This window comes from Bos indicus x Bos taurus, chromosome X, assembly GCF_003369695.1.
Source record: "Bos indicus x Bos taurus breed Angus x Brahman F1 hybrid chromosome X, Bos_hybrid_MaternalHap_v2.0, whole genome shotgun sequence".
NCBI classification, from domain to species: Eukaryota; Metazoa; Chordata; class Mammalia; order Artiodactyla; family Bovidae; genus Bos; species Bos indicus x Bos taurus.
Genome location: NC_040105.1, coordinates 127,128,006 through 127,199,945, shown reverse-complemented (window position 1 = coordinate 127,199,945; position 71,940 = coordinate 127,128,006). Strand labels below are relative to the sequence as shown.

Here is a 71,940-nt window from a genome sequence, read left to right as displayed (position 1 = left end):
GCTTTCTCCTTGTGCTCTGAGAGCAGCTCTATAGAGGGTCACTCTTCCCGGCCCCTTCCCCACCTCTAGGCTTTAGGAACCCCAACGAAGGTCCGTATGTAGTCAGTCATTCCATCTTTCCTGATCAGGGGCGTGCTTTCCCCTTTGAGCCCTTAAGCTCTCCAGTACTTCTCCTGAAAAGAACCGACAATCAAAAGTGGCCGAGAACCGCTCACGAAACTCATTTAGTTCAACACTAAATTGGTACAGCTACTATGGAAAACAGTATGAAAGTCTCTCAAAAACTTAAAAACAGAACGACCGTCTAGTCCAGCAATCCCACTTGTGGTATGTATCCAAAGGAATACCTCACACCAAGAATTTACAGAACATTAACATTCCCACGAGTGAGTAGACATTCACTGAGGTACTGTCTCATGAGCCTATGTGACATGGTTGGCCTAGGAATGAATTACTGGGAAAGAACCAGAAAGCCAGATTTCATCTCAATTCAGAAGATTACCTTCTCTTTCCATGAGAGCCCTGATTTGTGAGACTGTCACCAATTGAAGAGTCACCTTTGTGGAATCCTCAACCTTGTGACTTATTTTTAACTGCCCATACACAGCAGATTTACTGATTAAACCATCCATTTAGGTTTTCTTGACCCCTGCCTCCAATGAAGTCAGACAAGATGACTTTGATGGGCAGTGGGAACAAGTGTGTATGGAAGGGAAGAAGGCCTCACAGTTATTCTTAAGTTTCACAACTGTTTTGACTAGGAAATAAGCCAGTTTTGATCACCATCATGTCACTTGGTGAAGGAACATGGGCCTAGGACAGGTTTTTCTAAGTATCTCAGGCTTCAGGTTTTCACTGAGTAGGAAACTATCACCACCCCCATCTTTCACAGCTTTAAAGTAATTTCACCAATTACAGGGATAAACAAAAAGTCTTTAAACATGCCCTCTAAAGACTACACACTTTAGTTTCCATACACAAGGAAATGTGGATTTTCTTTTAACCTTTGGTGAATGAAATTCAGGTTCTGTGATGCCTCCTTCTGGATAAAACCCGTGCTAATAGAGCAACAGAGGAGCCCGAGGTTTCTATGAAACTAGAGGTTAGAAGTGTCTCTGAATGCACCTTAGAAGAGTTCACATTTCTATTTAGCGCTTTCCCCCCACCCCAACTGTGAAAACTCTTCCACACATTTTCAACAAATTAACCACTGCCCAGGAAAGAAGTAACTTTACACAGACAATGAAAGAGAGGAGACCTTTTCCGCATTGCCAGTTAACAAGCACCGTCTTGGTGCCTGAACTTGGTGCTGAGCCACATCAGCTTCGGCATAAGGCGTCGGAGATGGCCAGAAAAGAAAGTTGCTCAGAGCAAGGCAAAGTGTGAGTTGCTGGGCTACCTCTTGGCATCATAGCAGGATTAATGAGGCTGGTTTCCAAGAAGGCCAGTAATATCTGAGGTAATTTGCTGGCCCTGTGAAAGGAAACAAATGTTTGGTTGAAATGGGGGTCTGGACAGGTAGGGAGACGAGCTAAATGAAGCCACAGTGTTCTGTTCCCATATGCTGGAAATGGTGTACTAATTCCCTCCGTACCTCCTGTGTGCTGAGTACTTTACAAAAACCATACAAGAGATATCCCTGAGAGCAAGGTTTGATTCCCATTTTGCAAATGTGGAAATTGAGGCTCAAAGATGACAGTAAGAAAGAGTCAGACTCAGACAATAAAATTTATTTTTAATGAAACACGATGCATTGTCTCAGCAACACCTGCAAAGCAAAGCAAAGCAAAAAAAAAAAAAAAAAAAAAGCCCGACAAACTGTGGAAGGGTCAATATTTAATGAAGTCCTGACCCGCATATTACTTGAATTGTTAGCCTATACCTCCAGGACCCCTGCAAAGTAAATGCCCACCCACTTATAGAGGGGATAGACCGGCAGACTATCATTCTCTGCCACTCACTTGGTGTACAGGCCTCATCTTTCTCCCCTTTCCTAAAGAGAGCTGGCTTTAAATTACATTCAAATCCATGTTCCCCTACCTGAAAAAAACAGCACTCCCACAGTCTCTGGATTCCTGAAGTTTGTTTTTCACAATCCCATCCAGTCCAGCCTGCTTCTGCCTGGTATTACAAGTGTTTTCCAAAAGGATAAAAAGACAGATCAGAGCTCTGATGTGAAAATGGCAAGATCAGGCTTTTTGGAAATGTGACATTCTAATAAATTCAGTACGTCTGTAATAATGGCACTCACGGTGAACTGGAAAAAGATGCCACTGACTAGTTACAGACATCGATTAGAAACAGTGTCTGAGCAGCGCTCAGGGAGTGATCCTGACATTGTTGGAAGTTCCGATCTTAGAGACTCAGGGAAGACATTTCAACACCATGTTAAATAATGTTACAGCTGATGGGATGGATGCTACCCTCCTCCCAGCATTTGTGGCCCCACATAACATAAGGTTGCACTTACTCATCTGGCAGGTCTGGACAGCTAATTCCGGGTCCACTCTCTTCTCATTACAGGCCCATCGGCTGGCCAGTACTAGATTTTTCCATCACAGGTCCTGAAGGAAACAGTGATTATACAGATCTACAAGGAGACTTGCTTACAGATGGACAGCCTAATACAGCTGCAGGAAAATTAGGTAACTTGCAAGCTCGTAACATGAGTGGCTGGGGAAAACTTCCCCTTTCCCTTATCCACAAAACACCAAGGCAGCCAAGGGCCGTCAGCTGTCCTAACACCACACGCAGTCCCTCAGAGCCTTACTGTCTCGTTTCACGTGGAAAATAACAGAAATACCCTCAATGGTGAAGAAAGGTCACAAAAATGGCCAAGATCAACATTTGAACCAATCCCCGGCGACGATATATCCACCCCAAACACCCTACAATAGAAAGCAGAATCAGCTCCATGGTGGCCGCCAGTCACCAGACTGTCTGGCACCCCCACCCACCCAGCCAAAAGCACCCGCCCTTCCCTCTCTTTAAGCCGCAAACACTACAAAGCATTAAGACTATAACTGGGAAGGAGGCTCCGAGACACACATTTAAACCAAGAAAATCTTCTTCAAGTTTCAGCATGCCGTTACAATAATGCCCAACACCAAACCCGGAAGTGCCTGAGAGATCTTCTCCGCCACCCACCCAGGAGCCCGCAGACACGTCTGTCAAAGTGTCCGTCAGGACACACCATCTACCCGACTCTCCACTCACACCGCAGACAGCCAAATACGAATAAAGTTAGTAAAACTTACACTTTTGCCATTTCCGGAAAGGGAGCCGCCATGTTAAATCCTAACCAAGGAAAACGGTCTACGGAAGCCCCATAGCACAATCCAGACAGTCAGGAGCTTAGGCACGTGCTAGGGCTTCTTCCGCCTTTCACGCCCCCGCCTCCCAACATCGTCATTGGTGGGCCTGCGATGATTGACGGGGACAATGGCCATTCCTCTCAGCTAGGTCTACTGGTGGGAAACTGTCCATTTCCCAAGGCCCAGCTGACGTCATGAAATCCCTGCTCGTATTCCTAAGTCTTTCTATATCCGTGTCCATCCCTCAAAGCCTAGCTCTACTTCTTAGGCCTTTGCACATACCTTGTGCTTTGTTTCTTGTCATCTTAGACTTTGGAAAGCATGAACATTCCATTTACCCGGGCCTAGATCAACTAGGTCCCCCTCCAGGAAGCCTTGGAGCAGGCGATGGCACCCCACTCCAGTACTCTTGCCTGGAAAATCCCATGGGCGGAGGAGCCTGGTAGGCTGCAGTCCATGGGGTCGCGAATAGTCGGACACGAGTGAGCGACTTCCCTCTCGCCTTTCACTTTCATGCATTGGAGAAGGAAATGGCAACCCACTCCAGTGTTCTTGCCTGGAGAATCCCAGGGATGGGGGAGCCTGGTGGGCTGCTGTCTATGGGGTCACACAGAGTCGGACATGACTGAAGTGACTTAGCAGTAGCTGCAGCAGCCCCCATGGTATAGAGGGACATTATCGTTGGTTTTAGCTGGACCAATCTTCTAATGTTAATTTCTAAGCTTTGTGAAGCCTTCTTAAGTAACATTTTCTGCTTAAAACGATCTGTGGTTGCCGTGACCTCCATCTCCTCTTCAAGTCAATATGGCTATCTTCGGGTGGCACAGTGTGTCTTTAACCATATTGGAAATGATTGATATGGCAAGTGCTCCCAAAATTTGGGAGAATACATATTGAACTAAATGGATTTCATGGCTGATTGCCAGCCAGTTTGATTGTCTCTTCTTTACAGAGAGGCTTATAGAGGTTAAAGGGTCACCCCAGGGCAGGAGCCTCTCTGTTCAGGAAAGATGGAATGGCATATAGACCATGGTCCCTCCTTCAGAGGCCTGCTGATTGCAGGTGGACAGAGGATGGGAAAGGGCAGCACTGGATGCAGCTGCTCATAATGATTAAGGACAAGGGACTGTGGTGTGAAAAATATAAGAAACTTCTTGTATTCAAAGAAGTGTTTTATTCCCCTTCCACATCCCTGTTCCTGCCTGGGATTGGCAGAGTATGGGGACTGATGATGGCAATGCACATGATTGAGTGAGACATGAGAATAGATTGCCTTCTGGCACAGGTGAGACTTTTATAACGGGGTCTTTACCCTACTTTACACCATTCCTCAGACTTTTGGATGTCACTGTCAGAGAAGTTCTTGTGTTCCTGCTTCAGTCTGTGCACTGCCTTAGGCTGTGAAAAGCAGTTCAGGAAAGGTGGCCATTGCCCCTCCTATACTGTGGCCTAGAAGGGTAATCTGAGGGAGTCTCCTGGGAGGTGCCCACTGATGTTGACTACACTTGGTTGAGTAGATGCTCAGCTCTCATGTTGAGATTTCCCTGTGCGCTGTAAAGAGACAACTGAAAGCGAGCAACCAATTCTTGGTATGTTCTACTGATATACCAGTCAGACGGTACTTCCTTCAAAGCTCACACATCACAGGTGCCTTGCGAATGTCCTAAAAAAGGCCCATAGTGGCAATGGCAGCATGTGGGCATGGTGAATGTTGGCTCCAGGCCATAAATTGTTTGTGGCCTCTTGTCAGAATTCTGTGTCCCATGGGGCATGGGGAAAGTTGGGTCTGGGTAGTAGGTTGGCACTGACCTGAGTCAGACATCTGTGTCCCAAAGGGGCATGGGAAATATTGAGTCTGGGGTGTAAGTTGGCTCTAGCCTGAGGCAGACCTTGGTGTTATAAAGGGGTCTGGGAAATGTTGGGTCCTGAGCATAAAATGGCTCTGATCTGAGTCAGACTTCTCTGCCCCAATGGACATGGGAAATATTGGGTCTGGGTGGTAAGTTAGCTCTGGCCTGAATAAGACTTTGGTTCCTTAAAGGGCATAGGATATGTGGAGTTCTGGGCATACAGTGGCTCTGGCCTGAGCCAGACTTCTGTGGCAAAGGGCATTGAAATTATGGGGTTTGGGGCTTTAGTTGGCTCTGGGCTAAGTCAGACTTCTCCACAGCAAGGATCATGGGAAATGTTGGAACTGGGTGGTAAGTTAGATGTGGCCTGAGTCAGACTTCTGTTGTGCAAAGGGCATAGGAAGTGTGGGGTTTCAGGCCTAAGGTGGCTCTGGCCTGAATCAGACTTCTGTGCCACCAAGGGCGTAGGTAATGTAGGGTCTGGGGCAGAAATTGACAGTAGCCTGTTGTAAGAATTCTGTGTCATTGTTTAGAGCAAGGGCATATTGTGAATCCTGAGGTGTCTCAGCTCTGTGTGTGGGAATGTGCTTGGAACTTGCTATGTTCGCTTTCTGACTCTTCCGCTGAGCACACTCTGGACATTAGTTGGAAGAAAGAGGTCTGATGGGTCTTGTCAGAGAACCTTGCTTGAATCTGGGGCCATTTGTTTCCTTTGGGGCATGCGCCAGTGAGCCTGGATGTCCAGGAACCTCCCGAGTCAGGCGTCCTGGCTGGAGAATGAAGCCCTTGTATTACTCTTGCTGGAGAGGGCCACACCCCCAGGCTGTAACTGTCTCTCCCCCTGTGTATCTGCTAGAAAGCCTTTCTACTTGGTGGTGGCTCCTTTCCCGTTTGGGTCTTCCTGTTAGTGGGGGTGACATTGCCTCAAGGGGATCTTCTCTGGACTCTCAAGGAAGAAGGTGTTGGTACAACAGCAGAGGGGCGGTTATGCATTGTTTGTGGTGTTGTGCTACTGGAATTAGGGAGAGCAAAGGGGAGCTCAGTTTGGGGAGGGAAAGGGTCCAAGGGTTTCCCCATTTCAGGCTTTTGCTTTCTCTTGATTAGGGAAATTTGGGCCCAGCAGGGCTATGAGCAGGAGGCTCTGAGAGTATAAGGAAAGACTGACAGTGGGGAGGACAAGGGTTTTGGTGTGAAAATTGTGGTGGACATAGTGGGTTCAGGGCTCTTTCTCCTGTCTCCTGGCCCTGTTCCCTCACACTACCATTCTGTGGCCATAGCTGTGATATAGAAGATAGTAAAGCACACGGATACGTGTGAAGTGAGTGGATGTGGGCCTCTATTCAAGATGAGGCATTAATATTGGGATCAGGTCTTCACATTTCATTTTCCCAGTGAATTGTGGGCCTCTCTGCCAGGAGATGATTTTGCTACCTCTGCTCTTTCTGTGCACCGTTTAATGTTGTTTATACTGTTTTATACTGTTGCACAATAACATAACCTGAGGGAGTTCTGAGAAGGAACACCTCTTGCTTCTGTGAATGCTGTAATCCTCCTGAGCTGCTGCCTGCCCTCACCTTTTCATGATCTTCTCCTGCAGCTTTATTGACTCTGTTGCATTTCTTTGATAGTCATTTCTATCTCTGATTGTCCAGAAGGTCTAGTAGTTTCTGGTTTCAACTGCTTAAGTTGTTCCCTCTTTACCTAGTTCTCCCCCTTTGCAAGGATTTTTGCTTCCAGGTCCTTAAAGGAGCATTCCTGGGTTATCGAATTGGCAAGAGGCTTATTGAGCTTTTTAAAACTATTTCCACATATTGCAGAGAGACAGAGAAAGAACTGACAAGTTTTCCAAAGTAAACCTTCTAAAGCAAAGGGAGGGGAGAAAGCCTGCTCTTACTTTTCAATGGGGATAATTAAACCTTTGTTTCTTATGTAACTTTGTATTTGCCCTCCAATATCCTAACATAAGATAACACGTCCCCCCAGGTGTCTGTCCCCCGCAAATTGTGATTGTCACACCCTGGCCAAACTCAGGCCGCAGGGAACTTCCTTCAGTGGAACTTGTGCCAAAGGTACTGCAAGGAAAAGGAATAAGTAGGAGCCATTGTTCACCCTCCAGCTTGTTTATATTTTACCAATACCTGTGCCCTTATGGCGAGTTCTCTGTGGTCATTTGCAGTAGGGAATATAACCAGAGGCCTTGTTTACAGATGGTTTCAATTGCTATGCTGATCTCACCAGTCTTGGCAAGTGGAAGATGTACTGTTCCACTCTGTCAGAGGGGAACAGAAGATTGTGTAAAATATTTTGAATTTGTAAAATTTTGTTTTTCAATAAAATGTGTATGATAGAAAAGCTCCCACTTGTAAATGTTATTATTTGTGATGACTCCAAGCATGATCAATGAAGATGTGGCTCTGTGTGTACAGCACATCAGGTACCGAGTGGGACTCTGGGCTCAGTAATTTGGGGCATTAATGACAGGGGGTGGGGTGGCAGGGTGAGGGGTCTCCAGGCCGTAATTGAAGTTCTCCCCTTGTTAAGGTAAGAAGGATGGTAGGTAATCTGACATCTTCCTAGGTGAAGTGATCCTTCTGGCCATTTCATGAGGATGACAGATACATGCCTGGATATTGTGGGGGTGATGGGGATATCTCCCATTCTTGCTGTGGGTGAGGATATGAGGAGTGGCCCAGCATGGTTCTGAAGAACATCAGAAGTCATGGGAACAAAAATCTGGAAGCACACAATAAGCTCCTGGTCCATTTTGTATTAGAATCCAGTCCCTTGATTATTAGGGATTTTTCACTATGTAACACTCATTACCAGAGTATGAATGGGCAGAATCAAAAAGGTAACTGAATGGCAGAATTGTTTTGTGCTTAAAAAAAAAAAAAAAACAACTCTACATACATTGTGTAAAATTTCTAATAGTAAATTTAGAACCCCTTTGTAGAGCAGCTTGCAGACAACATTTTATGAAATAGCCATTCAACTGGCATAATGGTGCAGGAATACTAATTCGGAGAATGTTAACATAACTCTCAATCTGCCGAATGAACCTAGGCAGAGAGAGGAGCATCCAGGATTTGGGCAGGTAGGCAAGTTGGGTGGGTCACAGGCCCACACCTGATCCCAAGAGGGGATGCCAGGTCGTGGGGGCAAGCCAAGCATGCAAAAGGGAAGTAGCAGAAGGATGGCCTAGGCAGGCAGATCCCCCAGGTCATCTGCAGGCCGCCCTAAGCCAGGTGGTGAGGGCTCAGGCAGGCAGGGTAGAGGCCTGGCCTTGGGGCCCTTGGAGGGCTCCACTAGGGGCTGCCAATCACTTGGGGCCTCCCTGAGCAGCTGCTGGATCTCAAGATGTGTCTGCCAGCTAGATTCAAGCACTCCTGGAGGCGGCCAGGGAGGTGGTCATTCCTCTCCTCCAGGTGGTCCAGACAGGCGTTGACCTGGTCCAACATGCAGTTGATGGCGGCATACACTGCCTATCCAGCTATGTCGTCGTCCTGGCCTTCGGCACCCACATCCACAGCCCTGTTCCACGTGGCAGCAGACAAGGTGGGCTCGTGCACATGCAAGACTCATGTGATGTTGGAGTGAGGCCACGATGGGTGCTTGGTCTCCCTTTTTCTGCTGACCCTCTGTTTTGATCTGCTCTGCACACTGACACCAAAATGGTAGATTTGAAAAGCAAATTGGATCTTAATGGAGTTCACCACATCCAACCCATGTGTCCTTGCTATGGGCCACTTATCTTTTTCCCTTTATCTTTTGCAGTTTATATCATTAACTCTCTTCTCCCATGAGGCCAGAATGTGCGTTCTTCCCTGAGAAGGCCATATTCTTTCACATTCCTGCTCCTGTGCACTTGCTCCTCCTTAATCCTTTAAACTGCCTCCTCTCTTGCCCATGTTCCACATCAACTCTCCTGCAACACACATTTCAGCCTGGTGCATCTTTTCTTCACAGACAGGCCTGATACGGTCAACCAAATCTTCAGTACATTTTTGCCAATTCCTCTTATCAGGGCACCACCCGCATTGTGCCTTCTGGTAAAACCAATGAGTGAACAAGGGAGTTTATGACCTTCTCATGGGGAATATCGGATATCACGGGGGCTCGCCTAAGGAAAGGTACTATTTCAGTGTCCCCTTATGTGCTATAGAATCTTCATATGTGTTGCACTGTATATTGAGCTATATTATACCAGGAGAAAATGAGCAACTAAGCTGATGAATTGGAAACTGGTGGTAAAAGTTTTAAGAACAAGACATATAGATGAAGACATGCACAAGTTAATAAGTCAACAAAGACATTAGCATAGATGAAAGTAATAATTGTGGAACAAAACAACTGGCAAACTGGCCAATACATTGTAAGATGTAGATTATGTTACGTGAATGGTAAGTAGAAAAAGAATCAGAGAAAGTAGATTAGTGTTGGCAGAGCTAGCATGGGAAAGTCTCCAGAAAGGATGTTGTATTTGACCAGAGACATGCATGGTGATAAGGTAACAGTCCTAGTTATCATTTCATGAAAGCTTAGTGTGTGTTAGTCACTGGTCTAAATGCTTTTCATGAACTCACTAAGGGTCATAGCAGCCTGAAGACATAGTTCTTATTAGGATCCTCACTCTACTGATTAGGAAACTGAGGCACAAAACAATGAAGGATATTCAGCTGGTAGGAGGAATAATTGTGATATGAATCCCAAGAGCATACCTCAAGCCCATGAACTGTACACAGTAGGTAAGAAGATATTATTTTCTTCAGACAGACCATGAATGTGGAATGAAGTATAAATGAGACAAGAATGAAAAGCAAGACTTTCCTGGTGGTCCAGTGGTTAAAACTCAGTGCTTTCACTGCTGTGGGCCCAGCATCGGTCCCTGGTCAGAAAACTAAGAACCCATAAACTGTGCAAGACAAGAGAAAAATAAAATAAAAAGAATGAATGGTGACCACAGATCGAGGAGACACTGGTGATCTGAAAGATAGGACCTGTGTGGTAGTGGTCATTGTATGCCAGGGATTGAGAGGGTCCAGCATGTATCCATCTGCTGACGCCAGTCAGAGAGACAAGCCTAGTAACACACAGGAAAGACTTGGCAGATCCTGGGGCAGGATTCACATCAACGGCCCCAGTATTTATTTGTCTTCCCTCCCCATGTGGATTAATTGTCCTTTACTGATTCCTGGACAAGGCCTGCAACAGCTCTCCTGCCCTCTGGATCTTTGTCAGAGTCTCACCTAACAACCCCAGTTCTAGAAGAGCTCACCTGTAAGCTTTCTCAGGGCTTGCAAAGGAGCAGTTAATCTACTGGAAAAGAAACCCCTCTGGGCCAATATCTGGCTGTTTGTTTCTGGTATCTTCGTTTCCTCACTCATAGTTTGGAACTAATTTTCATGTATTTGATTTTTCTGTTTCTTCTGAGTTCTATTTGAGGACTATGAAGCCAAGTGTAACAGCTGCAGCTGGCTGCGATATTCCAGGTTTATTAGTCAAGAGTTATTCAAGGAAACAGAACCAATAAGAGACATTTTATATCTAAATCTATCTATCTATATCTATATCCATCTATCTATATCTATCTATCTATCTATATATTGGCTGTTGGTTTAGTCACTAAGACATGTCCGACTCTTGTGACCCCATGGACTGTAGCCCGCCAGGCTCCTCTGCCTATGGGATTCTCCAGGCAAGGATACTGGAGTGGGTTGCCATTTCCTTCTCCAGGGGATCTTCCTGACCCAGGAATCAGACCTGGGTCTCCTGCATTGCAGGCAGATTCTTTACCAACTGAGCTATGAGGGAAGCCAATATATATATATATATAATCTTGAGGTTTATCTTGAGTTTAGTTCCCTATTTATGGAGGCTGAGAAATTCCACAATCTCCTGCCTACAAGGTATAAAGCCAGGAAAGACAGTGGTATAATTCAGTCCCAGTCTGAAGGCCTGTGAACCAGGGGGGCTGGTGGTGTGAATCCTAGTTGAAGAGAAGGAGAAAACTAGGAGAAATGTTCTATCTCAGGCAGCGAGATAGGGAAAAAAAGGGAAGAACTTTTCCTTTCTCTGCTTTTGTTCCATTTGGTCCCTCAATGGATTGGATGATGCCTACCCACATTGGGGAAGGCCATCTATTTTACTAAGTCACCGATTCAAATGCTCATCTCATCCAGAAACACCCTCACAGATACAACCAGAAATAATGTTTAATTTGGATGCTCCATGACCAGTCAAGTTGGCACATAAAATTAGCCGTCACAGTGTGTAGGGCAACATCATGGACTGCTGCATAACACTGCACACCACGAAGCCTCAAATGATCTTTCCCATGGGAGGGACAGTGCTAGCATTAGATCACCTTTCCTAGGAGCACTGTGCACTGTGACCATGCATTCCAGCTAAGGGACCCCGTGCCTCTGTGGTCCACACGTCATGTAGAGTGTAGATGAGTTAAACACTCAAGGTAGTCAAGCCTAGGGGAACTGCGCCTTCTTGTTTGTACAATTCACAAATTGTGAGCAGGTGCAGAAATCTCTCAGCAAGAGGCCTCCTGGAAGGAAGGGGGCTTCCAGTCTCACTTTGGATAACTGTGAAGCTTAGTGACATTTGCAGCAGAGATATGAAATCCTCATATCTTTCTTCCTATAGCAATAGGAGAAATAACTCTTGTGGTTAGGGTGGGAACATGAATTCAGGAAAAAATTAGGGAAGTGATTTATGCCTGGGCCTTGTAGGAAGGACAAGATTTTCAGAGATAGAAAAGCAGGAAAGGATATGAAATTCCTGAAAACGGTCGTACCAATCCTAGCAAGCTTCTAAGAGTTAGCCTGTTGTCAGTGTTCCCTGGTCTTCCCCAAATGTCTGCAACCTGAACTGACTTGCAAAATATCCAGGTGCAAGCCTTGGGTCCCACACAACATGCACAGCCCAGTACTATCTGACCCCAGGGCTCAGAAACAAGTCCTCTGCATCTCTGCTCTGATACATCTCCATGTCCGTATCTAATATAAAGAACTCATATTTTGCCTGGAAGGAGTAAAACTTGGAAGGCTTCCTGGCTCCTAAGTCACTTCAGTCGTGTCAGACTCTGTGTAACCCCATAGACGGCAGCCCACCAGGCTCCCCCGTCCCTGGGATTCTCCAGGCAAGAACACTGGAGTGGGTTGCCATTTCCTTCTCCAATGCATGAAAGTGAAAGGCGAGAGGGAAGTCGCTCAGTCATGGCCAACTCTTCGCGACCCCATGGACTGCAGCCTACCGGGCTCCTCCGCCCATGGGATTTTCCAGGCAAGAGTATTGGAGTGGGGTGCCATCGCCTGCTCCAAGGCTTCCTGGAGGGGGACCTAGTTGATCTAGGCCCGGGTAAATGGAATGTTCATGCTTTCCAAAGTCTAAGATGACAAGAAACAAAGCACAAGGTATGTGCAAAGGCCTAAGAAGTAGAGCTAGGCTTTGAGGGATGGACACGGATATAGAAAGACTTAGGAATACGAGCAGAGATTTCATGACGTCAGCTGGGCCTTGGGAAATGGACAGTTTCCCACCAGTAGACCTAGCTGAGAGGAATGGCCATTGTCCCCGTCAATCATCGCAGGCCCACCAATGACGATGTTGGGAGGCGGGGGCGTGAAAGGCGGAAGAAGCCCTAGCACGTGCCTAAGCTCCTGACTGTCTGGATTGTGCTATGGGGCTTCCGTAGACCGTTTTCCTCGGTTAGGATTTAACATGGCGGCTCCCTTTCCGGAAATGGCAAAAGTGTAAGTTTTACTAACGTTATTCGTATTTGGCTGTCTGCGGTGTGAGTGGAGAGTCGGGTAAATGGTGTGTCCTGACGGACACTTTGACAGACGTGTCTGCGGGCTCCTGGGTGGATGGCGGAGAAGATCTCTCAGGCACTTCCGGGTTTGGTGTTGGGCATTATTGTAACGGCATGCTGAAACTTGAAGAAGATTTTCTTGGTTTAAATGTGTGTCTCGGAGCCTCCTTCCCAGTTATAGTCTTAATGCTTTGTAGTGTTTGCGGCTTAAAGAGAGGGAAGGGCGGGTGCTTTTGGCTGGGTGGGTGGGGGTGCCAGACAGTCTGGTGACTGGCGGCCACCATGGAGCTGATTCTGCTTTCTATTGTAGGGTGTTTGGGGTGGATATATCGTTGCCGGGGATTGGTTCAAATGTTGATCTTGGCCATTTTTGTGACCTTTCTTCACCATTGAGGGTATTTCTGTTATTTTCCACGTGAAACGAGACAGTAAGGCTCTGAGGGACTGCGTGTGGTGTTAGGACAGCTGACGGCCCTTGGCTGCCTTGGTGTTTTGTGGATAAGGGAAAGGGGAAGTTTTCCCCAGCCACTCATGTTACGAGCTTGCAAGTTACCTAATTTTCCTGCAGCTGTATTAGGCTGTCCATCTGTAAGCAAGTCTCCTTGTAGATCTGTATAATCACTGTTTCCTTCAGGACCTGTGATGGAAAAATCTAGTACTGGCCAGCCGATGGGCCTGTAATGAGAAGAGAGTGGACCCGGAATTAGCTGTCCAGACCTGCCAGATGAGTAAGTGCAACCTTATGTTATGTGGGGCCACAAATGCTGGGAGGAGGGTAGCATCCATCCCATCAGCTGTAACATTATTTAACATGGTGTTGAAATGTCTTCCCTGAGTCTCTAAGATCGGAACTTCCAACAATGTCAGGATCACTCCCTGAGCGCTGCTCAGACACTGTTTCTAATCGATGTCTGTAACTAGTCAGTGGCATCTTTTTCCAGTTCACCGTGAGTGCCATTATTACAGACGTACTGAATTTATTAGAATGTCACATTTCCAAAAAGCCTGATCTTGCCATTTTCACATCAGAGCTCTGATCTGTCTTTTTATCCTTTTGGAAAACACTTGTAATACCAGGCAGAAGCAGGCTGGACTGGATGGGATTGTGAAAAACAAACTTCAGGAATCCAGAGACTGTGGGAGTGCTGTTTTTTTCAGGTAGGGGAACATGGATTTGAATGTAATTTAAAGCCAGCTCTCTTTAGGAAAGGGGAGAAAGATGAGGCCTGTACACCAAGTGAGTGGCAGAGAATGATAGTCTGCCGGTCTATCCCCTCTATAAGTGGGTGGGCATTTACTTTGCAGGGGTCCTGGAGGTATAGGCTAACAATTCAAGTAATATGCGGGTCAGGACTTCATTAAATATTGACCCTTCCACAGTTTGTCGGGCTTTTTTTTTTTTTTTTTGCTTTGCTTTGCTTTGCAGGTGTTGCTGAGACAATGCATCGTGTTTCATTAAAAATAAATTTTATTGTCTGAGTCTGACTCTTTCTTACTGTCATCTTTGAGCCTCAATTTCCACATTTGCAAAATGGGAATCAAACCTTGCTCTCAGGGATATCTCTTGTATGGTTTTTGTAAAGTACTCAGCACACAGGAGGTACGGAGGGAATTAGTACACCATTTCCAGCATATGGGAACAGAACACTGTGGCTTCATTTAGCTCGTCTCCCTACCTGTCCAGACCCCCATTTCAACCAAACATTTGTTTCCTTTCACAGGGCCAGCAAATTACCTCAGATATTACTGGCCTTCTTGGAAACCAGCCTCATTAATCCTGCTATGATGCCAAGAGGTAGCCCAGCAACTCACACTTTGCCTTGCTCTGAGCAACTTTCTTTTCTGGCCATCTCCGACGCCTTATGCCGAAGCTGATGTGGCTCAGCACCAAGTTCAGGCACCAAGACGGTGCTTGTTAACTGGCAATGCGGAAAAGGTCTCCTCTCTTTCATTGTCTGTGTAAAGTTACTTCTTTCCTGGGCAGTGGTTAATTTGTTGAAAATGTGTGGAAGAGTTTTCACAGTTGGGGTGGGGGGAAAGCGCTAAATAGAAATGTGAACTCTTCCAAGGTGCATTCAGAGACACTTCTAACCTCTAGTTTCATAGAAACCTTGGGCTCCTCTGTTGCTCTATTAGCACGGGTTTTATCCAGAAGGAGGCATCACAGAACCTGAATTTCATTCACCAAAGGTTAAAAGAAAATCCACATTTCCTTGTGTATGGAAACTAAAGTGTGTAGTCTTTAGAGGGCATGTTTAAAGACTTTTTGTTTATCCCTGTAATTGGTGAAATTACTTTAAAGCTGTGAAAGATGGGGGTGGTGATAGTTTCCTACTCAGTGAAAACCTGAAGCCTGAGATACTTAGAAAAACCTGTCCTAGGCCCATGTTCCTTCACCAAGTGACATGATGGTGATCAAAACTGGCTTATTTCCTAGTCAAAACAGTTGTGAAACTTAAGAATAACTGTGAGGCCTTCTTCCCTTCCGTACACACTTGTTCCCACTGCCCATCAAAGTCATCTTGTCTGACTTCATTGGAGGCAGGGGTCAAGAAAACCTAAATGGATGGTTTAATCAGTAAATCTGCTGTGTATGGGCAGTTAAAAATAAGTCACAAGGTTGAGGATTCCACAAAGGTGACTCTTCAATTGGTGACAGTCTCACAAATCAGGGCTCTCATGGAAAGAGAAGGTAATCTTCTGAATTGAGATGAAATCTGGCTTTCTGGTTCTTTCCCAGTAATTCATTCCTAGGCCAACCATGTCACATAGGCTCATGAGACAGTACCTCAGTGAATGTCTACTCACTCGTGGGAATGTTAATGTTCTGTAAATTCTTGGTGTGAGGTATTCCTTTGGATACATACCACAAGTGGGATTGCTGGACTAGACGGTCGTTCTGTTTTTAAGTTTTTGAGAGACTTTCATACTGTTTTCCATAGTAGCTGTACCAATTTAGTGTTGAACTAAATGAGTTTCGTGAGCGGTTCTCGGCCACTTTTGATTGTCGGTTCTTTTCAGGAGAAGTACTGGAGAGCTTAAGGGCTCAAAGGGGAAAGCACGCCCCTGATCAGGAAAGATGGAATGACTGACTACATACGGACCTTCGTTGGGGTTCCTAAAGCCTAGAGGTGGGGAAGGGGCCGGGAAGAGTGACCCTCTATAGAGCTGCTCTCAGAGCACAAGGAGAAAGCTGGACAGGAGGACAAAAGTGTCTGCTACCTACTTCTCAGTTCCTGGTACTGCCTGGGATCCTTGTAGCATGGGGACTGAAGATAATAGTGCACATCGCTGAGTGTGACATGAGAGTGGATTACTTTGTGGCAAAGGTGAGACTGATGATGAAGGCTTTACCGTATGTTAAAGCATTCCTCAGAACTTTGGACTTCACTGTTAGGGATGTTCTTGTGTTCCTCCTTCAGTCTGTGCACTGCCTTAGGCTGTCAAAAGCGGCTCGGGAAAGGTGAGCTTTCCCCCTCCTATACTGTGGCCTAGAGCAGTAATCTGAGAGAGTCTCCCGGGAGGTGCCCATTGATGTTGACTACACTTGGTTGAGTAGACCACTCAATTCTTCTGTTGGGACTACCTGTGGCCATAAAGAGGCACATGAAAGTGAGCTGCTGTTGCTGGTGTGTTCTAGTGATCTAGCAGCCAGACACTTCTTCCTTCAACACTCACACACCTCAGGTGCTTTGCTAAAGTCCTAAAGGAGGTGCATATTGGCAACGGCAGCATGTGGGGTGTGGGAAATGTTGAGTCAGGGGCAGAAGTTGGCGGTAGCCTGATGTCAGAATTCTGTGCCTTTGTGCAGAGCGAGGGCACATTGGGATTCCCGAGGAGTCCCAACTCTGTAGGAATGTGGTTGGAACTTTCCACGTTCACTTTCTGCACTCTTCCACTGAGCACACTCTGCACATTGTGTGGAAGAAAGAGGTCCGATGGGTCTTGTCAATGAACTGTCCATGAATCCGGGGCCATTTGCTTCTTTCTGCGCATATGCCGATGAGCATGGATGTCCAGGAACCTCCGGAGTCAGGTGCCCCAGCTGGAGCATGAAGCCCTTGTATTCCTCTTGCTGGAGAGGGCTACACCCTCAGGCTGTGGCTGTCTCTCCCCCCGTGTGTCTGCTACAAAGCCTTTCTAGCAGAAAGGCTGGCTGCTGGTGGCTTCTCTTCCATTTGGGTCTTCCTGTTGATGGGGGTGACATTGCCTCAAGGGGCCTTCTCTGCATTCTGAAGGAAGAAAGTGGTGTTGGTACAACAGTGGAGGGACAGTTCTGCATTGTCTGTGGTGGTGTGCTACTGGAGTCGGGGAGAGGAAAGGGGAGCTCAATGTGGGGAGGGAAAAGGTCCCATGGTTCCCCCATTTCAGGCTTTTGCTTTCTCTTGATTAGAGAAATTTGGGCCCAGCAGGGCTATGAGGAGGAGGCTCTGAGAGTATAAGGAAAGACTGACAGTGGGGAGGACAACGGTCTCTGGTGTAACGACTGTGGTGGGCATTGTGGGTTCATGGCTCTTTCTCCTGTCTCCTTTCTCCATTCTTGTGGCCTTCCTTTGGGTTAGCACAGCTTAGGGACAGAAGATAATAATGGACCCTGATGGGGATTTTCTCTTATAGAGAAAATACGGCTTTCTTGTAAACTAGGACATTTACTATGGGAACAGGATTATTGTCCATTTTCCCAAGTGAATTGTGAGTTTGTCTACAAGTGAAGGCTTGGCTGTCTCTTCCTTGTTCTGTGTGGCCTAGACCCGTGGAAAACGGCTGTTGTGGAAGGGGAGCTCTCTGTCCTGCTGTACTGTTGCACAGTATATAATGTAAGGGAGTTCTGAGAAGGAACTGCTGTTGCTTACACTATTGATTGTTTTTCTGCAGAGATATTTTCTGCCCTTTTCCTGTAGCTTTATGGGCTCTTGGTCACTGCTTTTGCTGCCAGGTCCCTGAAGGAACTCTCTTGGTTTGTCAGATTACCAAGAGGCTTATTTAACTTACAGAAAAGAGTTGCATACATTGCAGAGAGTCAGAGATGGCAACCCATTGCCTGGAGAATCCCAGGGACAGAGGAGCCTGGTGGGCTGCCGTCTATGGGGTCGCACAGAGTCGGACACAACTGAAGTGATTTAGCAGCAGCAGAGTCAGACAAAGAACTGACCCGTATTCCACCATTTTTTAGGAAAGGCAAGAAAGAATGTCTTGTCCCTTTTCAGCATGAGCAGTTTCATTTTCCTTAGTTTCCCTTACAATGTGCTCCCCATGAGATACCCCTGGGTATCTTCACCCTCCCTCCAAGTGCTGATTCCAAAGTCCTGGCCATAGTCAGACCTGCGCAGAGAACTTCCTCAAGAGGAACTTGTGGAAAGAGCACCTGAAGGACAAGTAAAAAGTATGAGTGACTGCTTATCCTCTAGGAGCTTTTTACCCATACATATGTCCTCAGGGGGAATTCTCTGTGATCAATAGGACCACTCGGGATGAGGATTAAAACAACAAACCCTGTTTAGAGATGGTTTAAATCGCTCTGCTGATGTCAGCACTCTGCTGGCAAGTGGAGCTGAACTTCATCTCTCACCATCCCTTTCTCGAGGGCTCTGAAGGAGCAGAGATTTGATCTCCAATTGGCAGAGGGCCGATTTCTGTGTCTTGTGGTGCACAGGACCTGCTCGAATACTTGGTAGGAGGCAAGGACTCAGATCCTGCAGAGTTTTACTTATGGAATTGTAGTGTGCCGCTCTGTCAAAAAGAGTGGCCAGAATGAGCAAAATACGTGCATTCCTGTACAATGTGAATGGTCTCTTCATCCGTCTGGACTTGAATGTGCCCTCCCAGTCCACTATGCTGTCTCCAGCACACACACAAAATGGGTTACTGAGCGTCGCCAGCCAGGCCACCTTGCAGTTTAGATTTGGGTTGGCTTTCTGAGCTTCCTTCGCCTCTTCTTATTCATGTGCAAGCCTACTGTCCTACTTCTCATCAGCTTTGGAAAGGAACAGCAGTGGGCTCACTTCAGTGAATCCTAAGGAGATTCACTGGTTTACTCAGCCTCTCCCAATCAGTCAGACAGAGCACCTTCCAGAATGCTGAAAGGCCTGTTGTAGATTTTCCTCTAGTAGATTGTCAGAGTACTGAGCTACGGATATAGGATATAGTTAAAGCCAGGAACCAAGCACCTGTGCATCTCCTCCGGACCCCAGAACTGATGTGTACTCGAAAGGCTAAGAGGGTAGGTCTTATTCCGTCATGTTTTTATTACCAGATAACAATAAATTACGAAGGTGGAATGAAACTTCAGAGTGGATGGGTGTGTTTACGATATAGATTATGGAGATGCTTTATGGATGTAAACTATCTCCAGACTCATTAGATTGTATACCTTAAATGTGTACTTTTTTTTGTATGGCAGTCATTCCTCATACCTCAATGAAGGGGTTTAAAAACATAATAAAAAAGACCCTTCCATGATCACAAATGAGTGCCCCCTCCATGTGTTTTTAGATTTTAGAACTGAGAGGGAAGACTGTTTCTCCTTGGGGAAATGGGTAATGCCATTTACAGCTTCTGTATTCTGGTTTTGCCTTGGTTTTTCTATGGATACATAGTATTTGCATTAGTGGTGTATAAGGTTAACCTTTAGTCCGTAGGGTTTTGAATTTCATAGAATCACAGCAGTTCTACAGAAGTCGTCAACTTCATGCAGAGGACTTCGGCTCAAGAAGTGACCCTGTGACATCAGCGAGTGGTCATTTGACCAGAAATTGACTTTGGGTATTGTGCCTTTGGGAATGGCTTGGACTTTGGGTTGTTTTCATTTTCTGTAACATATGCTTTTGTGCTTACTCAAGAAATCTTTAAAAATTGTGTACCCATGGGGGCATGTCAACATGCGTGTGTGCTGTATTTGTATTCCACAGGGTGGAAGGCCCTGTCTCAGGCTCATTGGTCTCTCTAGCAGGCCTCTTTTCTCTCAGACCTTCCCACAGCCTTCTATTTTCTATGTCACTGAGTTTCCTGGCCATAGCTACTTGGTTTGGTACACTTTTCATCTTATCCTAGTTGAGCCAGTAATACTTTTGCTATAGTTTGGGACTAGACCCGCAAGAATGAGTGAGAGCTTGCAAAGGTTCACTAGTAACCTTTTACGCAGAGAATGTAAAAAGATATACTGTTGGGACTTCCCCAGCTGTCCAGTGGTTAAGACTCCGTGCTTCCAATATAGGGGGGAGGGGTTCAATCCCTGGTGGGGGAACTAAGATCCCACATGCTGCATGGCATGGCCAAAAAAAAAAAAAAAAGAAAGACATACTGCTGAGTTTCCCTGAGCTAGCCTCATTTCTGTGTCTTTAAAATGTATTTGTTGCTTAAGTTTCTTGTATTTTGTTAAATACTTGTGTTCTGCCAATAAAATTCATTTGCTTCAGAAGATCTCACTTGTATGTGTTTCTTACTCACAATGAACACCAGCATGATCAAGGAAGCTGCGGCTCTGTCGTGGGCATTGTCACCTGAACCGCGGCGGAGCACTAAGCTCTGAAGACTGATGCGTTAAGAGCAGGAGCGGGTGGCAAGGGGATGGGGTCTCCAGGCCATGCTAAAAGTTCCCCTCTCTGTTAAGCTCGCCCCTTTGTTTAGGAAAGTATTCCCCTTAATGTTAGTTACTCATTCCTATCCGACTCTGTGCGACCCCATGGACTGTAGCCCGCCAGGCTGCTCCATCCATGGGATTTTCCAGGCAAGAGTACTGGAGGGGGTTGCCATTCCCTTCCCCAGGGGATCTTCCCAACCCAGGGATCGAACCCTGGTCTCCTGCATTACAGGCAGATTCTTTACCATCCAAGCCACCTGGGAAGCCTGATCCCCTAAAGGTAGCAGGTAATCTAACACCTCCCTAAGAGAAGTGATACTTTAGCCACTTCATGAAGGCCATGAATGCATATTTGGGGATCGTGGAGAAATCTTCTGATACTCCCAAGGACAGAAGAGGTAGGGTGACCAGCATGGTTTTATAGAAGATTAGTTGAGAAGTCAGTAGGACCAAACTAGAAGCAGCAAGCACACAATTAATTCCTGGTGAGGCCTGCATTAGAATCTCGGTCCGTTATGCCTGAGACTGGAGAAGGCAATGGCACCCCACTCCAGTACTCTTGCCTGGAAAATCCCATGGATGGAGGAGCCTGGTGGGCCGCAGTCCATGGGGTCGCTAAGAGTCGGACAAGACTCAGCAAGTTCGCTTTCTCTTTTCACTTTGCTGCATTGGAGAAGGCAATGGCAGCCCACTCCGATGTTCTTGCCTGGAGAATCTCAGGGATGGGTGAGCCTCGTGGGCTGCCGTCTATGGGGTCGCACAGAGTCGGACACGACTGAAGTGACTTGGCAGCACTTGGCAGCAGTGTCTGAGACATCTTTTATTACGCCACACCACTAGGTCTTATAAAGACTTTGTAATAGCAGAATTAAATTACTAAGTGGGTAGAGTTTTTTGTCATTGTTTATTCTTCAAACATATCGATACACTTTCCAGTTCTAACTGGAATTAGACATGCAATTAACGAAAATTGCAGGTCTTACGTATAACTTACCATGGTTTAAACATTTCAGCAGGGACTTCCCCGGTGGTCCAGTGGCTGAGACTCCATGCTTCCAATGCAGGGGGCCCAAGTTCGATCCGTGGCTCGGAAAATAGATCCACATGCCACAACTAAGACCCAGCGCAGCCAAATTAAGAAATATGAAAAAAAATTTTTTTTTCCCAGCAAATAGCCTTACTGTGGTCAGTTACACCCTCCCCACCCCCTCAGGAAAGGAGAGTAAGACTGGCAGTGTGTTCTGCCTGTAGATCTTCAGGGTGGCTGGGTGTCATAAAGATCTTGGGCTGAAGGTGGCAGCAATTCTGTTCTTGCCGTTCAGTCTAGAGGGCCTCAAGCTTCAGTGTCTCATTTCCTGCCCGAGAGGTTCATCGGGATGCAGAGCTCAGATCACTTCTCTTTTTCTCTAATTGCAGCTGGAACTTTGTATCCCTTAATTATCCTCTCCTGCTACAGAACGCGGAGAAGGCAATGGCACTCCAGTACTCTTGCCTGGAAAATCCCATGGATGGAGGAGCCTGGAAGGCTGCAGTCCATGGGGTCGCTGAGGGTCAGACACGACAGAGCGACTTCACTTTCACTTTTCACTTTCATGCATTGGAGAAGGAAATGGCAATCCACTCCAGTGTTCTTGCCTGGAGAATCTGAGGGACGGGGGAGCCTGGTGGGCTGCCGTCTATGTGGTCGCACAGAGTCGGACACGACTAAAGTGACTCAGCAGCAGCAGCAGCAGCTACAGAACGAGTCTCACATAAGACTGTAAGCCATCTCCCAATGGCCCTATTTCAGGTCAGTGGGTGTGATTTTACCTGAGGCATTTGCATTGAGACTGCCAAACACCGTGAAATCCCACTACCATTCTGATTTTAATTGACACGCCAAGCCTCACCAGTGGTTTCCATGGAGGCGGGCCCAGCGCAGGGGTGGGCGTGGCCGTGAGCCATACTGGCGCCTGCTCAGGCCCCGCCCTCAAGAGCAGATGGTGGCACTTGCGCAGGCGCAATGTGGAGGCGGAGCTAGGACTGAAGGGGCGGGAGAAGAGGGCTGGGGATGGGCGGGGCTAATGGCCATAAGGAGGCGGGATCAGAAACGAGGGGCGGGGTCTAGGTTTCCCCAGGCGGGCAGTGGGTGAAGGGCAGGGGCCAGGGCCCAGGACTCTGCATCTTACAGGATGGGGGCGAGGCCCTCTGCAATTGGAGCAGAGGAGTCAGCCAGGTGCCCACCCTCCCTGCTGAGCCCGCCACTCACTTGGCCTTCTGAGTTCCTTGGCTTGCATGAGGTTCTGTGAACACATTTCCCTGCTTATTCATGCATCTCTCAGACAGATTATTGGCACCTACGCTGCAGATGTTGCCTGCAACATTAATGAGAAAGCCCCAAACACTAGCCAGCATAATCCAGAGCTGCATGTTCAAAGAGTGCACCGTGACCAGGGAATGTAAGCAAGGTTGAATGCTAAGAAATCTCTTAATTTTCTGTATTAAAAGACTAAAAGAAAATAATCATCTGGTCATCTGCATCAGCTTTGAAAAGATAAAAATGAAGGGGTATCTGATGTTACCAGAGGCATTTGCTTTTAGTCTATTACCAATACCAGAAAATCAAATTAACACTCAGATCATTAAGTTACTTTCTCTGACATCATCATCACATATATGCACATAATTCACTGTTTACTTAGGGCAATGGCACTCCAATTTCTTTCACAAATCATGTGTTTTTATGAGACAGTGCTACAGGTCAGCCTCCCTGGATACCCACAACAGCTCAACCCGAAGGGGATGTGACTCTTGTTCCAAATGAAAATATGTAATTAACTCACCTGTTTGGAGTTGGGATTTTAGTTGAACTCTTACTTAATATATTGCATATATATATAGGAACATTTAAGGGAATCTTAGTTTTACGTAGTTTATAAGTTTACTTTAAAAAAAAATAGCTTTGGTATTCATGAAGGTTTTCCTCACTGACTGCTTTATTGCCCCTCCCAACTCTGTTCTTCCTCTTGTCTTCTTCCCCTTTGTAAATAAAGTTCTTTTCTTCATATTGCTTAGGCCAAGCACCTTGGCATCCTCCTTGACTCCTCTGTTTCCTTTCATGTCCCACACTAACTCCATCAGCAAATCCTCAGCTCTACCTTCAACATATAAGCAAAGGGCTGCACATCCAGGAACAGGAGGAATTGCTGTGGCCTTTTTTTCAGTCAATTTACCACAGTCTGTATGTGAAAATATGAGCCAATACCTAGAGCAGACTCCCACAAGCAGAATATGGACTCATAAAAAGACATGAGCCAATATACAGAAACAAAGTCAGTATGGAAGGCATGTGCTTACTCAAGGTGTATGAATCCCTTCTAATCCCCTAGGGTGGACACGAATCAAAAATGGGTGTAAAGGAAACATCTGCGGAATTGCAAGGGTTAGAATTTCAGCTCAGTGTGCTCTCTTCATATCCTAAGAGGAGTAGAAAATAAATGGAATCTCCTTTCTACCTCCAGGAGAGTAGAGGAGAAAATAAGCATATAGCCCACAACTTGAATGTTGTGCAAAGTTGAGATGTAGGATTAGAGTTTGAGACCACTGTTTGGGATCAGTACAACTTTGTGACTGAAGGAAGAAATTTTCACAGTTGAGGTATTGGGAAATCATTCTGGCTTATATGTGATTTAGCTTGAACTTTATGCTAACTAGAACAGCCTGTCTTATGACCTGTTTATCATGCAGTGTACATCTGCTTTAGCCATTAAGAAAAGAATTTATTATCCAGAAGTAAAGAATGTCCACTTTGAAGGTAGGGATAAATGCTACCCTCTCCTATGATGCTTATGCTAGTATTCCTTTAAAGATAAGTTTTTCTTCCCAGATTCCAAGGTCCTGCTGATTCACTCTTGTACGTGCGAATCTATCCCTTTTGAAATCTTGAAGGAATGTACTCCTGCATGTTTCTGTTTGATGGTTCTTTGTTCTGAAAAGCTACAAAGCTGTGATGAAAACCATGCTTCTCCAGCACAGCTTCTGAGAATTACTGATAAGTTTTTCCCTAGGCTATAGTCCTTAGTTTGGTTCAAAGAAAACTCTTTTCTATTTCTATTCCTGTAACTGATCGTTTATTCGTTATTTGTGCTGACATGGTTGGCCACCTGATGTGAAGAGTTGACTCACTGGAAAAGTCTCTGATGCTGGGAGGGATTGGGGGCAGGAGGAAAAGGGGACGACAGAGGATGAGATGGTTGGATGGCATCACTGACTCGATGGACGTGGGTTTGGGTGAATTCCAGGAGTTGGTGATGGACAGGGAGGCCTGGCACGCTGCAATTTATGGGGTCACAAAGAGTCGGACACGACTGAGTGACTAAATTGAACTGAACTGATGATAAATAAGGCATGGCTTGGCACCATCTGAGTTAGAAGTGGTAACGTGATATGGACTAGCGTTCTGAGCAGGTTCTGAATATTGGTTTTTGTTTTGGTTCCAGTATTGATAGAAAGGACAACCTCCCCTCCCCCACCCAAAAGGACTGGTCATCAGAGTAATACTTTGTTCTTTGGCAATCTCTTTCATTGGAGGCACTAAGAACACTTTGAAAATACACCTCTGTGAGGTTATCTACAAGACCTTCTAGAAATAACACCCCCCAAAGATGTCCTTTTCATTATAGGGGACTGGAATGCCACAGTAGCAAGTCAAGAAACACCTGGAGTAACAGGCAAATTTGGCCTTGGAGTACAGAATGAAGCAGGGCAAAGGCTAATAGAGTTCTGCCAAGAAAACGCACTGGTCATAGCAAACACCCTCTTCCAACAACACAAGAGATGACTCTACACATGGAGTTCACTGATGGTCAACCCTGAAATCAGATTGATTGTATTCTTTGCAGCCAAGATGGAGAAGATCTATACAGTCAGCACAAACAAGACCAGGAGCTGACTGTGGCTCAGATCATGAACTCCTTATTGCCAAATTCAGACTGAAATTGAAGAAAGTGGGGAAAACCACTAGACCATTCAGGTATGACCTAAATCAAATCACTTATGACTATACAGTGGAAGTGAGAAATAGATTTAAGGGACTAGATCTGATAGACAGAGTGCCTGATGAACTGTGGACAGAGGTTTGTGACATTGTACAGGAGACGGAAATCAAGACCATCCCCAAGAAAAGAAATGCAAAAAAGCAAAATGGCTCTCTGAGGAGGCCTTACAAATAGCTGTGAAAAGAAGAGTAGCGAACAGCAAAGGGGAAAACGAAAGATATAAGCATCTGAATGCAGAGTTTCAAAGAATAGCAAGGAGAGATAAGAAAGCCTTCCTTAGCAATCAATGCAAAGAAATAGAGGAAAACAATAGAATGGGAAAGACTAGAGATCTCTTCAAGAAAATTAGAGGTACCAAGGGACGATTTCATGCAAAGATGGGCTCAATAAAGGACAGAAATGGTATGGACCTAAGAGAAGCAGAAGATATTAAGAAAAGGTGGCAAGAATACACAGAATAACTTTACAAAAAGATCTTCACGACCCAGATAATCATGATGGTATGATCACTCACACTCACCTAGAGCCAGACATCCTGGAATGTGAAGTCAAGTGGGCCTCAGGAAGCATCCCTATGAACAAAGCTAGTGGAGGTGATGGGATTCCAGTTGAGCTATATCAAATCCTAATAGATGATGCTGTGAAAGTGCTGCACTCAATATGCCAGCAAATTTGGAAAACTCAGCAGTGGCCACGGGACTGGAAAAGGTCAGTTTTCATTCCAATCCCAAAGAAAGGCAATGCCAAAGAATGCTCAGACTACCACACAATTGCACTCATCTCACACGCTAGCAAAGTAATGCTCAAAATTCTCCAAGCCAGGCTTCAGCAATACATGAACCATGAACTTCTAAATGTACAAGCTGGTTTTAGAAAAGGCAGAGGAACCAGAGATCAAATTGTCAACATCTTTTGAATCATTGAAAAAGCAAGAAAGTCCCAGGAAAACATTTATTTCTGCTTTGTTGACTATGCCAAAGCCTTTGACTCTGTGGATCACAATAAACTGTGGAAAATTCTGAAGGAGATGGGAATACCAGACCACCTGACCTGCCTCTTGAGAAACCTGTATGCAGGTCAGGAAGCAACAGTTAGAACTGGACATGGAACAACAGACTGGTTCCACATAGGAAAAGGAGTGCATCAAGGCTGTATATTGTCACCTGCTTATTTAACTTATATGCAGAGTACACCATGAGAAACGCTGGGCTGGAGAAAGCACAAGCTGGAAACAAGATTGACGGGAGAAATTTCAATAACGTCAGATATGCAGATGATACCACCCTTATGGCAGAAAGCGAAGAACTAAAGAGCCTCTTGCTGAAAGTGAAAGAGGAGAGTGAAGAAGTTGGCTTAAAGCTCAGCGTTTAGAAAACTGAGATGATGGCATCCGGTCCCATCACTTCATGGCAAGCAGATGGGGAAACATTGGAAACAGTGGGTGACTTTGTATTTCTGGGCTCCAAAATCTCTGCAGATGGTGATTGGAGCCATGAAATTAAAAGACACTTACTCCTTGGAAGGAAAGTTATGACCAACTTCAGTTCAGTTCAGTTCAGTTCAGTTCAGTCGCTCAGTCGTATTCGACTCTTTGCGACCCCATGAATCGCAGCACGCCAGGCCTCCCTGTCCATCACCAACTCCCAGAGTTCACTGAGACTCACGTCCATCGAGTCAGTGATGCCATCCAGCCATCTCATCCTCTGTCGTCCTCTTCTCCTCCTGCCCCCAATCCCTCCCAGTTTCTGAGTCTTTTCTAATGAGTCAACTCTTCGCATGAGGTGGCCAAAGTACTGGAGTTTCAGCTTTATCATCGTTCCTTCCAAAGAAATCCCAGGGCTGATCTCCTTCACAATGCACTGGTTGGATCTCCTTGCAGTCCAAGGGACTCTCAAGAGTCTTCTCCAACACCACAGTTCAAAGCATCATTTCTTCAGTGCTCAGCCTTCTTCACAGTCCAACTCTCACATCCATACATAACCACAGGAAAAACCATAGCCTTGACTAGATGGACCTTTGTTGGCAGAGTAATGTCTCTGCTTTTGAATATGCTATCTAGGTTGGTCATAACTTTCCTTCCAAGGAGTAAGCATCTTTTAATTTCATGGCTGCGGTCACCTTCTGCAGTGATTTTGGAGCCCAAAAAAATAAAGTCTGACCCTGTTTCCACTGTTTTCCCATCTATTTCCCATGAAGTGATGGGACCGGATGCCATGATCTCCGTTTTCTGAATGTTGAGCTTTAAGCCAACTTTTCACTCTCCACTTTCACTTTCACCAAGAGGCTTTTGAGGTCCTCTTCACTTTCTGCCATAACGGTGGTGTCATCTGCATATCTGAGGTTATTGATATTTCTCTTGGCATTCTTCATTCCAGTTTGTTCTTCTTCCAGTCCAGCGTTTCTCATGATGTAGTCTGCATATAAGTTAAATAAGCAGGTGACAATACACAGTCTTGACATACTCCTTTTCCTATTTGGAACCAGTCTGTTGTTCCATGTCCAGTTCTAACTGTTGCTTCCTCACCTGTACACAGATTTCTCCTAGACAGCATATTAAAAAGCAGAGACATTACTTTGTCAACAAAGGTCTGTCTAGTCAAGGCTATGGTTTCTCCAGTGGTCATGTATGGATGTGAGAGTTGGACTGTGAAGAAAGCTGAGTGCCGATGAATTGATTCTTTTGAACTGTGGTGTTGGAGAAGACTCTCGAGCATCCCTTGGACTGCAAGAAGCTCCATCCAGTCCATCCTAAAGGAGATCAGTCCTGGGTATTCATTGGAAAGACTGATGTTGAAGCTGAAACTCCAATACTTTGGCCACCTGATATGAAGAGCTGACTCATTTGAGAAGACCCTGATGCTGGGAAAGGCTGAGGGCAGGAGGAGAAGAGAACCACAGAGGATGAGATGGCTGGATGGCATCACCGACTCAATGGACATGGGCTTGGGTGGACTTCGGCAGTCTACCATGGACAGGGAGGCCTGGCGTGCTGCGGTTCATGGGGTTGCAAAGAGTCGGACACGACTGAGTGAACTGAACTGAACTGAGGTTATCTATACTATTTTCCCAGAGGAAATTCCTTCATATTGTGAACAATGATTCATCAGGACAAAATGGTTCACTGAGAATCTTAGGATATAGGCTCAGAATGGGCTTGGATATCTTCTAGTGCTATAGCCTGACTTGTGTAACCACTCCTCACCCCAATTAGTCTTTTCAAGACTTAACTCTAATGTGATTATATTTGAAGATAAAAATTTTAGAGATGAATTTAAAAGAGGTCATGAGGGGACAGTCTTAATCCAACAGGATTAATGGCCTTATAAGAAGAGGAAGAGACAGAGTGATCTCTTTCTGCCTACACACACTGAGGAAAGGCCATGTGAGGACATAGGGAGAAGGCCATCATATGCTGGCGCCTTAATCTTGGCGTTAACAGCCACCAAATTTGTGAGAAATAGATTTCTGTAGTTTGAGCTACCTAGTGTATGATACTTTGTTTAGACAGTCTGAGCTAAAACACCTAATCTAGGGTTTTCTTAACTGTGATCTGGAAAATGCTGTTGTGCCTGGACTGTTAGTAGGTGTTGGTTCTATGGTCAAACGCCTTTGAGAATGTTGCGTGATATTAACATCTATTGATAGTTCACAACTTGCATTAGGCTGTTAAAGGCTTTCAGAGCCCGAGAGTGAGGATACCTGGCTACCTTGTTGGAGGAGCACCTTTTAACATCTACATCACAGATTTCTTACATGGGGCCTGTGGAAGCCCTGGGGGACTGTTTTTGTTCTTGTTTCACACCTGTCCAGGCCTTGACTTTGCTAACTCCACACCTCTGAACCAGAATATCTAGGGACAGAGTGCCCCAGATTATGAATGACTAAAACACTCTCATGTTATAGGCGAGGAAATTAAGATCCTTGTAGGGAAAGTGCTTGCCAAGCGTGAGCACACAGCAAATGTTTGGACCATTGCCCCCTCCACTATAAATAACACCTGAGGTTTTTGATATTTCTGCCAGCAATCATGATTCCAACTTTTGCTTCATCTGGCCCAGCATTCTTATGATGTACTCTGCCTATAAGTTAAATAAGCAGGGTGACAATATACAGCCTTGACGTACTCCTTTCCCAATCTTGAACCAGTCTGTCGTTCCATGTCTGATTCTAACTGTTGCTTCTTGGCCTGCATACAGATTTCTCAGAAGGCATGTAAGGTGGTCTGGTATTCCCATCTCTTACAGAATTTTCCACATTTTGTTGTGATCCACACAGTGAAAGGCATTGGCATAGTCAATAAAGCAGAAGTAGATGTTTTAATGGAACTCTCTTGCTTTTTCAATGATCCAGCAAATGTTGGCAATTTGATCTCTGGTCCCTCTGCCTTTTCTAAATGCAGCTTGAACTTCTGGAAGTTCATGGTTCACGTACTGTTGAAGCCTGGCTTGGAGAATCTTGAGCATTACTTTGCTAGTGTGTGAGATGAGTGCAATTGTGCAGTACTTTGAACATTCTTTGGCATTACCTTTCTTTGGGATTGGAATGAAACTGACCTTTTCCAGTCCTGTAGCCACTGCTGAGTTTTCCAAATTTGCTGGCATATTGAGTGCAGCACTTTCACACCATCATCTTTTAGGATTTGAAACAGCTCAGCTGGAATTCCACCTCCACTAGCTTTGTTCGTAGTGATGCTTCCCAAGGTCCACTTGACTTTGCATTCCAGCATGTCTGGCTCTAGATGAGTGATCACACCATCGTGGTCATCTGGGTCATTAAGCTTTCTTTGTATAGTTCTTCTGTGTATTCTTGCCACTTCTTCTTAATATCTTCTGCTTCTGTTAAGTCCATAGCATTTCTGCCCTTTATTGTGCCCATCTTTGCATGAAGCATTCCCTTGGTATCTCTAATTTTCTTGAAGAGATCTATACTCTTTCCCATTCTATTGTTCTCGTCTTTCTTTGCATTGATCACTTAGGAAGGCTCTCTTATCTCTCCTTGCTATTCTTTGGAGCTCTGCATTCAGATGGGTATATCTTTCCTTTTCTCCTTTGCCTATAGCTTCTCTTCTTTTCTCAGCTATTTCTAAGGAGTGCTCAGACAACCTTTTTGCATTTTGTATTTCTTTTTCCTGGGGATGTTCTTGATCACTGCCTCCTGTACAGTGTCACAAACCTCCGACCCTAGTTCTTCAGGCAGTCTTTCTTTCAGATCTAATCCCTTGAATCTATTTGTCCTTTCCACTATATAATCGTAAGGGAGTTGATTTAGGTCATACCTGAATGGTCTAGTTGTTTTCCCTACTTTCTTCAATTTCAGTCTGAATTTGGCAATAAGGAGTTCATGATCTGAGCCAGTCAGTTTCTGATCTTGATTTTGCTGGCAGTATAGAGCTTCTCCATCTTCAGCTGCAAAGAATATAATGAACCTGATACCAGTATTGACCATCTAGTGATGTCCATGTGTATAGTCATGTCTTGTGTTGCTGGAAGAGGGTGTTTGCTACGACCAGTGCATTCTCTTTGCCGACATTGCTGGGAGAAATTTCAATAACCTCAGATATGCATATGACACCATCCTTATGGCAGAAAGCGAAGAGGAACTAAAGAGCCTCTTGATGAAGGTAAAAGAGGAGAGTGAAAAAGCTAGGGTAAATCTCAACATTCAGAAAACTAAGAACATGTTATCCAGTGCCATCACTTCATGGCAAATAGATGGGGAAACAATGGACACACTGACAGACTTTATTTTGGGGGCTCCAAAATCACTGCAGATGGTAACTGCAGCCATGAAATTAAAAGACGCTTGCTCCTTAGAAGGAAAACTATGACCAACCAAGACAGCATATTAAAAAGCAGAGACATTACTTTCCGCAAAGGTTCATCTAGTCAAAGCTATGGTTTTTTCCAGTGGTCATGTATGGATGTGAGAGTTGGACCATCAAGAAAGCTGAGTGCTGAAGAATTGATGCTTTTGAACTATGGTGTTGGAGAAGACTCCTGAGCGTCCCTTGGAGTGAGTGGAGTCCAACCAGTCAACCTTAAAGAAGATCAATCCTCAATATTTATTGGAAGGACTGATACTGAAGCTGAAACTCCAATCCTTTGGCCACCCAATGTGAAGAACTGAGTCACTGGAAAAGACCCTGATGCTGGGAAAGATTGAAGGTGGTGGCAGAAGGGGATGACAGAGGATGAGATGGTTGGATGGCGTTACTGACTCGATGGACATGAGTTTGGGCAAGCTCCAGGAGTTGGTGATGGACAGGGAGGCCTGGCGTGCTGCAGTCCTTGGGGTCGCACAGAGTCAGACAGGTCTGAGCTACTGAACTGAACTAAACTGAAAAATAACCCCTAGGTGGCAGTCTGTGTGTTTGTTTTAGTCTGTGCCTGCACAGGTGGAGAAGATGAATGAGTACTGAATTCATTTGAGTCTTGAAAAACAACAGTTTTGTATTTCATGAATCAGTGCCACAGATAAAGCATCTGCCTGGGTGTTTATAGTATTCCTCACAGGCCAGGTCTCGGGCCTGGGAAGAGGAGAACTGAGGGAAAGTGAAGTCTAGATTTGGAAAGGAGAGGTGAAGGGTACCTTTCCTGTAGAGCCTACTCTGCCCACAGTGCCATCTACTAAATCTTGAGATGGGCAGAGATATATGTCAGGTGAGACAGCTAGTTGTCCCAAGCCATCCTTCTCTTGATATATTCTTTAAGAATGCATATTTTAAAAATATATCTGATGACGGGTCATTTAGAGAGGTGCCTCTTGAAAGTCTGTCATTTTGAGATCCTTTTTTCTTGTCCCTTCTACTCTTCATTAGCATCCTAGAATATTTGGAGAGTTGCAGCCTCTCCCAGGCCAATACTAGGGTTCTAGTCTTATATCTGCTACTAACTTCCGGAGTGACCTTAGGCAAATCTCCTTCCCTTCTTCAGCCTCCGTTTAATCATCTAATTGATTTGCATTACACTCCTGTAAATCAGTGCCTATTTGGATGATGGCTAATACTTGACTTCAGTGACTCTGATTATTTTTTAAATGACTTTGGTTTTGGTTGTGCTGGGTCTTCGTTTTTTGGTTGCGCTGCATGTGGGCTTTCTCTAGTTGCAGAGAGTGAGGGCTACCCTTTGTTGTGGCGCATGGGCTCCTCCCTGCAGTGGCTTCTTGCTGTGGACACAGGTTCTAGGCGCACAGGCCTCAGTAGTTGCCGCACGTGGGCTTGGTAGTTGTGGCACACGGGCTTAGTTGTTCCGCAGCATGTGGAATCTACCTGGGCCAGGGATCAAACCTGTGTCCCCTGCATTGGTAGGCAGATTCTTATCCACTGCACCAGCAAGAAGCCCAGTGACTCTAATAATTTACATTGAGCAAGATACACACACACAGATAGACACACAGAGGAAACCACATATGTGGGTTTCTAATACCTGTTACATACTTATTAAGAGCTTCCCTGTTTTTTAGTGTCATCAGGGGAGAAATCCAGAGGTATAGTAGGCTCTAGACACAGAGCTCCAGTTCCACTTCTCTGTGATTCCCTTGTATCTGTCATCCTCCATGATTTGGCTTCATTGTCAGGCTCTTGGCAAGATGGCTACAGCAGTTCCCAGGAGTCACATCCAGATCCAACCATTTCCACAGGGAAAACAAAAGGACCACCCCTCTGTGCATTTAGTTCTTGGGGGAGAGGAAACGTTTCTTAGAAGCACCCTAGTACACTTTTCACCTCTCAATGGTCCCGACTGAATCATATTTCCATTTCGTTTACACTCGCTGACAACAAGAATGATAGAATCCCGAAGAGCTTGCTCTAATCTTTTTTCCCAGAAAGGGAGTACTGAAATTAACTGTTTATTAACCCTCTTTTGTCCCCAAGTTGGAAAGATAAATGCTTATGGTGCAAAGATGAAGTCATTCCTAATGAGAAGTATTAAACGGTCATTTTCATGATATGATTCAATAACTGCTGTCCATTCATTCTATCCCATGGGCCCTATGTATTTATGTGCAGAGGGAAAGGGGCCACCTCATGGAGATGGTAATATTATTTACCGTCCAAAGATGCTGTCATCCTTCTAGATTGACTTAAGGTATATTACCCAGGGATGGCAAGTGAGATGCAGTGTCAGTAAAGGAATAGAGTTAAATGGAAAGAGTGGTAGGCATTCATGAATTTTATTTGCAGTGGTGAGCTCAGGCAGCAGGCTGTCATTCTGTTTTCTGGGTTGTCTAATGCAAACCTGGACCAGATGCTAGCCTGTGACATTTGGTATTGAGTGGTTAGAAGGCTACTGGCATAATGTAGGGGAGGAAATTCAAAACTTCTGCACATGAGAGTACCGTATTGAATCTTATGCGGGTCTACCCATTCACTGCTAACTTTGCCCTCCAAAGAAATTAAAGCATCTTTCCTGTAACCCTTACCTTGAGAAATTAGTGGGTGAGGGAAGCATCAAAAGCTTGCAAAGGCTTCCGCTGAGACTGAGTTTGCCGTTGAGAAGTGATGCCATGGAAATGGGCTCTCTGATTTGTAGCATATTGGAGGGGGCCAGGCATAGATGAGCCTAGGTGGTGACAGTTAACATCAGTAGCAAAGAAGATATAACATACATCTGGGGATCATCTGACATGTTATGGATTGAATTGTGCTCCCCCTCCCCATAATTCATATGTCGAAGCCCTAATTCCCAATGTGACTATATTTGGAGATGGGGCCTTTAAGGATATAATTAAGGTTAAATGAAGTCATCAGGGTGGGGCCCTATTCTGATAGAATGAATGTCCTTGTAAGAGGGAGAGACACTAGATCTCTCTCTCTCTCTACAAACACATAAAAGAGAGACCATGTGAAGGCACAAAGAGAAGGGGACCATCTGCAAGCCAGGAAGACAGGTCTCACCAGAAACCAATCCTGCTGGCAGTGTTATTCTTGGGCTTTCAGGCTCCAGCCTTATGAGAAAATAAATGTGAGCTATTTAAGCCACCCAGTCTGTGGCATTTTGTTATAGCATTCTGAGTGGACTGAAACACATGTACAGATCTCTGGCCACAGGTAATTAACCTTGGAGGTCCCGTGAATGAAATCTACAGATAATCCACCCAGGCCTAATTTGATTTCTATAACCAAAAAGATTCTTAGGTCTGGCCAACAGAAGTGCCTGGCATTTTACTCACTACACTAGCCTAACAAAGGAATAGCTCACGTTCAATTCCCAGGCATGATTTATTCACACCCAGAGTCCTTAGAATAGAGGATGGTCAGGTGAATCCTTTGTAACACTTGTGAAACTTCCTCTTGGCCTCACCCCAAACTACCTGTACCAGTTAACCCTGGCAACTTACAGAGTGAAGCAGGATAGCCACACACCTTCCAGAGGCTAACTGGAAACTGCCTTTAAGGCAAAACTACTGCTAAGGGATCCAGGACACCCCCGCAGTAGTACCTAGCACAGAATGGAGGGAGTGCTTTTGGAGGTTAGGAAAAAAGGGTTCTTCTCAGAGGTTGAAACTCAGAAGGCTCAGGGAGACCCTGACCCTCTCATCTAGGATTATTCTACCAGTTCCCAGGAACACTTAGCATCAGGTAACAACTGCACACTGCTTAGTATGTGCATTTTTTGTAATTGCGGTTGAGGTCAAGCCAGAAGGCATCCGAACTCCCCTGATAAAGCCAAGGACCCTCTCAAAAGGGACATTTGGCCTCCATTTAGAATCCACCAAATCAAGCCTAACCCCTTCTTTTGTATGAGGTTTGCCCATATTATAAAAACTTGAGACTATTACAGACCTTTTATGTGTGTATGTGTGGTGAGTGTGCACACACTGTTGGAGACTACTTCAGTGTGAACACTCAAGGCCTGGGCAGAGTGAGCAGCATCCAGGAGTTGAGCAGGCAGGCAAGTTAGGTGGGTCACAGGCCCACACCTGACCCTAGGTGGGGATGCCAGGAGGTGGGATATGCCAGGCCCACAAAGGGAAGTACCAGAAGGATGGCCCAGGCAGGCAGATCCCCCAAGACATCTGCAGGCCACCCTAAGCCAGGTGGTGAGGGCTCAGGCAGGCAGGGTTGAGGCCTGGCCCCAGGGCCCCTGGAGGGCTCCACTAGGGGCTGCCAATCGCTTGGGGCCTCCCTGAGCAGCTGCTGGAACTCAAGATGTGTCTGCCAGCTAGATTCAAGCGCTCCTGGAGGCGGCCAGGGAGGTGGTCATTCCTCTCCTCCAGGTGGTCCAGGCAGGTGTTGACCTGGTCCAACATGGGGATGATGGCTGCCTGAACTGCTTCTTGGGTGAAGCCGTCGACCTTGCCTTCTGTGCTGACATCCACAGGCCCACCCTGTTCCACGTGGCCATGAGACCTGGCGGGCATGTGCAGGCACAAGGCTCACATGGCCTTGGAGTGAGGCGGCGCAAGTTGGTTGTGCGGCGGCCGAGGCAGGGAGGGCAGAGGGCAGTCATTAAAACCTTGTGCTCATTGAAATCATCCTCCTGGGGAAAAGAAAGCAAGAGTGTCACAGTCTGTCCTGATTGAAGATGTGCCCGCTGGGTGGGTGGGCTCGGGTCTCTCTCTGATTATTCATAAAGATTTTATAGGCTGTGGGTGTCCACAACTCATATCTTGCCATCCTGGTCTAGGGGTCCCCCAAAGCTGCAACGTGTCACCTCCTGCCTGAGGGGTTCCTCAGGATGCAGATGTCAAAGAAAGTTCTCTGTTCTCTTATCAGAGCTGGAATTTACCTCTTTATCTCAGTATTATTACCTACTTGTGTTAAAGAATGACTTATCCATTAAGATGTGAGCTACCTGACCAAGGTATGCAAGTCCAAGTCAGCAGGCAGGAGAGAAACATGCTGAGATTTGGATGTGGGGGAGTGGGTCTTCTTCTCATCTGTACTCCTAATACAGGATTGGCAGGTATCAATTAAATAATTAATCAATTGACACATTTTGTGTTTTATAGGAGACCAAGGGATTTTAGGCCTGGGGAAGACTTGAGAGGAGTGTGCATATTTTTTTTTCCATTTATTGAGGGCTTTTTTTAAGGCCAGGCTGTATGTATCTCCCACACAAGCACTGCTGTGAGGATAAATGTGGTGATGAATGGTCATCTATTTCTATGTGGCTGGTAAGTGTCAGGGCTATCCTAACGTTCTGTTGCTTCCTCTAACCTCTGTGCTCCAACTGGTTCTATCTCTGAAAACACTGAGATCATCTTCTGCACCTTCTGAGGGATGCAGAGTTAAGACTGGGTGTGGCAGTTTGTCCCCATCCTTTTCTTCCGTAATCCACCACATAATGGTCTCTGCTCACCCTGCTGGAATAGACTGCTCCAGGAAACCTCCTGACTTCAGAAATTTCCAGGCAGAGACAGACTCTCATCTCCTGTCTACTGCCCCATGCTCCCTGGCCACTGGAGAAAGAGCTATGAGGTTGAGAAGGAGCGAATCACCTTCCTTATCAATAGAGGAAGTAAAATGGGGTAGCTTATCCTTATGGGAATTGCAGAGATTTTGGCCACCATCCAAGACTTCAAAAAGCACTTGTTATTCCCACCACGCCCAGGCTAATGTGGATCCACAGCTAAAACAGGCTCTCCATGCTACTAGGTCAGCCTCTTGGCTCTTATCATGTAGCAGATCCTGTGGTGCCCAAAACGTTTAGGGTGAATCGGTATGCTTGCTGTGTGGAGCATGTGGCAAGGAGCATTGTAGCTCAGGCTGCTAGGAGGTAATATCCACTATGATCCAGGAACCCATTTATGGTGCTGTTTCTCCCATTGCCAAGATTTGCAAGCTTCAGAACAGAGGGGCAGAAACAAAGGTGGTGTCTCTCATAAATAAATCTGATCCATCTGCAACACTTGTACTTTGTATCCCTGCAAGTCTGATCTCTGCTGGTTTAGAAGTTCTCGTTCCCTAGAAGAAGCACATCTAGGATGCAACAAAACAATGGTTCCACAAAATGTGAAGTACACTCTTAGTTCCTGGAGCCACTCAAAACAGGTGGTTATGGTGTTCATTCTTTAGAATGAGAACAGGGAGGAATACAAATGAGACTCATCCAGAAACACCCTCACAGATACAACCAGAAATAATGTTTAATTTGGATGCTCCATGACCAGTCAAGTTGGCACATAAAATTAGCCGTCACAGTGTGTAGGGCAACATCATGGACTGCTGCATAACACTGCACACCACGAAGCCTCAAATGATCTTTCCCATGGGAGGGACAGTGCTAGCATTAGATCACTTTCCTAGGAGCACTGTGCACTGTGACCATGCATTCCAGCTAAGGGACCCCGTGCCTCTGTGGTCCACACACCATGTAGAGTGTAGATGAGTTAAACACTCAAAGTAGTAAAGCCTAGGGGAACTGCGCCTTCTCGTTTGTACAATTCACAAATTGTGAGCAGGTGCAGAAATCTCTCAGCAAGAGGCCTCCTGGAAGGAAGGGGGCTTCCAGTCTCACTTTGGATAACTGTGAAGCTTAGTGACATTTGCAGCAGAGATATGAAATCCTCATATCTTTCTTCCTATAGCAATAGGAGAAATAACTCTTGTGGTTAGGGTGGGAACATGAATTCAGGAAAAAGTTAGGGAAGTGATTTATGCCTGGGCCTTGTAGGAAGGACAAGATTTTCAGAGATAGAAAAGCAGGAAAGGATATGAAATTCCTGAAAACGGTCGTACCAATCCTAGCAAGCTTCTAAGAGTTAGCCTGTTGTCAGTGTTCCCTGGTCTTCCCCAAATGTCTGCAACCTGAACTGACTTGCAAAATATCCAGGTGCAAGCCTTGGGTCCCACACAACATGCACAGCCCAGTACTATCTGACCCCAGGGCTCAGAAACAAGTCCTCTGCATCTCTGCTCTGATACATCTCCATGTCCGTATCTAATATGAAGAACTCACATTTTGCCTGGAAGGAGTAAAACTTGGAAGGCTTCCTGGCTTCTAAGTCACTTCAGTCTTGTCCGACTCTGTGTGACCCCATAGACGGCAGCCTACCAGGCTCCCCCGTCCCTGGGATTCTCCAGGCAAGAACACTGGAGTGGGTTGCCATTTCCTTCTCCAATGCATGAAAGTGAAAAGCGAGAGGGAAGTCGCTCAGTCGTGTCCAACTCTTCACGACCCCATGGACTGCAGCCTACCAGGCTCCTCCGCCCATGGGATTTTCCAGGCAAGAGTACTGGAGTGGGGTGCCATCACCTTCTCCAAGGCTTCCTGGAGGGGGACCTAGTTGATCTAGGCCCGGGTAAATGGAATGTTCATGCTTTCCAAAGACTAAGATGACAAGAAACAAAGCATGATGAATGTGCAAAGGCCTAAGAAGTAGAGCTAGGCCTTGAGGGATGGACACGGATATAGAAAGACTTAGGAATACGAGCAGGGATTTCATGACGTCAGCTGGGCCTTGGGAAATGGACAGTTTCCCACCAGTAGACCTAGCTGAGAGGAATGGCCATTGTCCCCATCAATCATCGCAGGCCCACCAATGACGATGTTGGGAGGCGGGGGTGTGAAAGGCGGAAGAAGCCCTAGCACGTGCCTAAGCTCCTGACTGTCTGGATTGTGCTATGGGGCTTCCGTAGACCGTTTTCCTCGGTTAGGATTTAACATGGCGGCTCCCTTTCCGGAAATGGCAAAAGTGTAAGTTTTACTAACTTTATTCGTATTTGGCTGTCTGCGGTGTGAGTGGAGAGTCGGGTAAATGGTGTGTCCTGACGGACACTTTGACAGACGTGTCTGCGGGCTCCTGGGTGGATGGCGGAGAAGATCTCTCAGGCACTTCCGGGTTTGGTGTTGGGCATTATTGTAACGGCATGCTGAAACTTGAAGAAGATTTTCTTGGTTTAAATGTGGGTCTCGGAGCCTCCTTCCCAGTTATAGTCTTAATGCTTTGTAGTGTTTGCGGCTTAAAGAGAGGGAAGGGCGGGTGCTTTTGGCTGGGTGGGTGGGGGTGCCAGACAGTCTGGTGACTGGCGGCCACCATGGAGCTGATTCTGCTTTCTATTGTAGGGTGTTTGGGGTGGATATATCGTTGCCGGGGATTGGTTCAAATGTTGATCTTGGCCATTTTTGTGACCTTTCTTCACCATTGAGGGTATTTCTGTTATTTTCCACGTGAAACGAGACAGTAAGGCTCTGAGGGACTGCGTGCGGTGTTAGGACAGCTGACGGCCCTTGGCTGCCTTGGTGTTTTGTGGATAAGGGAAAGGGGAAGTTTTCCCCAGCCACTCATGTTACGAGCTTGCAAGTTACCTAATTTTCCTGCAGCTGTATTAGGCTGTCCATCTGTAAGCAAGTCTCCTTGTAGATCTGTATAATCACTGTTTCCTTCAGGACCTGTGATGGAAAAATCTAGTACTGGCCAGCCGATAGGCCTGTAATGAGAAGAGAGTGGACCCGGAATTAGCTGTCCAGACCTGCCAGATGAGTAAGTGCAACCTTATGTTATGTGGGGCCACAAATGCTGGGAGGAGGGTAGCATCCATCCCATCAGCTGTAACATTATTTAACATGGTGTTGAAATGTCTTCCCTGAGTCTCTAAGATCGGAACTTCCAACAATGTCAGGATCACTCCCTGAGCGCTGCTCAGACACTGTTTATAATGTCTTAAACTAGTCAGTGGCATCTTTTTCCAGTTCACCGTGAGTGCCATTATTACAGACGTACTGAATTTATTAGAATGTCACATTTCCAAAAAGCCTGATCTTGCCATTTTCACATCAGAGCTCTGATCTGTCTTTTTATCCTTTTGGAAGACACTTGTAATACCAGGCAGAAGCAGGCTGGACTGGATGGGATTGTGAAAAACAAACTTCAGGAATCCAGAGACTGTGGGAGTGCTGTTTTTTTTTCAGGTAGGGGAACATGGATTTGAATGTAATTTAAAGCCAGCTCTCTTTAGGAAAGGGGAGAAAGATCTGTACACCAAGTGAGTGGCAGAGAATGATAGTCTGCTGGTCTATCCCCTCTATAAGTGGGTGGGCATTTACTTTGCAGGGGTCCTGGAGGTGTAGGCTAACAATTCAAGTAATATGCGGGTCAGGACTTCATTAAATATTTACCTTTCCACAGTTTGTCAGGATTTTTTTTTTTTTTTTTTTTGCTTTGCTTTGCTTTGCAGGTGTTGCTGAGACAATGCATCGTGTTTCATTAAAAATAAATTTTATTGTCTGAGTCTGACTCTTTCTTACTGTCATCTTTGAGCCTCAATTTCCACATTTGCAAAATGGGAATCAAACCTTGCTCTCAGGGATATCTCTTGTATGGTTTTTGTAAAGCACTCAGCACACAGGAGGTACGGAGGGAATTAGTACACCATTTCAAGAATATGGGAACAGAACATTGTGGCTTCATTTAGCTCGTCTCCCTACATGTCCAGACCCCCATTTCAACCAAACATTTGTTTCCTTTCACAGGGCCAGCAAATTTCCTCAGATATTACTGGGCTTCTCTTTGGAAACCAGCCTCATTAATCCTGCTATGATGCCAAGAGGTAGCCCAGCAACTCACACTTTGCCTTGCTCTGAGCAACTTTCTTTTCTGGCCATCTCTGACGCCTTATGCCGAAGCTGATGTGGCTCAGCACCAAGTTCAGGCACCAAGAAGGTGCTTGTTAACTGGCAGTGCCGAAAAGATCTCTCTTTCATTGTCTGTGTAAAGTTACTTCTTTCCTGGGCAGTGGTTAATTTGTTGAAAATGTGTGGAAGAGTTTTCACAGTTGGGGTGGGGGGAAAGCACTAAATAGAAATGTGAACTCTTCCAAGGTGCATTCAGAGACACTTCTAACCTCTAGTTTCATAGAAACCTCGGGCTCCTCTGTTGCTCTATTAGCATGGGTTTTATCCAGAAGGAGGCATCACAGAACCTGAATTTCATTCACCAAAGGTTAAAAGAAAATGCACATTTCCTTGTGATTGGAAACTAAAGTGTGTAGTCTTTAGAGGGCATGTTTAAAGACTTTTTGTTTATCCCTGTAATTGGTGAAATTACTTTAAAGCTGTGAAAGATGGGGATGGTGATAGTTTCCTACTCAGTGAAAACCTGAAGCCTGAGATACTTAGAAAAACCTGTCCTAGGCCCATGTTCCTTCACCAAGTGACATGATGATGATCAAAACTGGCTTATTTCCTAGTCAAAACAGTTGTGAAACTTAAGAATAACCGTGAGGTCTTCTTGCCCTTCCATACACACTTGTTCCCACTGCCCATCAAAGTCATCTTAGCTGACTTCATTGGAGGCAGGGGTCAAGAAAACCTAAATGGATGGTTTAGTCAGTAAATCTTCTGTGTATGGGCACTTAAAAATAAGTCACAAGGTTGAGGATTCCACAAAGGTGACTCTCAAATTGGTGACAGTCTCACAAATCAGGGCTTTCATGGAAAGAGAAGGTAATCTTTTTCTGAATTTGAGATGGAATCTGGGTTTCTGGTTCCTTTCCAGGAATTCATTCCTAGGCCAGCCATGTCACTTAGGCTCATGAGACAGTACCTCAGTGAATGTCTACTCACTCGTGGGAATGTTAATGTTCCATAAATTCTTGGTGTGAGGTATTCCTTTGGATACACACCACAAGTGGGATTGCTGGACTAGACGGTCGTTCTGTTTTTAACTTTTTGAGGGAGTTTCATACTGTTTTCCATAGTAGCTGTACCAATTTAGTCTTGAACTAAATGAGTTTCGTGAGCGGTTCTCAGCCACTTTTGATTGTCGGTTCTTTTCAGGAGAAGTACTGGAGAGATTAGGGGCTCAAAGGGGAAAGCACGCCCCTGATCAGGAAAGATGGAATGACTGACTACATACGGACCTTCGTTGGGGTTCCTAAAGCCTAGAGGTGGGGAAGGGGCCGGGAAGAGTGACCCTCTATAGAGCTGCTCTCAGAGCACAAGGAGAAAGCTGGACAGGAGGACATAGGCCCTCAGTGTGAAAGGTGCATTGGACTTTCTGTGGTCAAAAGTGTCTGCTACCTATTTCTCAGTCCCTGGTACTGCCTGGGATCATTGTAGCATGGGGACTGAAGATAATAGTGCACATCGCTGAGTGTGACATGAGAGTGGATTACTTTGTGGCAAAGGTGAGACTTTGATGATGAAGGCTTTACCCTATGTTACAGCATTCCTCAGAATTTTGGAGTTCACTGTTAGGGATGTTCTTGTGTTCCTGCTTCAGTCTATGCACTGCCTTAGGCTGTCAAAAGCATCTGGGGAAAGGTGAGCTTTCCCCCTCCTATACTGTGGCCTAGAGCAGTAGTCTGAGAGAGTCTCCCGGGAGGTGCCCACTGATGGTGACTACACTTGGTTGAGTAGACCACTCAACTCTTCTGTTGGGACTACCTGTGGCCATAAAGAGGCACATGAAAGTGAGCTGCTGTTGCTGGTGTGTTCTAGTGATCTAGCAGCTAGACACTTCTTCCTTCAACACTCACACACCTCAGGTGCCTTGGTAAACTCCTAAAGGAGGCGCATATTGGCAACGGCAGCATGTGGGGCATGGGAAATGTTGAGTCAGGGGCAGAAGTTGGCGGTAGCCTGATGTCAGAATTCTGTGCCTTTGTGCAGAGCGAGGGCACATTGGGATTCCCGAGGAGTCCCAACTCTGTAGGAATGTGGTTGGAACTTTCCACGTTCACTTTCTGCACTCTTCCACTGAGCACACTCTGCACATTGTGTGGAAGAAAGAGGTCCGATGGGTCTTGTCAATGAACTGTCCATGAATCCGGGGCCATTTGCTTCTTTCTGCGCATATGCCGATGAGCCTGGATGTCCAGGAAGCTCCCAAGTCAGGTGCCCCAGCTGGAGCATGAAGCCCTTGTATTCCTCTTGCTGGAGAGGGCTACACCCTCAGGCTGTGGCTCTCTCTCCCCTCTGTGTGTCTGCTAGAAAGCCTTTCTAGCAGAAAGGCTGGCTGCTGGTGGCTTCTCTTCCATTTGGGTCTTCCTGTTGATGGGGGTGACATTGTCTCAAGGGGCCTTCTCTGCATTCTGAAGGAAGAAAGTGGTGTTGGTACAACAGTGGAGGGACAGTTCTGCATTGTTTGTGGTGGTGTGCTACTGGAGTCGGGGAGAGGAAAGGGGAGCTCAACGTGGGGAGGGAAAAGGTCCCATGGTTTCCCCATTTCAGGCTTTTGCTTTCTCTTGATTAGGGAAATTTGGGCCCAGCAGGGCTATGAGGAGGAGGCTCTGAGAGTATAAGGAAAGACTGACAGTGGGGAGGACAACGGTCTCTGGTGTGACGACTGTGGTGGGCATTGTGGGTTCAGGGCTCTTTTCCTGTCTCCTTTCTCCATTCTTGTGGCCTTCCTTTGGGTTAGCACAGCTGAGGGACAGAAGATAATAATGGACCCTGATGGGTATACTATAAGAAAATACGGGTTTCTTGTAAACTAGGACATTTACTACGGGAACAGGATTATTGTCCATTTTCCCAAGTGAATTGTGATTTTGTCTGCAAGTGAAGGCTTGGCTGTCTCTTCCTTGTTCTGTGTGGCCTAGACCCGTGGAAAACAGCTGTTGTGGAAGGGGAGCTCTCTGTCCTGCTGTACTGTTGCACAGTATGTAATCTAAGGGAGTTCTGAGAAGGAACTGCTGTTGCTTACACTATTGATTGTTTTTCTGCAGCGATATTTTCTGCCCTTTTCCTGTAGCTTTATGGGCTCTTGGTCACTGCTTTTGCTGCCAGGTCCCTGACGGAACACTCTTGGTTTCTCAGATTACCAAGAGGCTTATTTAACTTACAGAAAAGATTTGCATACATTGCAGAGAGTCAGAGATGGCAACCCATTTCCTGGAGAATCCCAGGGACAGAGGAGCCTGGTGGGCTGCTGTCTACGGGGTTGCACAGAGTCAGACACGACTGAAGTGATTTAGTAGCAGCAGAGTCAGACAAAGAACTGACCCGTATTCCACCGTTTTTTAGGAAAGGCAAGAAAGAATGTCTTGTCCCTTTTCAGCATGAGCAGTTTCATTTTCCTTATTTTAGTTTCCCTTACAATGTGCTCCCCGTGAGATACCCCTGGGTATCTTCACCCTCCCTCCAAGTGCTGATTCCAAAGTCCTAGCCATAGTCAGACCTGTGCAGAGAACTTCCTCAAGAGGAACTTGTGGAAAGAGCTCCTGAAGGACAAGTAAAAAGTATGAGCGACTGCTTATCCTCTAGGAGCTTTTTACCCATACATATGTCCTCAGGGGGAATTCTCTGTGATCAATAGGATCACTCAGGATGAGGATTAAAACCACAAACCTTGTTTAGAGATGGTTTAAATCGCTCTGCTGATGTCAGCAGTCTGCTTGCAAGTGGAGCTGAACGTCATCTCTCACCATCCCTTTCTCAAGGGCTCTGAAGGAGCAGAGATTTGATCTCCAATTGGCAGAGGGCCGATTTCTGTGTCTTGTGGTGCACAGGACCTGCTCGAATATTTGGTAGGAGGCAAGGACTCAGATCCTGCAGAGTTTTAGTTATGGAATTGTAGTGTGCAGCTCTGTCCAAAAGAGTGGACAGAATGAGCAAAATAGGTGCATTCCTGTACAATGTGAATGGTCTCTTCATCCGTCTGGACTTGAATTTGCCCTCCCAGTCCACTATGCTGACTCCAGCACACACACAAAATGGGTTACTGAGCGTCGCCAGCCAGGCCACCTCACAGTTTAGATTTGGGTTGGCTTTCTGAGCTTCCTTCGCCTCTCCTTATTCATGTGCAAGCCTACTGTCCTACTTCTCATCAGCTTTGGAAAGGAACAGCAGTGGGATCACTTCAGTGAATCCTAAGGAGATTCACTGGTTTACTCAGCCTCTCCCAATCAGTCAGACAGAGCACCTTCCAGAATGCTGAAAGGCCTGTTGTAGATTTTCCTCTAGTAGATTGTCAGAGTACTGAGCTACAGGATATAGGATATAGTTAAAGCTAGGAACCAAGCACCTGGGCATCTCCTCCGGACCCCAGAACTGATGTGTACTGGAAAGGTTAAGAGGGTAGATCTTACTCAGTCATGTTTTTATTACCATATAACAATAAATTACGAAGGTGGAATGAAACTTCAGAGTGGATGGGTGTGTTTATGATATAGATTATGGAGATGCTTTATGGATGTAAACTATCTCCAGACTCATTAGATTGTATACCTTAAATGTGTACTATATTTTTGTATGTCAGTCATTCCTCATACCTCAATGAAGGGGTTTAAAAACATAATAAAAAAGACTCTTCCATGATCACAAATGAATGCCCACCCCCAAGTGTTTTTAGACTTTAGAACTGAGAGGGAAGACTGTTTCTCCTTGGGGAAATGGGTAATGCCATTTACAGCTTCTGTGTTCTGGTTTTGCCTTGGTTTTTCTATGGATACATAGTATTTGCATTAGTGGTGTATAAGGTTAACCTTTAGTCCGTAGGGTTTTGAATTTCATAGAATCACAGCAGTTCTACAGAAGTCGTCAACTTCATGTGGAGGACTTCGGCTCAAGGAGTGACCCTGTGACATCAGCGAGTGGTCATTTGACCAGAAATTGACTTTGGGTATTGTGCCTTTGGGAATGGCTTGGACTTTGGGTTGTTTTCATTTTCTGTAATATATGCTTTTGTGCTTACTCAAGAAATCTTTAAAAATTGTGTACCCATGGGGGCATGTCAACATGTGTGTGCGCTGTATTTGTATTCCACAGGGTGGAAGGCCCTGTCTCAGGCTCATTGGTCTCTCTAGCAGGCCTCTTTTTCTCTCAAACCTTCCCACAGCCTTCTATTTTCTGTGTCACTGAGTTTCCTGGCGAAGCTACTTGGTTTGGTATACTTTTCATCTTATCCTATTTGAGCCAGTAATACTTTTGCTACAGTTTGGGACTAGACCCACAAGAATGAGTGAGAGCCTGCAAAGGTTCACTAGTAACCTTTACTGAAGAGAATGTAAAAAGACATACTGTTGGGACTTCCCCAGCAGTCCAGTGGTTAAGACTCCGTGCTTCGAATATAGAGGGGAGGGGTTCAATCCCTGGTGGGTGAACTAAGATCCCACATGCTGCATTGCATGGCAAAAAAGAAAAAAGAGAGAGAGAAAGACATACTGCTGAGTTTCCCTGAGCTAGCCTCATTTCTGTGTCTTTAAAATGTATTTGTTGCTTAAGTTTCTTGTATTTTGTTAAATACTTGTGTTCTGCCAATAAAATCCATTTGCTTCAGAAGATCTCACTTGTATGTGTTTCTTACTCACAATGAACACCAGCATGATCAAGGAAGCTGCGGCTCTCTCATGGGCATTGTCACCTGAACCAGGGCGGAGCATTAAGCTCTGAAGGCTGATGTGTTAAGAACAGGAGTGGGTGGCAAAGGGATGGGGTCTCCAGGCCATGCTAAAAGTTCCCCTCTTTGTTAAGCTCCCCCCTTTGTTCAGGGAAGTATTCCCCTTAATGTTAGTCAGTCATTCATGTCCGACTCTGTTCGACCGCATGGACTGTAGCCCGCCAGTCTCCTCTGTCCATGGGATTTTCCAGGCAAGAATACTGGAGTGGGTTGCCATTCCCTTCCCCAGGGGATCTGCCTGACCCAGGGATCGAACCCTGCTCTCCTGCATTACAGGCAGATTCTTTATCATCCAAGCCACCTGGGAAGCCCAATCCCCTAAAGGTAGCAGGTGATCTAACACCTCCCTATGAGAAGTGATACTTTTAGCCACTTCATGAAGGCCATGAATGCATATTTGGGGATCGTGGAGAAATCTTCGGATATTCCCAAGGGCAAGGAGAGGTAGGTTGACCAGCATGGTTTCAGAGAAGATTAGTTGAGAAGTCAGTAGGACCAAACTAGAAGCAGCAAGCACACAATTAATTCCTGCTGAAGCCTGCATTAGAATCTCGGTCCCTTGTGCCTGAGACATCTTTTATTATGCCACACCATTAGGTCTTATAAAGACTTTGTAATAGCAGAATTAAATTAGCTAAGTGGGTAGAGTTTTTTGGCATTGTTTATTCTTTAAACATATGGATACACTTTCCAGTTCTAACTGGAATTAGAAATGCAATTAACTAAAATTGCAGGTCTTACGTATAACTTACCAAGTTTAAACATTTCAGCAGGGACTTCCCCGGTGGTCCAGTGGCTGAGACTCCATGCTTCCAATGCAGGGGGCCCATGTTCGATCCTTGGCTCGGAAAATAGATTCCACATGCCACAAATAAGACCCAGCGCAGCCAAATTAATAAATATGGAAAAAAAAAAAACATTTTCCCAGCAAATAGCCCTACTGTGGTCAGTTACACCCCCCCCCCATCCCCATCCCCACAGGAAAGGAGAGTAAGACTGGCAGTGTGTTCTGCCTGTAGTTTCTTCAGGGTGGCTGGGTGTCATAAAGATCTTGGGCTGAAGGTGGCAGCAATTCTGTTCTTGCCGTTCAGTCTAGAGGGCCTCAAGCTTCAGTGGACCAGATGCTAGCCTGTGACATTGGTATTGAGTGGTTAGAAGGCTACTGGCATAATGTAGGGGAGGAAATTCAAAACTCTGCACATGAGAGTACCGTATTGAATCTTATGCGGGTCTACCCATTCACTGCTAACTTTGCCCTCCAAAGAAATTAAAGCATCTTTCCTGTAACCCTTACCTTGAGAAATTAGTGGGTGAGGGAAGCATCAAAAGCTTGCAAAGGCTTCCGCTGAGACTGAGTTTGCCGTTGAGAAGTGATGCCATGGAAATGGGCTCTCTGATTTGTAGCATATTGGAGGGGGCCAGGCATAGATGAGCCTAGGTGGTGACAGTTAACATCAGTAGCAAAGAAGATATAACATACATCTGGGGATCATCTGACATGTTATGGATTGAATTGTGCTCCCCCTCCCCATAATTCATATGTCGAAGCCCTAATTCCCAATGTGACTATATTTGGAGATGGGGCCTTTAAGGATATAATTAAGGTTAAATGAAGTCATCAGGGTGGGGCCCTATTCTGATAGAATGAATGTCCTTGTAAGAGGGAGAGACACTAGATCTCTCTCTCTCTCTACAAACACATAAAAGAGAGACCATGTGAAGGCACAAAGAGAAGGGGACCATCTGCAAGCCAGGAAGACAGGTCTCACCAGAAACCAATCCTGCTGGCAGTGTTATTCTTGGGCTTTCAGGCTCCAGCCTTATGAGAAAATAAATGTGAGCTATTTAAGCCACCCAGTCTGTGGCATTTTGTTATAGCATTCTGAGTGGACTGAAACACATGTACAGATCTCTGGCCACAGGTAATTAACCTTGGAGGTCCCGTGAATGAAATCTACAGATAATCCACCCAGGCCTAATTTGATTTCTATAACCAAAAAGATTCTTAGGTCTGGCCAACAGAAGTGCCTGGCATTTTACTCACTACACTAGCCTAACAAAGGAATAGCTCACGTTCAATTCCCAGGCATGATTTATTCACACCCAGAGTCCTTAGAATAGAGGATGGTCAGGTGAATCCTTTGTAACACTTGTGAAACTTCCTCTTGGCCTCACCCCAAACTACCTGTACCAGTTAACCCTGGCAACTTACAGAGTGAAGCAGGATAGCCACACACCTTCCAGAGGCTAACTGGAAACTGCCTTTAAGGCAAAACTACTGCTAAGGGATCCAGGACACCCCCGCAGTAGTACCTAGCACAGAATGGAGGGAGTGCTTTTGGAGGTTAGGAAAAAAGGGTTCTTCTCAGAGGTTGAAACTCAGAAGGCTCAGGGAGACCCTGACCCTCTCATCTAGGATTATTCTACCAGTTCCCAGGAACACTTAGCATCAGGTAACAACTGCACACTGCTTAGTATGTGCATTTTTTGTAATTGCGGTTGAGGTCAAGCCAGAAGGCATCCGAACTCCCCTGATAAAGCCAAGGACCCTCTCAAAAGGGACATTTGGCCTCCATTTAGAATCCACCAAATCAAGCCTAACCCCTTCTTTTGTATGAGGTTTGCCCATATTATAAAAACTTGAGACTATTACAGACCTTTTATGTGTGTATGTGTGGTGAGTGTGCACACACTGTTGGAGACTACTTCAGTGTGAACACTCAAGGCCTGGGCAGAGTGAGCAGCATCCAGGAGTTGAGCAGGCAGGCAAGTTAGGTGGGTCACAGGCCCACACCTGACCCTAGGTGGGGATGCCAGGAGGTGGGATATGCCAGGCCCACAAAGGGAAGTACCAGAAGGATGGCCCAGGCAGGCAGATCCCCCAAGACATCTGCAGGCCACCCTAAGCCAGGTGGTGAGGGCTCAGGCAGGCAGGGTTGAGGCCTGGCCCCAGGGCCCCTGGAGGGCTCCACTAGGGGCTGCCAATCGCTTGGGGCCTCCCTGAGCAGCTGCTGGAACTCAAGATGTGTCTGCCAGCTAGATTCAAGCGCTCCTGGAGGCGGCCAGGGAGGTGGTCATTCCTCTCCTCCAGGTGGTCCAGGCAGGTGTTGACCTGGTCCAACATGGGGATGATGGCTGCCTGAACTGCTTCTTGGGTGAAGCCGTCGACCTTGCCTTCTGTGCTGACATCCACAGGCCCACCCTGTTCCACGTGGCCATGAGACCTGGCGGGCATGTGCAGGCACAAGGCTCACATGGCCTTGGAGTGAGGCGGCGCAAGTTGGTTGTGCGGTGGCCGAGGCAGGGAGGGCAGAGGGCAGTCATTAAAACCTTGTGCTCATTGAAATCATCCTCCTGGGGAAAAGAAAGCAAGAGTGTCACAGTCTGTCCTGATTGAAGATGTGCCCGCTGGGTGGGTGGGCTCGGGTCTCTCTCTGATTATTCATAAAGATTTTATAGGCTGTGGGTGTCCACAACTCATATCTTGCCATCCTGGTCTAGGGGTCCCCCAAAGCTGCAACGTGTCACCTCCTGCCTGAGGGGTTCCTCAGGATGCAGATGTCAAAGAAAGTTCTCTGTTCTCTTATCAGAGCTGGAATTTACCTCTTTATCTCAGTATTATTACCTACTTGTGTTAAAGAATGACTTATCCATTAAGATGTGAGCTACCTGACCAAGGTATGCAAGTCCAAGTCAGCAGGCAGGAGAGAAACATGCTGAGATTTGGATGTGGGGGAGTGGGTCTTCTTCTCATCTGTACTCCTAATACAGGATTGGCAGGTATCAATTAAATAATTAATCAATTGACACATTTTGTGTTTTATAGGAGACCAAGGGATTTTAGGCCTGGGGAAGACTTGAGAGGAGTGTGCATATTTTTTTTTCCATTTATTGAGGGCTTTTTTTAAGGCCAGGCTGTATGTATCTCCCACACAAGCACTGCTGTGAGGATAAATGTGGTGATGAATGGTCATCTATTTCTATGTGGCTGGTAAGTGTCAGGGCTATCCTAACGTTCTGTTGCTTCCTCTAACCTCTGTGCTCCAACTGGTTCTATCTCTGAAAACACTGAGATCATCTTCTGCACCTTCTGAGGGATGCAGAGTTAAGACTGGGTGTGGCAGTTTGTCCCCATCCTTTTCTTCCGTAATCCACCACATAATGGTCTCTGCTCACCCTGCTGGAATAGACTGCTCCAGGAAACCTCCTGACTTCAGAAATTTCCAGGCAGAGACAGACTCTCATCTCCTGTCTACTGCCCCATGCTCCCTGGCCACTGGAGAAAGAGCTATGAGGTTGAGAAGGAGCGAATCACCTTCCTTATCAATAGAGGAAGTAAAATGGGGTAGCTTATCCTTATGGGAATTGCAGAGATTTTGGCCACCATCCAAGACTTCAAAAAGCACTTGTTATTCCCACCACGCCCAGGCTAATGTGGATCCACAGCTAAAACAGGCTCTCCATGCTACTAGGTCAGCCTCTTGGCTCTTATCATGTAGCAGATCCTGTGGTGCCCAAAACGTTTAGGGTGAATCGGTATGCTTGCTGTGTGGAGCATGTGGCAAGGAGCATTGTAGCTCAGGCTGCTAGGAGGTAATATCCACTATGATCCAGGAACCCATTTATGGTGCTGTTTCTCCCATTGCCAAGATTTGCAAGCTTCAGAACAGAGGGGCAGAAACAAAGGTGGTGTCTCTCATAAATAAATCTGATCCATCTGCAACACTTGTACTTTGTATCCCTGCAAGTCTGATCTCTGCTGGTTTAGAAGTTCTCGTTCCCTAGAAGAAGCACATCTAGGATGCAACAAAACAATGGTTCCACAAAATGTGAAGTACACTCTTAGTTCCTGGAGCCACTCAAAACAGGTGGTTATGGTGTTCATTCTTTAGAATGAGAACAGGGAGGAATACAAATGAGACTCATCCAGAAACACCCTCACAGATACAACCAGAAATAATGTTTAATTTGGATGCTCCATGACCAGTCAAGTTGGCACATAAAATTAGCCGTCACAGTGTGTAGGGCAACATCATGGACTGCTGCATAACACTGCACACCACGAAGCCTCAAATGATCTTTCCCATGGGAGGGACAGTGCTAGCATTAGATCACTTTCCTAGGAGCACTGTGCACTGTGACCATGCATTCCAGCTAAGGGACCCCGTGCCTCTGTGGTCCACACACCATGTAGAGTGTAGATGAGTTAAACACTCAAAGTAGTAAAGCCTAGGGGAACTGCGCCTTCTCGTTTGTACAATTCACAAATTGTGAGCAGGTGCAGAAATCTCTCAGCAAGAGGCCTCCTGGAAGGAAGGGGGCTTCCAGTCTCACTTTGGATAACTGTGAAGCTTAGTGACATTTGCAGCAGAGATATGAAATCCTCATATCTTTCTTCCTATAGCAATAGGAGAAATAACTCTTGTGGTTGGGGTGGGAACATGAATTCAGGAAAAAGTTAGGGAAGTGATTTATGCCTGGGCCTTGTAGGAAGGACAAGATTTTCAGAGATAGAAAAGCAGGAAAGGATATGAAATTCCTGAAAACGGTCGTACCAATCCTAGCAAGCTTCTAAGAGTTAGCCTGTTGTCAGTGTTCCCTGGTCTTCCCCAAATGTCTGCAACCTGAACTGACTTGCAAAATATCCAGGTGCAAGCCTTGGGTCCCACACAACATGCACAGCCCAGTACTATCTGACCCCAGGGCTCAGAAACAAGTCCTCTGCATCTCTGCTCTGATACATCTCCATGTCCGTATCTAATATGAAGAACTCACATTTTGCCTGGAAGGAGTAAAACTTGGAAGGCTTCCTGGCTTCTAAGTCACTTCAGTCTTGTCCGACTCTGTGTGACCCCATAGACGGCAGCCTACCAGGCTCCCCCGTCCCTGGGATTCTCCAGGCAAGAACACTGGAGTGGGTTGCCATTTCCTTCTCCAATGCATGAAAGTGAAAAGCGAGAGGGAAGTCGCTCAGTCGTGTCCAACTCTTCACGACCCCATGGACTGCAGCCTACCAGGCTCCTCCGCCCATGGGATTTTCCAGGCAAGAGTACTGGAGTGGGGTGCCATCACCTTCTCCAAGGCTTCCTGGAGGGGGACCTAGTTGATCTAGGCCCGGGTAAATGGAATGTTCATGCTTTCCAAAGACTAAGATGACAAGAAACAAAGCATGATGAATGTGCAAAGGCCTAAGAAGTAGAGCTAGGCCTTGAGGGATGGACACGGATATAGAAAGACTTAGGAATACGAGCAGGGATTTCATGACGTCAGCTGGGCCTTGGGAAATGGACAGTTTCCCACCAGTAGACCTAGCTGAGAGGAATGGCCATTGTCCCCATCAATCATCGCAGGCCCACCAATGACGATGTTGGGAGGCGGGGGTGTGAAAGGCGGAAGAAGCCCTAGCACGTGCCTAAGCTCCTGACTGTCTGGATTGTGCTATGGGGCTTCCGTAGACCGTTTTCCTCGGTTAGGATTTAACATGGCGGCTCCCTTTCCGGAAATGGCAAAAGTGTAAGTTTTACTAACTTTATTCGTATTTGGCTGTCTGCGGTGTGAGTGGAGAGTCGGGTAAATGGTGTGTCCTGACGGACACTTTGACAGACGTGTCTGCGGGCTCCTGGGTGGATGGCGGAGAAGATCTCTCAGGCACTTCCGGGTTTGGTGTTGGGCATTATTGTAACGGCATGCTGAAACTTGAAGAAGATTTTCTTGGTTTAAATGTGGGTCTCGGAGCCTCCTTCCCAGTTATAGTCTTAATGCTTTGTAGTGTTTGCGGCTTAAAGAGAGGGAAGGGCGGGTGCTTTTGGCTGGGTGGGTGGGGGTGCCAGACAGTCTGGTGACTGGCGGCCACCATGGAGCTGATTCTGCTTTCTATTGTAGGGTGTTTGGGGTGGATATATCGTTGCCGGGGATTGGTTCAAATGTTGATCTTGGCCATTTTTGTGACCTTTCTTCACCATTGAGGGTATTTCTGTTATTTTCCACGTGAAACGAGACAGTAAGGCTCTGAGGGACTGCGTGCGGTGTTAGGACAGCTGACGGCCCTTGGCTGCCTTGGTGTTTTGTGGATAAGGGAAAGGGGAAGTTTTCCCCAGCCACTCATGTTACGAGCTTGCAAGTTACCTAATTTTCCTGCAGCTGTATTAGGCTGTCCATCTGTAAGCAAGTCTCCTTGTAGATCTGTATAATCACTGTTTCCTTCAGGACCTGTGATGGAAAAATCTAGTACTGGCCAGCCGATGGGCCTGTAATGAGAAGAGAGTGGACCCGGAATTAGCTGTCCAGACCTGCCAGATGAGTAAGTGCAACCTTATGTTATGTGGGGCCACAAATGCTGGGAGGAGGGTAGCATCCATCCCATCAGCTGTAACATTATTTAACATGGTGTTGAAATGTCTTCCCTGAGTCTCTAAGATCGGAACTTCCAACAATGTCAGGATCACTCCCTGAGCGCTGCTCAGACACTGTTTATAATGTCTTTAACTAGTCAATGGCATCTTTTTCCAGTTCACCGTGAGTGCCATTATTACAGACGTACTGAATTTATTAGAATGTCACATTTCCAAAAAGCCTGATCTTGCCATTTTCACATCAGAGCTCTGATCTGTCTTTTTATCCTTTTGGAAGACACTTGTAATACCAGGCAGAAGCAGGCTGGACTGGATGGGATTGTGAAAAACAAACTTCAGGAATCCAGAGACTGTGGGAGTGCTGTTTTTTTTTTTTTTCAGGTAGGGGAACATGGATTTGAATGTAATTTAAAGCCAGCTCTCTTTAGGAAAGGGGAGAAAGATGAGGCCTGTACACCAAGTGAGTGGCAGAGAATGATAGTCTGCCAGTCTATCCCCTCTATAAGTGGGTGGGCATTTACTTTGCAGGGGTCCTGGAGGTGTAGGCTAACAATTCAAGTAATATGCGGGTCAGGACTTCATTAAATATTTACCTTTCCACAGTTTGTCGGGATTTTTTTTTTTTTTTTTGCTTTGCTTTGCTTTGCAGGTGTTGCTGAGACAATACATCGTGTTTCATTAAAAATAAATTTTATTGTCTGAGTCTGACTCTTTCTTGCTGTCATCTTTGAGCCTCAATTTCCACATTTGCAAAATGGGAATCAAACCTTGCTCTCAGGGATATCTCTTGTATGGTTTTTGTAAAGCACTCAGCACACAGGAGGTACAGAGGGAATTAGTACACCATTTCAAGAATATGGGAACAGAACATTGTGGCTTCATTTAGCTCGTCTCCCTACATGTCCAGACCCCCATTTCAACCAAACGTTTGTTTGTTTCCTTTCACAGGGCCAGCAAACTTCCTCAGATATTACTGGCCTTCTTGGAAACCAGCCTCATTAATCCTGCTATGATGCCAAGAGGTAGCCCAGCAACTCACACTTTGCCTTGCTCTGAGCAACTTTCTTTTCTGGCCATCTCTGACGCCTTATGCCGAAGCTGATGTGGCTCAGCACCAAGTTCAGGCACCAAGAAGGTGCTTGTTAACTGGCAGTGCCGAAAAGGTCTCTCTTTCATTGTCTGTGTAAAGTTACTTCTTTCCTGGGCAGTGGTTAATTTGTTGAAAATGTGTGGAAGAGTTTTCACAGTTGGGGTGGGGGGAAAGCGCTAAATAGAAATGTGAACTCTTCCAAGGTGCATTCAGAGACACTTCTAACCTCTAGTTTCATAGAAACCTCGGGCTCCTCTGTTGCTCTATTAGCATGGGTTTTATCCAGAAGGAGGCATCACAGAACCTGAATTTCATTCACCAAGGTTTAAAAGAAAATCCACATTTCCTTGTGATTGGAAACTAAAGTGTGTAGTCTTTAGAGGGCATGTTTAAAGACTTTTTGTTTATCCCTGTAATTGGTGAAATTACTTTAAAGCTGTGAAAGATGGGGATGGTGATAGTTTCCTACTCAGTGAAAACCTGAAGCCTGAGATACTTAGAAAAACCTGTCCTAGGCCCATGTTCCTTCACCAAGTGACATGATGATGATCAAAACTGGCTTATTTCCTAGTCAAAACAGTTGTGAAACTTAAGAATAACCGTGAGGTCTTCTTGCCCTTCCATACACACTTGTTCCCACTGCCCATCAAAGTCATCTTAGCTGACTTCATTGGAGGCAGGGGTCAAGAAAACCTAAATGGATGGTTTAGTCAGTAAATCTTCTGTGTATGGGCACTTAAAAATAAGTCACAAGGTTGAGGATTCCACAAAGGTGACTCTCAAATTGGTGACAGTCTCACAAATCAGGGCTTTCATGGAAAGAGAAGGTAATCTTTTTCTGAATTTGAGATGGAATCTGGGTTTCTGGTTCCTTTCCAGGAATTCATTCCTAGGCCAGCCATGTCACTTAGGCTCATGAGACAGTACCTCAGTGAATGTCTACTCACTCGTGGGAATGTTAATGTTCCATAAATTCTTGGTGTGAGGTATTCCTTTGGATACACACCACAAGTGGGATTGCTGGACTAGACGGTCGTTCTGTTTTTAACTTTTTGAGGGAGTTTCATACTGTTTTCCATAGTAGCTGTACCAATTTAGTCTTGAACTAAATGAGTTTCGTGAGCAGTTCTCAGCCACTTTTGATTGTCGGTTCTTTTCAGGAGAAGTACTGGAGAGATTAGGGCTCAAAGGGGAAAGCACGCCCCTGATCAGGAAAGATGGAATGACTGACTACATACGGACCTTCGTTGGGGTTCCTAAAGCCTAGAGGTGGGGAAGGGGCCGGGAAGAGTGACCCTCTATAGAGCTGCTCTCAGAGCACAAGGAGAAAGCTGGACAGGAGGACATAGGCCCTCAGTGTGAAAGGTGCATTGGACTTTCTGTGGTCAAAAGTGTCTGCTACCTATTTCTCAGTCCCTGGTACTGCCTGGGATCATTGTAGCATGGGGACTGAAGATAATAGTGCACATCGCTGAGTGTGACATGAGAGTGGATTACTTTGTGGCAAAGGTGAGACTTTGATGATGAAGGCTTTACCCTATGTTACAGCATTCCTCAGAATTTTGGAGTTCACTGTTAGGGATATTCTTGTGTTCCTGCTTCAGTCTATGCACTGCCATAGGCTGTCAAAAGCATCTGGGGAAAGGTGAGCTTTCCCCCTCCTATACTGTGGCCTAGAGCAGTAGTCTGAGAGAGTCTCCCGGGAGGTGCCCACTGATGGTGACTACACTTGGTTGAGTAGACCACTCAACTCTTCTGTTGGGACTACCATAAAGAGGCACATGAAAGTGAGCTGCTGTTGCTGGTGTGTTCTAGTGATCTAGCAGCCAGACACTTCTTCCTTCAACACTCACACACCTCAGGTGCCTTGGTAAACTCCTAAAGGAGGCGCATATTGGCAACGGCAGCATGTGGGGCATGGGAAATGTTGAGTCAGGGGCAGAAGTTGGCGGTAGCCTGATGTCAGAATTCTGTGCCTTTGTGCAGAGCAAGGGCACATTGGGATTCCCGAGGAGTCCCAACTCTGTAGGAATGTGGTTGGAACTTTCCATGTTCACTTTCTGCACTCTTCCACTGAGCACACTCTGCACATTGTGTGGAAGAAAGAGGTCCGATGGGTCTTGTCAATGAACTGTCCATGAATCCGGGGCCATTTGCTTCTTTCTGCGCATATGCCGATGAGTCTGGATGTCCAGGAACCTCCGGAGTCAGGTGCCCCAGCTGGAGCATAAAGCCCTTGTATTCCTCTTGCTGGAGAGGGCTACACCCCCAGGCTGTGGCTCTCTCTCCCCTCTGTGTGTCTGCTAGAAAGCCTTTCTAGCAGAAAGGCTGGCTGCTGGTGGCTTCTCTTCCATTTGGGTCTTCCTGTTGATGGGGGTGACATTGCCTCAAGGGGCCTTCTCTGCATTCTGAAGGAAGAAAGTGGTGTTGGTACAACAGTGGAGGGACAGTTCTGCATTGTTTGTGGTGGTGTGCTACTGGAGTCGGGGAGAGGAAAGGGGAGCTCAACGTGGGGAGGGAAAAGGTCCCATGGTTTCCCCATTTCAGGCTTTTGCTTTCTCTTGATTAGGGAAATTTGGGCCCAGCAGGGCTATGAGGAGGAGGCTCTGAGAGTATAAGGAAAGACTGACAGTGGGGAGGACAACGGTCTCTGGTGTGACGACTGTGGTGGGCATTGTGGGTTCAGGGCTCTTTTCCTGTCTCCTTTCTCCATTCTTGTGGCCTTCCTTTGGGTTAGCACAGCTGAGGGACAGAAGATAATAATGGACCCTGATGGGTATACTATAAGAAAATACGGGTTTCTTGTAAACTAAGACATTTACTACGGGAACAGGATTATTGTCCATTTTCCCAAGTGAATTGTGATTTTGTCTGCAAGTGAAGGCTTGGCTGTCTCTTCCTTGTTCTGTGTGGCCTAGACCCGTGGAAAACAGCTGTTGTGGAAGGGGAGCTCTCTGTCCTGCTGTACTGTTGCACAGTATGTAATCTAAGGGAGTTCTGAGAAGGAACTGCTGTTGCTTACACTATTGATTGTTTTTCTGCAGCGATATTTTCTGCCCTTTTCCTGTAGCTTTATGGGCTCTTGGTCACTGCTTTTGCTGCCAGGTCCCTGACGGAACACTCTTGGTTTCTCAGATTACCAAGAGGCTTATTTAACTTACAGAAAAGATTTGCATACATTGCAGAGAGTCAGAGATGGCAACCCATTTCCTGGAGAATCCCAGGGACAGAGGAGCCTGGTGGGCTGCTGTCTACGGGGTTGCACAGAGTCAGACACGACTGAAGTGATTTAGTAGCAGCAGAGTCAGACAAAGAACTGACCCGTATTCCACCGTTTTTTAGGAAAGGCAAGAAAGAATGTCTTGTCCCTTTTCAGCATGAGCAGTTTCATTTTCCTTATTTTAGTTTCCCTTACAATGTGCTCCCCGTGAGATACCCCTGGGTATCTTCACCCTCCCTCCAAGTGCTGATTCCAAAGTCCTAGCCATAGTCAGACCTGTGCAGAGAACTTCCTCAAGAGGAACTTGTGGAAAGAGCTCCTGAAGGACAAGTAAAAAGTATGAGCGACTGCTTATCCTCTAGGAGCTTTTTACCCATACATATGTCCTCAGGGGGAATTCTCTGTGATCAATAGGATCACTCAGGATGAGGATTAAAACCACAAACCTTGTTTAGAGATGGTTTAAATCGCTCTGCTGATGTCAGCAGTCTGCTTGCAAGTGGAGCTGAACGTCATCTCTCACCATCCCTTTCTCAAGAGCTCTGAAGGAGCAGAGATTTGATCTCCAATTGGCAGAGGGCCGATTTCTGTGTCTTGTGGTGCACAGGACCTGCTCGAATATTTGGTAGGAGGCAAGGACTCAGATCCTGCAGAGTTTTAGTTATGGAATTGTAGTGTGCAGCTCTGTCCAAAAGAGTGGACAGAATGAGCAAAATAGGTGCATTCCTGTACAATGTGAATGGTCTCTTCATCCGTCTGGACTTGAATTTGCCCTCCCAGTCCACTATGCTGACTCCAGCACACACACAAAATGGGTTACTGAGCGTCGCCAGCCAGGCCACCTCACAGTTTAGATTTGGGTTGGCTTTCTGAGCTTCCTTCGCCTCTCCTTATTCATGTGCAAGCCTACTGTCCTACTTCTCATCAGCTTTGGAAAGGAACAGCAGTGGGATCACTTCAGTGAATCCTAAGGAGATTCACTGGTTTACTCAGCCTCTCCCAATCAGTCAGACAGAGCACCTTCCAGAATGCTGAAAGGCCTGTTGTAGATTTTCCTCTAGTAGATTGTCAGAGTACTGAGCTACAGGATATAGGATATAGTTAAAGCTAGGAACCAAGCACCTGGGCATCTCCTCCGGACCCCAGAACTGATGTGTACTGGAAAGGCTAAGAGGGTAGGTCTTATTCCGTCATGTTTTTATTACCATATAACAATAAATTACGAAGGTGGAATGAAACTTCAGAGTGGATGGGTGTGTTTATGATATAGATTATGGAGATGCTTTATGGATGTAAACTATCTCCAGACTCATTAGATTGTATACCTTAAATGTGTACTATATTTTTGTATGTCAGTCATTCCTCATACCTCAATGAAGGGGTTTAAAAACATAATAAAAAAGACTCTTCCATGATCACAAATGAATGCCCACCCCCAAGTGTTTTTAGACTTTAGAACTGAGAGGGAAGACTGTTTCTCCTTGGGGAAATGGGTAATGCCATTTACAGCTTCTGTATTCTGGTTTTGCCTTGGTTTTTCTATGGATACATAGTATTTGCATTAGTGGTGTATAAGGTTAACCTTTAGTCCGTAGGGTTTTGAATTTCATAGAATCACAGCAGTTCTACAGAAGTCGTCAACTTCATGTGGAGGACTTCGGCTCAAGGAGTGACCCTGTGACATCAGCGAGTGGTCATTTGACCAGAAATTGACTTTGGGTATTGTGCCTTTGGGAATGGCTTGGACTTTGGGTTGTTTTCATTTTCTGTAATATATGCTTTTGTGCTTACTCAAGAAATCTTTAAAAATTGTGTACCCATGGGGGCATGTCAACATGTGTGTGCGCTGTATTTGTATTCCACAGGGTGGAAGGCCCTGTCTCAGGCTCATTGGTCTCTCTAGCAGGCCTCTTTTTCTCTCAAACCTTCCCACAGCCTTCTATTTTCTGTGTCACTGAGTTTCCTGGCGAAGCTACTTGGTTTGGTATACTTTTCATCTTATCCTATTTGAGCCAGTAATACTTTTGCTATAGTTTGGGACTAGACCCACAAGAATGAGTGAGAGCCTGCAAAGGTTCACTAGTAACCTTTACTGAAGAGAATGTAAAAAGACATACTGTTGGGACTTCCCCAGCAGTCCAGTGGTTAAGACTCCGTGCTTCGAATATAGAGGGGAGGGGTTCAATCCCTGGTGGGCGAACTAAGATCCCACATGCTGCATTGCATGGCCAAAAAAAAAAAAAAGAGAGAGAGAAAGACATACTGCTGAGTTTCCCTGAGCTAGCCTCATTTCTGTGTCTTTAAAATGTATTTGTTGCTTAAGTTTCTTGTATTTTGTTAAATACTTGTGTTCTGCCAATAAAATCCATTTGCTTCAGAAGATCTCACTTGTATGTGTTTCTTACTCACAATGAACACCAGCATGATCAAGGAAGCTGCGGCTCTCTCATGGGCATTGTCACCTGAACCAGGGCGGAGCATTAAGCTCTGAAGGCTGATGTGTTAAGAACAGGAGTGGGTGGCAAAGGGATGGGGTCTCCAGGCCATGCTAAAAGTTCCCCTCTTTGTTAAGCTCGCCCCTTTGTTCAGGGAAGTATTCCCCTTAATGTTAGTCAGTCATTCATGTCCGACTCTGTTCGACCGCATGGACTGTAGCCCGCCAGGCTCCTCTGTCCATGGGATTTTCCAGGCAAGAATACTGGAGTGGGTTGCCATTCCCTTCCCCAGGGGATCTGCCTGACCCAGGGATCGAACCCTGCTCTCCTGCATTACAGGCAGATTCTTTATCATCCAAGCCACCTGGGAAGCCCAATCCCCTAAAGGTAGCAGGTGATCTAACACCTCCCTATGAGAAGTGATACTTTTAGCCACTTCATGAAGGCCATGAATGCATATTTGGGGATCGTGGAGAAATCTTCTGATATTCCCAAGGGCAAGGAGAGGTAGGGTGACCAGCATGGTTTCAGAGAAGATTAGTTGAGAAGTCGGTAGGACCAAACTAGAAGCAGCAAGCACACAATTAATTCCTGCTGAAGCCTGCATTAGAATCTCGGTCCCTTGTGCCTGAGACATCTTTTATTATGCCACACCATTAGGTCTTATAAAGATTTTGTAATAGCAGAATTAAATTAGCTAAGTGGGTAGAGTTTTTTGGCATTGTTTATTCTTTAAACATATGGATACACTTTCCAGTTCTAACTGGAATTAGAAATGCAATTAACTAAAATTGCAGGTCTTACGTATAACTTACCAAGTTTAAACATTTCAGCAGGGACTTCCCCGGTGGTCCAGTGGCTGAGACTCCATGCTTCCAATGCAGGGGGCCCATGTTCGATCCTTGGCTCGGAAAATAGATTCCACATGCCACAAATAAGACCCAGCGCCGCCAAATTAGTAAATATGAAAAAAAAAAAAAAAACATTTTCCCAGCAAATAGCCCTACTGTGGTCAGTTACACCCCCCCCCCCCCATCCCCACAGGAAAGGAGAGTAAGACTGGCAGTGTGTTCTGCCTGTAGTTCTTCAGGGTGGCTGGGTGTCATAAAGATCTTGGGCTGAAGGTGGCAGCAATTCTGTTCTTGCCGTTCAGTCTAGAGGGCCTCAAGCTTCAGTGTCTCATTTCCTGCCCCAGAGGTTCATCAGGATGCAAAGCTCAGATCACTTCTCTTTTTCTCTAATTGCAGCTGGAACTTTGTATCCCTTAATTATCCTCTCCTGCTACAGAACGAGTGTCACAAAAGACTGTAAGCCATCTCCCATTGGCCCTATTTCAGGTCAGTGGGTATGATTTTACCTGAGGCATTTGCATTTAGACTGCCAAACACCATGAAATCCCACTACCATTCTGATCTTAATTGACACACCAAGCCTCACCTGCGGTTTCCATGGAGGCGGGCCCAGGGCCGGGGTGGGCAGGGCTGAGAGCCCTACTGGCGCCTGCGCAGGCCCTGCGCTCGAGCAGATGGTTGCAAGTGCGCAGGCGCAATGTGGAGGCGGAGCTAGGACTGAAGGGGCGGGAGAAGAGGGCTGCGGATGGGCGGGGCTAATGGCCATAAGGAGGCGGGATCAGAAACGAGGGGCAGGGCCTAGGTTTCCCCAGGCGGGCAGTGGGTGAAGGGCAGGGGCCAGGGCCCAGGACTCTGCATCTTACAGGATGGGGGCGAGGCCCTCTGCACTTGGAGCAGAGTCAGCCAGGTGCCCACCCTCCCTGCTGAGCCCGCCACTCACTTGGCCTTCTGAGTTCCTTGGCTTGCATGAGGTTCTGTGAACACATTTCCCTGCTTATTCATGCATCTCTCAGACAGATTATTGGCACCTACGCTGCAGATGTTGCCTGCATCATTAATGGGAAAGCCCCAAACACTAGCCAGCATAATCCAGAGCTGCATGTTCAAAGAGTGCACCGTGACCAGGGAATGTAAGCAAGGTTGAATGCTAAGAAATCTCTTAATTTTCTATATTAAAAGACTGAAAGAAAATAATCATCTGGTCATCTGCATCAGCTTTGAAAAGATAAAAATGAAGGGGTATCTGATGTTACCAGAGGCATTTGCTTTTAGTCTATTACCAATACCAGAAAATCAAATTAACACTCAGATCATTAAGTTACTTTCTCTGACATCATCATCACATATATGCACATAATTCACTGTTTACTTAGGGCAATGGCACTCCAATTTCTTTCACAAATCATGTGTTTTTATGAGACAGTGCTACAGGTCAGCTTCCCTGGATACCCACAATAGCTCAACCCGAAGGGGATGTGACTCTTGTTCCAAATGAAAATATGTAATTAACTCACCTGTTTGGAGTTGGGATTTTAGTTGAACTCTTACTTAATATATTGCATATATATAGGAACATTTAAGGGAATCTTAGTTTTTCGGATTTTATAAGTTTACTTTTAAAAAAAAAATAGGTTTGGTATTCATGAAGGTTTTCCTCACTGACTGCTTTATTGCCCCTCCCAACTCTGTTCTTCCTCTTGTCTTCTTCCCCTTTGTAAATGAAAGTTATTTTCTTCATATTGCTTAGGCCAAGCACCTTGGCATCCTCCTTGACTCCTCTGTTTCTTTCATGTCCCACACTAACTCCATCAGCAAATCCTCAGCTCTGCCTTCAACATATAAGCAAAGGGCTGCACATCCAGGAACAGGAGGAATTGCTGTGGCCTTTTTTTCAGTCAATTTACCACAGTCTGTATGTGGAAATATGAGCCAATACCTAGAAGCAGACTCCCACAAGCAGAATATGGACTCATAAAAAGCCATGAGCCAATATATAGAAACAAAGTCAGTATGGAAGGCATGTGCTTACTCAAGGTGTATGAATCCCTTCTAATCCCCTAGGGTGGACACAATCAAAAATGGGTGTAAAGGAAACATCTGCGGAATTGCAAGGGGTTAGAATTTCAGCTCAGTGTGCTCTCTCCATATCCTAAGAGGAGTAGAAAATAAATGGAATCTCCTTTCTACCTCCAGGAGGGTAGAGGAGAAAATAAGCATATAGCCCACAACTTGAATGTTGTGCAAAGTTGAGATGCAGGATTAGAGTTTGAGACCACTGTTTGGGATCAGTACAACTTTGTGACTGAAGGAAGAAATTTTCACAATTGAGGTATTGGGAAATCATTCTGGCTTATATGTGATTTAGCTTGAACTTTATGCTAACTAGAACAGCCTGTCTTATGACCTGTTTATCATGCAGTGTACATCTGCTTTAGCCCTTAAGAAAAGAATTCATTATCCAGAAGTAAAGTATGTCCACTTTGAAGGTAGGGATAAATGCTACCCTCTCCTATGATGCTTATGCTAGTATTCCTTTAAAGATAAGTTTTTCTTCCCAGATACCAAGGTCCTACTGATTCTCTCTTGTACGTGCTAATCTATCCCTTTTGAAATCTTGAAGGAATGTACCCCTGCATGTTGCTGTTTGATGGTTCTTTGTTCTGAAAAGATACAAAGCTGTGATGAAAACCATGCTTCTCCAGCACAGCTTCTGAGAGTTACTGATAAGTTTTTCCCTAGGCTATAGTCCTTAGTTTGGTTCAAAGAAAACTCTTTTCTATTTCTATTCCTGTTACAGATCGTTTATTGATTATTTGTGTTGACATGATGATAAATAAGGCATGGCTTGACACCATCTGAGTTAGAAGTGGTAACGTGATATGGACTAGCGTTCTGAGCAGGTTCTGAATATTGGTTTTTGTTTTGGTCCCAGTATTCGTAGAAAGGACAACTTCCCCGCCCCCACCCAAAAGGACTGGTCATCATGGTAATACTTTGTTCTTTGGCAACCTCTTTCAAAGGAGGCACTAAGAACACTTTGAAAATACACCTCTGTGAGGTTATGTACAAGACCTTCTAGAAATAACACCCCCCCAAAGATGTCCTTTTCATTATAGGGGACTGGAATGCCAAAGTAGCAAGTCAAGAAACACCTGGAGTAACAGGCAAATTTGGCCTTGGAGTACAGAATGAAGCAGGACAAAGGCTAATAGAGTTCTGCCAAGAAAACGCACTGGTCATAGCAAACACCCTCTTCCAAGAACACAAGAGATGACTATACACATGGAGTTCACTGGATGGTCAACCCTGAAATCAGATTGATTGTATTCTTTGCAGCCAAGATGGAGAAGATCTATACAGTCAGCAGAAACAAGACCGGGAGCTGACTGTGGCTCAGATCATGAACTCCTTATTGCCAAATTCAGACTGAAATTGAAGAAAGTGGGGAAAACCACTAGACCATTCAGGTATGACCTAAATCAAATCACTTATGACTATACAGTGGAAGTGAGAAATAGATTTAAGGGACTTGATCTGATAGACAGAGTGCCTGATGAACTGTGGACGGAGGTTTGTGACATTGTACAGGAGACAGGAATCAAGACTATCCCCAAGAAAAAGAAATACAAAAAAGCAAAATGGCTTTCTGGGGAGGCCTTACAAATAGCTGTGAAAATAAGAGTAGTGAAAAGCAAAGGAGAAAAGGAAAGATATACCCATTTGAATGCAGAGTTTCAAAGAATAGCAAGGAGAGATAAGAAAGCCTTCCTTAGCAATCAATGCAAAGAAATAGAGGAAAACAATAGAGTGTGAAAGACTAAAGATCTCTTCAATAAAATTAGAGATACCGAGGGACAATTCCATGTAAAGATGGGCTCAATAAAGGACAGAAATGGTATGGACCTAAGAGGAGCAGAAGATATTAAGAAAAGGTGGCAAGAATACACAGAAGAACTGTACAAAAAAGATCTTCACGACGCAGATAATCATGATGGTATGATCACTCACACTCACCTAGAGCCAGACATCCTGGAATGTGAAGTCAAGTGGGCCTCAGGAAGCATCACTATGAACAAAGCTTGTGTAGGTGATGGGATTCCAGTTGAGCTATATTAAATCCTAATAGATGATGCTGTGAAAGTGCTGCACTCAATCTGTCAGCAAATTGGAAAATTCAGCAGTGGCCACGGGACTGGAAAAGGTCAGTTTTCATTCCAATCCCAAAAAAGGCAATGCCAAAGAATGCTCAAACTACTGCACAATTGTACTCATCTCACACACTAGCAAAAGTAATGCTCAAAATTCTCCAAGCCAGGCTTCAGCAATACATGAACCATGAACTTCCAAATGTACAAGCTGGTTTTAGAAAAGGCAGAGGAACCAGAGATCAAATTGCCAACATCTGCTGGATCATTGAAAAAGCAAGAGAGTTCCAAAAAAACATCTATTTCTGCTTTATTGACTATGCCAAAGCCTTTGACTGTGTGGATCACAATAAACTGTGGAAAATTCTGAAGGAGATGGGAATACCAGACCACCTGACCTGCCTCTTGAGAAACCTGTATACAGGTCAGGAAGCAACAGTTAGAACTGGACATGGAACAACAGAATGGTTCCATATAGGAAAAGGAGTACATCAAGTCTGTATATTGTCACCCTACTTATTTAACTTATATGCAGAATACATCATGAGAAACGCTGGGCTGGAGAAAGCACAAGCTGGAAACAAGATTGCTGGGAGAAATCAGTAACCTCAGATATGCAGATGACACCACCCTTATGGCAGAAAGTAAAGAAGAACTAAAGAGCCTCTTGATGAAAGTGAAAGAGGAGAGTGAAAAAGTTGGCTTAAAGCTCAACATTCAGAAAACTTAGATCATGGCATCCGGTCCCATTACTTCATAGCAAGTAGATGGGGACACATTGGAAACAGTGGGTGACTTTATTTTTCCGGGCTCCAAAATCACTACAGATGGTGATTGCAGCCATGAAATTAAAAGACGCTTACTCCTTGAAAGGAAAGTTATGACCAACCTAGACAGCATATTCAGAGAAGGCAATGGCACCCCACTCCAGTACTCTTGCCTGGAAAATCCCATGGGCGGAGGAGCCTGGTAGGCTGCAGTCCATGGGGTCGCTAAGAGTTGGACACGACTGAGCGATTTCCCTTTCACTTTTTACTTTCATTCATTGGATAAGGAAATGGCAACCCACTCCTGTGTTCTTGCCTGAAGAATCCCAGGGACCGGGGAGCCTGGTGGGCTGCCGTCTATGGGGTCACAGAGTCGGACATGACTGAAGCGACTTAGCAGCAGCAGCAGACAGCATATTAAAAAGCAGAGACATTACTTTGTCAACAAAGGTCCATCTAGTCAAGGCTATGTTTTCTCCAGTGGTCATGTATGGATGTGAGAGTTGGACTATAAAGAAAGCTGAGCGCCGAAGAATTGATGCTTTTGAACTTTGGTGTTGGAGAAGACTCTTGAGAGTCCCTTGGACTGCAAGGAGCTCCAACCAGTCCATCCTAAAGGAAGAACTAATGTTGAAGCTGAAACTCTAATACTTTGGCCACCTGATGCGAGGAGCTGACTCATTTGAGAAGACCCTGATGCTGGGACTGAGGACAGAAGGAGAAGGGGACAACAGAGGATGAGATGGCTGGATGGCATCACCGACTCAATGGACATGGGCTTGGGTGGACTCCAGCAGTCTACCAATGGACAGAGAGGCCTGGCGTACTGCAGTTCATGGGGTCGCAAAGACTCGAACACGACTGAGTGACTGAACTGAATTGAACTGAGGTTATCTACACTATTTTCCCACAGGTAATTCCTTCATATTGTGAACAATGATTCATCAGGACAAAATGGTTCACTGAGAATCTTAGGATATAGGCTCAGAGTGGGCTTGGATATCTTCTAGTGCTATAGCCTGACTTGTGTAACCACTCCTCACCCCAATCAGTCTTTTCAAGACTTAACTCTAATGTGATTATGTTTGAAGATAGAAAGTTTTGGAGATGAATTTAGAAGAGGTCATGAGTCGGGAGTTGTAATCCAAGAGGACTGATGGCCTTATAAGAAGAGGAAAAGAGAGAGATCTCTTTCTGCCTACACACACTGAGGAAAGGCCATGTGAGGACATAGGGAGAAGGCAATCATATGCAGGCACCTTAGTCTTGGAGTTAACAGCCACCAAATTTGTGAGAAATGGATTTCCATAGTTTGAGCTACCTAGCCTATGATACTTTGTTTAGACAATCTGAGCTAAGACACCTAATCTAGGGTTTTCTAAACTGTAATCTGGAAAATGCTGTTGTGCCTGGACTGTTAGTAGGTGTTGGGTCTATGGTCAAACACCTTTCAGAATGTTGCATGATATTAACATCTACTGATAGTTCACAACTTGCATTAGACTGTTCAAGGCTTTCAGAGCCCGAGAGTGAGGAAACCTGGCTACCTTGTTGGAGGAGCACCTTTTAACATCTACATCACAGATTTCTTACATGGGGCCTGTGGAAGCCCTGGGGGACTGTTTTTGTTCTTGTTTCACACCTGTCCAGGCCTTGACTTTGCTAACTCCACACCTCTGAACCAGAATATCTAGGGACAGAGTGCCCGAGATTATGAATGACTAAAAGCATACAGATTTTTGTGGAGCTGAGTTTGGGAACTACTATTCCAGGACAACACTCTCATGTTATAGGCGAGGAAATTATGATCCTTGTAGGGAAATTGCTTGCCCAAGCGTGAGCACAGAGCAAATATTTGCACCATCTCCCCCTCCACTATAAATAACACCTGAGGTTTTTGATATTTCTGCCAGCAATCGTGATTCCAGCTTGTGCTTCCTCTGGCCCTGCGTTTCGCATGACGTACTCTGCCTATAAGTTAAATAAGCAGGGTGACAATATACAGCTTTGACGTACTCCTTTCCCAATCTTGAACCAGTCTGTCGTTCCATGTCTGATTCTAACTGTTGCTTCTTGACTGCATACAGATGTCTCAGGAGGCAGGTAAGGTGGTCTGGTATCCCCATCTCTTTCAGAATTTTCCACATTTTGTTGTGATCCACACAGTGAAAGGCATTGGCATAGTCAATAAAACAGAAGTAGATGTTTTAATGGAACTCTCTTGCTTTTTCAATGATCCAGCAAATGTTGGCAATTTGATCTCTAGTCCCTCTGCCTTTTCTAAATCCAGCTTGAACTTCTGGAAGTTCATGGTTCACATACTGTTGAAGCCTGGCTTGGAGAATCTTGAGCATTACTTTGCTAGTGTGTGAGATGAGTGCAATTGTGCAGTACTTTGAACATTCTTTGGCATTACCTTTCTTTGGGATTGGAATGAAACTGACCTTTTCCAGTCTTGTAGCCACTGCTGAATTTTCCAAATTTGCTGGCATATTGAGTGCAGCACTTTCACACCATCATCTTTTAGGATTTGAAACAGCTCAGCTGGAATTCCATCACCTCCACTAGCTTTGTTCATAGTGATACTTCCTAAGGTCCACTTGACTTTGCATTCCAGCATGTCTGGCTCTAGATGAGTGATCACACCATTGTGGTTATCTGGGTCATTAAGCTCTCTTTGTATAGTTCTTCTGTGTATTCTTGCCACCTCTTCTAAATATTGTCTGCTTTTGTTAGGTCCATAGCATTTCTGCCCTTTATTGTGCCCATCTTTGCATGAAGCGTTCCCTTGGTATCTCTAATTTTCTTGAAGAGATCTCTATTCTTTCCCATTCAATTGTTTTCTGTTGTAAATGTGTGCCGATTCCTTATAATCATCTCTTTCTGACTCTCTTTCAGTCTCTTTCTCTCTTTACACACACACACACACACCACATAGTACATCCTGTTAGTTCTCTTGCTATGGAGGACCCTGACTAATACAAATGTTGTATTTTATATTTCTTTTAAAATAGACAAGTGCCTTTAATTTGGCCTTAAATATTTAGCTGAATGTAATGTTGTATCGATTATCTGATTAAAGTTCATTCCTAGTATTCACTTATATTTACAAATCTTTCCTCATGATATTTTTATTGTTCTTCATCCCTTCATGAATGATGTGCAAGTGACTGTTTTTATGCATTCTGAATGTTAGATTTTCCAGCCTTCAATCAGAAATCTTATCGTGAAAAACAATGTTTTAATTTATCTTGTCAGTTTGTTTGAATAAAATTTAGATGAATATTTTATTAAATGATTAACGGTCATTTGTAATGTATTTTATGGATTGCCTGATGAGGTCTTTTCTTATTTGGCAGTTGAGGAGTCTCCCTCAAGTGAACAGGCAGCACTTGATAAAGTGGATCTCAGCCTTAAAAGAAGACTGAATGGTACAAAAATGTTGATGGAACTCAAATTTTTAGTATTGTATCATCTCAGCCTGTAGATTTTAATTCTCACTTCACAAGCTGATGTTCCAAAACCAGTGAAAACCATTAAAATCACTTTCATCCTCATGTGAATTTGTTAACTAATGTTATAAAACTTGCTTTTATTAAAAAATGGTGTGCAACGAGCAAGATTTTCAAGTTGTACAATCTTAAAAAGGTATTCCAGATGAGTCAAAAACTTATAGGATTAAAAATTTAAAGAAAATCTGTAAGAGACAATTGGGGTGTTTCCTTTGTCTTGGTTCAGTGTCAAATTGAATATAACAATCACAGAAATCCATTTGGTTAATTAAAATGTCAACAGTTATATTTGTCCAGAAATGATAATTCAAGGCAGTGAAAAAATATTTTATATTATTATGGATTATTACAGCCATGAAATCAAAAGATGCTTGCTCCTTGAAAGAAAAGCTATGACAAACCTAGACAGCATCTTAAAAAGCAGAGACATTACTTTGCCAATGAAGGTTGTATAGTAAAAACTTTGGTTTTTCCAGCAGTGTGTGCGGGTATGAGAATTGGACCAAAAAAAAGGCTGAGCACAGAAGAATTGATGCTTTTGAAATGTGGTGTTGGAGAAGGCTCTTGAGAGTCTCTTAGACAGCAAGGACATCCAACCAGTCCATCCTAAAGGAAATCAGTCCTAAAGGAATTCATTGGAAGGACTGATGCTGAAGCTGAAGCTCCAATCCTTTGGCCACCTGATGCGAAGAACTGACTCATTAGAAAAGACTCTGATCCTGGGAAATACTGAAGGCAGGAGAAGGGAATGACAGAGGATGAGATGGTTGGATGGTATCTCTGATTCGATGGACATGAGTTTGAGCAAGCTCCGGGAGATGGTGAAGAACAGGGAAGTGTGGCATGCTGCAGTCCATGGGGTCGCAAAGAGTTGGACATGACTGAGCAACTAAACAACAACAACAATTATTACAGATGCATAATATGTACACTAATACTTAATACAAACAGGTAAGCAAAACTTAGACCAAAAAATGTGCATCATATAAACAGATTCACCTGAGAAGATAAAAGACAACTGAAATATAAAGATACAAAAATATTTCCACTGTAGTGGTAATGAAATATTGTCAGTTAATGCACTTATAGACCCACCATGTAATCCATCATGTTCAATTGCTATTAAAAGAAAGTCACTGCTGGTGGAGTTGTTACACGATGGGAAGGACATACACTGTTTAAAGGAGCTTGAAATCTGCACAATCCTTCTGAAAATGAATTTGACCAAACTTTAAAAATGGGATTTCTTTATCTGAATCTTCCCTGTACTTTGATACTCTTGGTTCTCTTGCTGTTGGCAAAACCTTCCCCCAAACAACTTAAGTCCTCTTCATACTTAGCCTTTCTTTCAACCCAGAGAACTCCTGAACAAACCTCCTCGCCTCAACTGCCACATGGGCCCTTGTCTTTTTATTTTCCAGTCTGAGATAAGAATGTGTCTCAGTAAATGAGCTTGTGTATTTAAGAAACAGGAGGGTGGAATGGCTGGTTCAGTAAGGAGAGGTGTCTGAGTTTGGGAGGAGGTGGGTTGGGAGAAAGTAGGCAGGATAAGATTCTCATAGAAACTTGTTACCTCCAGCACAGTTGAGACTTTCTTCAAAGTGTGATATTGTAGCTTCCTGAAAAATTTCCATTCTCAGGACAGTGTTTATTTAATCTAAGTGGGAGATAGCTATGGGAAA

General features: G+C 45.3%; 2 long non-coding RNA genes across 4 annotated transcripts; both read right to left on the bottom strand.

Annotated features, from left to right (window-relative positions):
* Positions 1-33,757: 33,757 nt before the first annotated feature.
* LOC113887440 lies at positions 33,758-47,810 on the bottom strand. Its single transcript, XR_003509742.1, has 3 exons — positions 47,639-47,810; positions 39,854-43,578; positions 33,758-36,082 (listed from the first exon to the last, which is right to left on the bottom strand). It is a non-coding gene; the product is annotated as an uncharacterized LOC113887440 (long non-coding RNA).
* Positions 47,811-48,964: 1,154 nt separating this feature from the next.
* LOC113887463 lies at positions 48,965-64,954 on the bottom strand. 3 transcript variants are annotated; one of them, XR_003509748.1, is made up of 4 exons: positions 62,421-64,954; positions 61,799-61,884; positions 54,012-54,133; positions 48,965-50,240 (listed from the first exon to the last, which is right to left on the bottom strand). It is a non-coding gene; the product is annotated as an uncharacterized LOC113887463 (long non-coding RNA). The 3 variants fall into 3 exon arrangements; XR_003509746.1 differs by having other exon boundaries at positions 61,799-64,954; XR_003509747.1 differs by lacking the exon at positions 48,965-50,240 and adding an exon at positions 52,927-53,581 and having other exon boundaries at positions 61,799-64,954.
* Positions 64,955-71,940: the final 6,986 nt, after the last annotated feature.